A 72089-nucleotide genomic window follows, 5' to 3' on the forward strand; every position below is an offset into this window, starting at 1 on the left:
CATGTATCTCAGTTGATTCGATAAGCAAGAGCATTCTCTGTGTTAAAACAATTTCTAAAACGAGGTAAACAAAAAATTTCAGCAGTCTCGTTTAAAGTCATCATTTTGTAAGTTCTATGGTCGATACAATGACCTTGTCGGCAAATACATTTTATCATTCAGTCAAACTCTGACTGACGTTTTTTTATACTAATTGTTAGTCCATCATTTATACATTGAATTGACGACGGATTTTTCCGTTATTTCCTGATCATGACAAGGAGCACACGGCGGTTGTGACCGGTTGGCAGGGGATGTTTACTCCTCCATGGCACCTGATCACACCTCTGATGTTTTGGAGGTCCGTGTTTGCTTTGCTGCCATTTTGTATTGTCTTACGTATACTTTTGATATTGAATACTTTTCATTATCTACATATGTTTCATTAAAAAAGCTCACTGCATTTTGTCAACATCGATTACTCTAGACCCATTCTTTTCCCAGTCGTATCTATCGAAATCGTTCCAGAATAAACAGAATATCGAATACAGAAATGAGCGTAAGTAGATTCAAATCAGGTTTATTTTCAATTTAATTATCCGTATTCATGTTTTAAATTTAATACTGAAATATAACGAAAGTAAAATCAGATTTGGATGCAAATTCAGTCTTACAGAAATTCACTAAGCACATTTACAAAAAGAAATTTGGAAAATCTGGGACTTCATTTTTTTTTCGTTTTCTGCATACCGTATATACCATACAAATGAGTTTTCTCCAAAAGAAAAAAACAGTATTGACACAGTAGCTCATGTACCCATTACAAATACGTGCGAGGACCTCTACATTACAACTATAGCTACTGACGCGGGAATTGCCAATATTAACAGATTTTTTTTCTTTTCATTACAGGAGGATGGTTGTTGAAATGACGAGAAATGAAATCTGTCAATACAGATAAGGATAACTTAAGTGCAGATAAGCATAAGGGCTATTTCTGGAAGAAATTAGACCCTATTCATCGGTTTGAATTGAATAAAGGTTAAGCTTGTTTAGTCTCAAACCATTACATCTATTAATATTTTGCTGAATTTCGAGATATTTTTACTAGAAAACTCTTTATTTAAGGTCTCACTTTTCGTTTTTCCAAGGTATTCCATTGTACAACTACTGAACCCTTTACTGATCTAAAACATTATTGCCAAACTTGAAAGTGATTCCTTATTCCTAAAATAAATATTAGTTCGTTTATTGATACAATTATAGTGTCATTGCTGAAGCCATTAATTGGTTTATATATATATATATATATACTTAAAGAGCAACCTGGCTAATTTAAAAAAAAAATATAGATGAATAAATTGATTTTAAGATACGAATAATAAAATATGGAGTAATTAACGAACAATAATGAAATCTAAATTTCACTAAAACAATACAAATCGAGTGCAGAATAGACACAGACCTTCAGATGCCACGGAGAAGAAAGCATCCCTTTAAACGAGTAAGATCCACCGTCTGCTCCTTGTCATGATCGGGCTAACAGAAAAAATCTGTAGATAAATCATGATGTAAATAATGACTGAAATATTGAAAAGGTTTGAAAATGTGTCAGTCACGTTTGATTTGCTGATGAATTGAATATGCTGACAATATCATTGTATCATTGTATCGACTTTGGAAGTTTGGAAATGATGACTTTAAAAAGACTGTTGATATTCTTTTTTCCGTCTTCTCTTAGAACAATCTCTTGCGTATTGAAACAACCGGGCGACAAAAACTCAATATACATGATAAGAGTATATTGCTACAAAAGTATAGAAGGTTGATGCTAAAGAATGTTTTAGTCATCCCACTTATCATAATGTTTTGTTGTTAGATTACCATTTACGTCTTTTCCTGGTAAAACATGTATTAGGAAGAGGATTGTTTGTCTCTGTGGTATGCTTTATTTCATGCATGGAGTCGACATATGAATGGTTGTAACTATTGTCAATTGATAATATCTGTTGATATATTCAATATCAATATAACTAAATGAAGAATTAAGAACCCAAAAAAGTCTTTTCTTCTAATATGTAAAATTTTAAATAAATTTTGTTCAAATAAATAAATAGTCGCCGTTGGTACCAATGTGACTTCCAATGAATGTTGGAAGACCTTATCTCCATAAACAATATCGATTACGTAATTCAGAATCTTAAACATACTTTTCACATCACCTTTGGAGTACTTTTGTGTACACTCAAAATGATTTTAAGATTACAATTTTGCAAATGACCAATGGCAAGATAAGTACGTTCGTAAATTTAGTTATGAGTTACAAATACATGTACATGTAGTACAAAAAATATGGAAAACATGATTGTGAATATCATGATTGTTCTATTTTCATTCCATTCTTTATCTTACACTTTTTGGACTTATAAATTTCTTGCAGCAGCTTCATCATTGTTTATAAAGAATGCGTCATCATATATCTGAATATGTTTTTTAAAAAAATATTTCCATTTCTATTTGTTTTCTCTGTGACTGGTATTTAAACAGCTACTCATCTCTTATATAACCTTGCTAACGAATTAGTTCTTCAGAATCTCTTGATATAAAAAGATATACGAAAGAAACCTTGTAATTCTGAGCATATTATTTGTAATAATATCAAGAGAAAATTTATTTCCGTCTTATCCGTTCCACATTCGAATGAAAACACATTTCTCTATCAACTAAACTCGGTACACGTCATAGAGTATGTATATTTATTAAGGTCTTCCGTTTCCAACGGAAGACCTTCTACTGATTCTGAAGATTAAGATTATTCTTATTATTCTTTTTTTTGTTTTCTTCCTAGACGCCAACTTTGAGGCCTCATATCTCACTCATTTCTCAATGGATTTTGCTCAAATTTTCAGACATTATAGACGGTAATAAACTCTTTCGGAATACTGTCTAAAATTTCAAAATTTCACTTCCGGTTTTGAGTTATTTCCCTTTAAACGAAAAATTATAGGCTTTCATTTCCAGACAAAGGCTCAGAGACCACTAGAGCTGGAGCAGAAATTTTACTGGTTTTGGATAACAGAAGGATTGAAGTTGTGCACATCGTTTTTTGTTTTTCGATTTCTGTATTCAAAATGGCGCTATATAGGGGTCAAAAAATAGAACGCCTAAAAGAGCGAAAATATACACATATTTTCCTTTTTATCTTGAAAACTAAAAATATTTTGTTAAGACATGTTGAACAAAAGTTGTGCATAATTGCAAGGGCTTTCATATAATACTATTCAAAAGGGGCTGGCCCCTATGATTAGGGATTTAGGGAGCTTGAAAGTTTTTGCTTTATAACTCAAAAACGGTAAATATTTCGATCTGGATTATACGAACAAAATTGTTCTTTGAGACCTTTTTGATCTGATGAGAATGTTTATTTGTTCGAATATACCGGGGATATTGCGTAACACGAAGTAGAAAGCAGACCAGGTAAACAGGTAGCGTTTTTCAATCAGAAAGAAAATCACACCTCTTCATGTGTATACTTTACACAAACTTCCTATCAAAAATATACCCTATGGTATTTAATGTTAAATTTCAACTAAAATGTCTTTATACATGCTTTACGGTTCATTATTAAATTATTTATATAACAATTAGTTTTTCTTTTTTATGTATTATTAATTAGTTTTATAGTGAACACGTCTTCATTGGAATATATTCAATCTATCTTTCTACGTTAAATATAGTTATAAGTAATTTTAAGCTTTATTAATCGAATAATTCACGATCATTTAGTTGATCTCCACGTTCGCCAGCCCAGAAGTTTGTAACAGTTGCGTAATCAAACGCACCAATCCCACACTGTCGATCGGGGTCACTTGTGTACCAGCCACCTGTTGTCGTAAACAAAGCAAGTGTCTGTGATCGTGTTTGAAATCCATTGTGTAAAAAGACCTATCAATTAATAGAAAATTGTGTTTTTAATTAATCGAATCAATAAGAATACGTCACCGATCTTACATTAAATCGCAATTCCTAACACTGGTGCATAAAATCATTTTGAATTTTGATAACTTTCTTTGGCCTGTTCACGCAAAATTATTTCTTTATTCCGTGTTAATGTATTTTATCAAAATTGTAATTGAAAAGGGGCTTCGGCAAATAATTATAATTAGTGATGGAAGTCTTGAGATAGGTATGTACTATATGTACGTTTTATTTTTACCATCACTCTTTTGTTTCTCCATTATATATTTTAACGTGTGTGGTCACAGAGAGCCGCAGGCATGTCGAATGTTAAAAACATCGTGTACTCCAACAGTGGAAATTGGCTTTGAAATCATGTCGCCTTTTTCATATTACTGTATGACGGGTATTTTTTTTAGGTTTATAAATCCATAAAATTTAAACGCGTAAAATTTAACATAATTTATGAAACGGCTCGTATAATTTTTTAACATGGTATGTGTAAAAGTAATGCTTTTTGCTACTAAGCTCACTCCATGGAGGCTATATAATTAGTATACTGTTAGTATTTTGAACACTTTTAAGCCAATCATCAATTGGGATCATACAGGTAAATCTCAATTAACTTGTATATAAATTATACAAACATTGTCAATTAATTTATAAGTTAGACCTACATGGTTACTCTTTTTTAGTATTTTTTAGAGACGCATAACTTCTGATAATGACTTAATAATTACAGCTCTTCCAATTAAATGTATACCCGTGTTTTCAATCTTGGACACTTTCTTCTGCTTGATATGCTTTGAATAAAACTTCGACCTCTTAATAGACATTTCCAGATTTCGCGATCTCGAGACCGTACTCGCGCACTGACTCGGACAGTTGTTTCAAATTTTTTAGGTGCCGTGTCAAAATGTAATTCATTTACAAAAAAAAACAAATGCACTGTTCCTAGATAAAACAACATAATATGTGGCATTTAAAGTCATATATTGCGCATTTTCATAAGTTCAGACTAACTTTAATTAAATTGATCTGTTTTGTTACTTTATATGATGGGACTTTCCTGTAAGTAGCACAATTTAAATCTATCGTGTTATATAGAAATCCGAGATTTAAAACAATTACCGAATTATTTCCAACTCAGATAAGTATCATATAAAACACAGTTTAAAGTCAATTTAACCTACATGTATAGAAATATGGAGATGACTTTTCGGTTCAAAATCGGTGGTTTCATTTTGAATTGAGATAGCAAATATTATCCTAAGATTTGTTTAATCTCGTGATTTACTTTTTTGTTCAGATACGCCATACTTAAAATAAAGCTTTATAACCCTTTCAAAACACTTTTTATACGGCTCCTTACATATCGAAGTACAGAGTACGAGTCTGAGCTCGTGGCGCTCTTAGCTGGAAATGTTGAATAGCTGTACTTTATTAAATACTTTCACTTCAATTATGTTAGTTTGAGTTGTCTCTTTGTTTTCGGTAAATATACCAGACATGCACGTGTGCCTAGCTATGTTTATAAAAAAAAACATGAATAAATGAAGGGCACATTGCTCATGTATATAAAGGTTATTTTTAAAAAATTATACCATGCGCGGATCTAGAGGGGGGTCGGGGGGGGGGGTCAGGACCCTTCCCCCCTGTAATTTACCAGGTTAAAAATGTACATAGTAAAACAAGGAAAAAATTACCATGGACCCCCCTTGGAAAAGGCAGACCCCCTGGACTATATGTGTATGATTTTTTTTTGACTGAGGTGGACCCCCCCTGGAAAAAATTTCTGGATCTGCGCCTGTATACAATTCATTATGTAATTTGTTTGCATTGTTTATATTGTTATATCAAATTAACATGTGTTTAATAACTCTCTCACTCTCTCTTACTTTCTCTCTCTTACAAGTTACATAGGAATTTTGGACACGTTATTTGCACACGTAAATGCATTCAATGTGATCTGGAATTTTACGTCTGATGTTTTGAATTTTTACGGACATATTCAATTCGTAAAAGATCAACGTATAAAAATTTAAATCACCTTTTTTGACCCAAATTCGTAAAAATATACAGCAATAAAAATTACCCGTTATATGGTATTTTATTTCACTCTATCTCATAGTTTGTTTTAATCAATCGTATTTGCTGGTGCATTTATTAATTTCAAGTTTTATGCCTGATGAAATCAGGTGCTTTGATCCTTTTCATGCCAGCATCTACCCCGACACAAGACCTTGATTTATCCGGTCTCATCCATAGGATCGGTCTCCACGCATCATTTCACAAGTCTCCAAATTTCAAATAAAACATTCTCATTGAAACTTTGATGCTTTCACATGAAAATGGCCGGGCATATATTGTTTGTCATGTACGTCTTCCATTTTCCGTCTGTCCCTCTTCCCCGCTTTGCGTTTACCTCATTTCAAAGCTCAATTTCAAAGAAACTATTCAATTTTTTTATATTAAACGTCCTATGCTGATAAACATTGATGAGAGCTATTTTCCTGCATCAACATATTTTAACTTTGACCTTTCCTTTGAACTTAATCTCACCTCTTATGAATTCTGTCTAAAGAGACCATTCAAGATAAAATCATCAAACTTCATGTGCCGATATGTACTGATATGTGCTGATACATACAGTACTATAGGCTAGCTACACGTTTGTAACTGCATCAACATATTGTTTTACCTTTCCTTTGACCTTAACCTAACTTTTTTCAGGTTAGTGTTTAACTCAGAAACATACCATTCAAGACTATAAGTATTCTTTTACTTCTTATGCTGATACATGCATTTTTTTTACTTTGACCTCTCCTTTCATTTTGATCTTACCTTACCTAATTCATTGAGTATTAAGCTCAGTTTTAAAGAAAGCATTTATATTTTTCTCAACTTCATATGCTGATACACTGAACACACTTATGAGAGCTATCCAAACCTTAGTGTATAACAGATGCTCTAACTACTGTGCCAAACGGGCGACCTTCAGTTTTGAAGAATCCATTCAAGACATTTCATACAACTTTAGTATCCTGTTACAGTTTGATCTTGCACTTTCCTATGACCTTGACCTCACTTTTTTTTAATTTGAAATTTGCATAGTATTAAAGAAACCATTTGAGATATTTTATTGTAAGCTTATGCCTATATGCATTATCTGAACGGAATTTCCATTTTTAAGATTTCAATTTTTAAGAAACTATTCAAGATATTCTCAACAAACGTCATACACTCATATTTCTAAATAAATCATCATGTAAATCATAGTTTTGAACCTAATAAATTCTTTCGATTCGATATATGCTCAATAAAAATTTGACTGAACATATCCAGTCTTTTGGACGAGTCACTGTTACTGGCAGAGAAACTTTAAATTCTCAACCGTATTTGTACCAGTAAAACATTGCTCATATAATGCAGGGCGGGGCATGACCTTGTCTCAAGTTCTAGGTCACTTAAGATAAGATGTTTTGGTTGGATATGAACTAAAAGAATATTTAAAAAAAACATACGTGAACTTTTCCACTCGGTAACACGCAGAGTATGTATTTTTGTAACAGAGTTTGTCTTTGCTTGTTGCAAGGTCATTTAGAAAGTTCAAGGTCATGCACATAACATTCTTTTACAGTCTTTTTCCTGGCGAAACATTGTAAGTTGCTTCCTCAACAAGCCTTTGGGTTGCTTATTTAAATAATTTTATAATGGTTTGACCTAGACTCAAGGTTACGTCTTCCCTTCCGTAGCTCCAACGGAAGACCTATTCGTTGCTTTGCAACGAGCTCGGCTCTAGTTTCATCGATGATTCATGTTGAAAAGTCATTATGATACAATATATTACTATAATGGTGAGAATATCAATGACCCATATACCCATATCAGTATTTTATCAAATGCCAACTTTCAGCGACTGAAGCAAGACAGTAATCTTTTATTCATATGAACTGTATTAGTATGTTGTTCAGCAATCGTTTTAAATTTATCGTTGCTACTGCTCATTGATGATTCATACATGCATATACATGCAGTCCTTTTAAAACAACTTTATTGTGTTTACTCTTGAGCAACTTTTACATATGGAAGAATAAATATCAAATGTTACTTTGAGTTGACAAATCTTTGCAAGTAGGGTTTGTGTAGAATTTTATTACTTTGGATAGGATTTCCTTGATCAATATTTTGTTCTTTCCTTGATCAATATTTTGTTCAGTAATCAAAAAAGCTTAAATTTAGATTCATTATCCCTTGTAGGTATATGCATCCTGGATACATCATTATTGCAACTAAAGTCAGCTTAAATTAAGCTTTATATGGTAACCTGAAAATGAATCTTCAAAGAAAGTATGGTAATAAAAATCCATAGATTATATATTTTATAATTTCTTTTAAATGTCTTGAAATGAGATTCAATGGAAGACACTCTCTTTTTCATCCGAAAGTGATTTTGGACCCGAAATATTCAACAATATTCTCCTTGGAATTAAAATCGGTATGAATTTCATATCTATCTAAAGAGAAGGTAAAAGTTATTTCACCCGGCTATAGCCTTAACATTTGCAATAACCTAGATACCCGGCTAATATACAATGTACTGATATAGTACGATTCTCAGTTAACCTTGGACTTTTAGTAGAGCGTGACGTTCTCGACACTACTAATTTTAAAATGTCTCTTAGATGGCGAGGGGATTCTCATTGGTTAAGAAATTAATAACATCAGCAACTTTATATTGTTGTTGACAACGATGAGATCACTTAAGCAACACTTCTCTGCCGTACGAAATACTGTGATTGGATCATTGACTCAGTCGTTGACATTTGCCGGAATGTATCTTTCAACAGTGATGGAAAGGTTGTGAAAATTTCAGACGCTTATTATGTAACGTCGAGAATACCACGCCTTACTGAAAGTTCAAGGTTAACTAAGAATTGTACTATGTGCCTATCTATATGTTTGTTTCATCTTTAAAACCCTGGCAAATTATTCGAATGTCAAAGAAAAAATATTTTCTGTGGAAGAAAACGTATAGAGACAATTCGAAATGAATTTACAAAGTGCCTATGACACACTGTAAATTCATTTCGAATTGCTTCTATACGTTTTCTTCCATAGAAAACATTTTTTCTTTGACATTCGAAAAATTTGCCAAGGTTGATAGGATGACACAAACATGGATATGTTTCTTTATAGAAGACTCTTTTGAAAGCGTCACGGACCTGAAGGAGTCCATCGATCCTTACGTCGCGGATTCGACTCCCACTGCGGGACATAGAGATCGGCCCTGATCCCGTGTCGCAGTAATTGCTAGCCAGAAAAATATCTCTCGCTGCTCAAAATTTTTCTCCAAAGAGACGTTAAACAAACAAAGTCATTCATGCCACCGTCTTTCAGTACTCACAGTATTTTGATTTATTACTCGCACCATGCACAGAGCCAAAAACAGTTATAAATATATACATAATTTGATTACGATTTAAAAGATTTGTCAAACAAAAAATATAATTATGCTGTCTTGAAATCCCATTTTTATAGCAAATCATAACTGTTAGTTTCAAGGTACATCTAGTATAATAATGATCTAGAATGATGTGCCTTAAGGATAAATGAAAAGGTAATTTCTCTAAAATCTAAGCCATTGATTGCTGCTTCATTAAACACGAAAAAGCTTTGTAGGTTTTTTAATAAAAATTTCTTTAGAATCCATCAACTACCCACGGTTTATAAAACACTATTAACAAAGCAGCTCAGACGTCTCATTATTTTGCACATCCTTTCCCTGCTTTAGCTTCCCCCATTCTCAATTTAATTCTAGGTGCATACGGTCATTAGTGGAACTCTCTTTATCTAGAGATTATCGGTGTACTCATTGACTCATCCGCTGATAAAAGTGAAAATGGAAAATGCTTCTCCTTCGTTAATTAATAAAACTACTTTGTACTTCTAACCGTTCTGAGAAAAACTTAAAGCTAAAAATGTTTAATACAGTATCTATCCAGAATGAAAATATACTTGGAAAACCTCGTAACTATAGTACAAAATTAATCAACAATGTGGCTGCTGACCATTTCAAGTTTAATCATGAAAGAGATATTAATACTGACACATATTTATTAGTGCCGTAAGTGCAAAAAAAAAAAAAAAAAAAAAAGAATGTGATTTTTTTATAGCTGCTTTTCCCGTAGGGTTAATTTTTGTTTTTGCGCTCCATGCATATGGGATTTCATTCAAATTGACTCTGAAGCTATACTGTAGAGTTTGCACATCTGCGGCTCTTAATCAGATGCACGAGTGTTCATTCATTTCATAAAAGAGTCCTCTAATTTATTTTTCCCTTTACATTTATTTATATTTCAAGAACACTATTACTTGATTATAAATGCATTTTGCCTTGCCATTCGTCAAAATATTATGACTAAGTGTGTTTGATAATATGCATCTATTTTAGAAGGCTTTAACAAGAGGATGTTTATTTGTAGATTCATAAAAATGATAAATTTAGAACATGCTACTAAAAAAATATACATTGATAAAATTGAAAGCTATGCCAATTCTTAGTTTAGAGATTATAATGTTTTCGACAATGACGTTGCCACCTGCTTTATAATACACTGATTTAGATTTTTTCAGATTTTTCATTCAAAAGCACAACTGAGCATTTAGTTTTATATTATGAAACTCGATTCATAACATTTAATGGCATTGCAGGCTGCCGATGTTAGTTATCAGATTTCATTATGTGTTAGGAAAATTCAAATCTAAGTGTCAATTTTTATATCATCTCACTGTCGTAGCTGGTAAGCGTATATTCAAATTTCATACTGCAATAATTTTAAATTATTAGTTTATTCTTGTCAACACTTATCGATGGTGATATGCATGTGGTCAAACAAAATGATTCTTTTATACAGTGCATTATAAATGCTCTGATACAAACTTCAAAGACAACTGTACTATTATATGACAATTTCAATTGAATTTAAATATAAAATAGTTTTCAGTAGGCCAAAATTAACAAGGGTTATATCCCGTTGACGGCCATATTGGGGGTCAACACGCTCAAATTCCTTCATTTTCAATCAACTTAAACTTTTTTATGCTGGCAATTCAGGTATAGGAAGCATTAATTTTCTGAAAAATACATTTGTTGGAGCTTCCTTTATTTCATAAATCCCCCCTGATATTTCTGCTACACGATCTTAAATTCGGTAAGACAAAGAGGAAAACTTGCCAGGTTGACCACCAAGATGGCGCCCAAGGGAAATACAGTACTAGTAACCCGAAGAGAAAATACATCATACGAAAACTATATTTTTTACTTTAAAGATTTTGCACTTCTAATGCCAATAATTTTTCCTCTATCAAAATAGGCACAAAATTATGGACGAAATAAATTTTGGTACATGTACTTTCTTACTACTCTGTAAGTTCAAAATGGCGGATGCAAAATAAACAAGACTGTTTTCATGACGACAACTTTTATTCACAATTGACAACCACTCAATACTTATCCACTCACAATTTTCTATAACAACAAGACGTAAACATGTAATAAGGCATTTTTAACATGAAATAACAAGACAAAAACATTGTTAATTAAAACATTTCTATGATGACGCAATTGATAGCATCTAGTAATCTCTTGTTTTCAAATTCATCTTTTCATACCATATAAGGTAGAACTTTATAGGCTAGGAACAATGATAGTTTTCATTTAACTTAATACATTGTACGGAGGGTTATTTATTTCAGAATTGTGCCAGTGGACGGAAGTAAAAAAAAAACTAATTTGAAAAAAAAAAATAGGTTCTTGCATTGCGAGATTTCAGGTTTTAAAAATCTCTAGGAATAAGTTCAACACTCGAAAGGGAGACTTTTACGAACGATGACACCTGGTGACGTAGCATATGATTATGTTATAGAAGTGTTAATTATGCGTTCTCAGCTTTTTATGCAATACTGTTGATGTGCAGTTTGTAGACCTGTAAATGCTTTTTGTGCTAATGAGGAAGCCGATTGAGATGCATGCATGGCTGTTTTTGATTGTGAAAATGAAGACGTTTTAAACTGCGCTTGTATATTAAACCTATTAACCATTGTAAAGCAGAGACATTACCTTTACTATAGAAAATGTTTACTGAAAGGAAGGTTGCCCCCCCACATTTCCTTCCATTGTATTAGGCTAGACTTTGGGCAACTTTTAATGAACTTTTTCAGGTAAGTAGGTTGGCCCCCCCACTTCCAAAAACGATGCTACGCGCCTGCAGAGTTCCATTTCTGACCTTCCATTGTATTAGGCTAGACCATGAATTCATAACTAAAGAAGGGTCTTTTTTTCAAGATTAATTTTTTTCAACTTTAATATTAATAGAGAAAAGAGGAGAAAAAACACTCAACGGACTTGAAAAACGCTAAATACAAAGAAAGAAAATTATGAATATACATGCCTCTAACTTTCCAAACCAAGTCATCCCATCCCTAACCCCAAAAAGTTTAAATGTTCTATCTTTTGTTAAAAAATATATTTCCATTTTTTTTAATTATATCTTTGAAAAAAATAGCTTGCCAAGGGTTATACATATGTAAACTATAAAAGGAAAACTGAACCGAGATACGAGACACAACATCGGATCAGAATGTGTATATACAATTTACTACTTATGTGTGGGGGCTGATTTGCTAAAAATATTTACAATTTCATTCATAAAGTAAAGTTACACACATCAACAATCAACAGATCGGAGATCGAACAAAAAACAACCTGGTACAATAAATCATTCGTGGCAACATTCTTTCAGCTTAAAAAAAAATGAAATAAATCATTGTAAGAGGATTCAGTATTTTCAGGAATTAAATTATGTCAGAGGAGTAAAAACGCATTCTTAATTATTAATAGGAGCATGTCAATTATGTATACATCTGTTATGAAAATCTATTTTTACACAGAATGCACTAGGCGTTAAAATAGTGTTCACATTCTTTTTTCGAGATGGTTTTTGAAAATCGGTTTGAACTAAGATTACGTGCTCATAACTGCCATAAGTTTTGGCATTTCTTAAGTGGGATTTTTTTAATATAGAGAATTTCAGTACAAAAGTTTATAGACAAAAACATTGAAAAAAAAAAAAAGATATTTACAAAAAAAATTAATAATAATAGTTATTAAATAAAGAACTTAACTCACCGGTACCGAGTTTTACGAATAAGTTTACTCATCATGCGAACTATTATTTTAATGTACGTTAAATTAATTTAGTTTGTTCAAATAATACTATTGATAAAATAATCCATATGTGTACTTCCATAGATGTAGCAATTTAGATTCAACGTAAAATGTTCATGCATAACATGCTATAATTTGCAATAAAGTACAATACTTTACGTTAAATTATCATAGTCTAGTTGTTTGGCCGCTATAAAATATGCATTTTTCTTTATGGTTCCACAATAGTGTTAAGTAAAATTAAAATATAATGTAATTACTATATCACGTGAAAAATGGACAGTTTCATCAGAATCAAATGCAATACGCAGACATTGGACTAACTAGGCATTGTCATCAGTCACTTTCTCTGCACCAGTTTTTCGATGTCCTGGGGTATGTTAATCCAGGGATGAGAGGAAATTTAAATATGGAAATGTGAAAATGCTTTTACGAGATACCAGTCGTCACAAAGCAATTTCAATTGATTTTCCTCCGTACGAACTTCGTCTTTGGAATATATGATGTCACACGTGTGTTGTAACAGTAGCAAATCCATTTTTCTCCGCACTTACGACTCCCATTTTTCTCCATCCGGGCTTTTTATCCGGACAACACTTACAAAATATACTAATGAATGTATGGCGAAATTGTCTGCTCATCGTGCAGTATAGGACGAAGTTGATAGAGTTATTCAACAGAGCCGTCATATCCAGAAGGTTCCCTAAATTTTCGTAAATTTCTCGATGGTACTCTTTATTAAAACTGCTCATTAGAGTCAGTACCCCTTGCGGGAACTCGGTGATCAAAAAGAGAACAACAACTGTGAACAACATCATTGTTGTTCTGTTGTGTTCGTTATGCTTGTCCGACTCGTCTTTTTTCCCCTGATTTTTGAGAGCCATCCTTTTCTTGTAGGCTTTGTGCATGGCCACAATGAGTAGGACCGTTAGAATAGTAAGCATCACACAAGGTATGAGCTTCACAAAAATTGCTTGTACCCAGTAATTTAGTTTTTCTAAAATCCCAAACACCCCACCTACACGGTAGTCAATGGTGTGAATGGTTTCGTTTGTGTTTGTCTTGGGATCGCAATATAGCATCTGTCCGTTCACATTGATGATGTAATTTGGGACAAGACATATAATGGTTGACACGATGGTACAGGTTATAGCAAGTCTCGCCTTTGCAAGAGAACAATATGTCGCACCCCTTGTCGGGAACCAAATGTACAAAAATCGGAATATGGCCAATGCTATCGTTAACCAGATAGCTACAGTATGGCAAACGATGCTAAAACTGGCATGAAATAGCAGGAAACATATCCAACCGAAGTACCGTGTCGTAAAATAATATAATTCAGGTTCTTTAAAAATGAAAAAATGAAGAGCAAAGGGGAAATAACTCAGCATGGTGAAAAGATCTGCCACTGCCAGCCACGTGAGTAAAACATTTGTCGATGACAGCATATTTTTTCTTGTTAAAACGACAATGTTAACACTGTTGGCCACGATTCCAAAAAGGCACACCACAACACTAAGATAACCGTGAACTCCAGCGTACATAACATTGAATTTGTACAACCCCGTCAATTCCGTTCCATTATCATTCGCCGTTTCAGGACATGTCAACGGAGTTACGGAATTATTCTCCAATCGAATGTCGTACGTTGTTACATTGGAAAGATCATTGTAAATCATAGTCCCATTGTATGAATCCATGTTTCGGCCTGCAATTAAAAGTCTTGTGCGCCGAGTGCAGGAAGATGGCAAGTTCCTGATAGTCTTATCGCTCTGTGCCCGCTCAGAAATCGCTTGTCATCATCTTAATGGATGTTGAACCTAAAATAATAGCATTCATTTGTTAAAACGCTATATCTATCGAATTACTCGGTGATAGCTTCAACAGCTTTTTAGGCGGGATAAGAAAAGGCACTTTGGATAAAGCTTGAAGGAAAATGAAGTATTTTTAAAAGGAAAAATCAGCTTGGACCCGGAAAAGCTGTTTCATTCTTGAGAACATTATCTTAAAAAAATCTGGAGCCTCCCCCGCAACCCAGGAAAACATAACCCCTAAATTGCTACACAGTAGGAACATGCAAATATTTATTTTATCTCTGTTATTACGATTTCATGCGATGCCCTTTTCAACTCTGATCTGCTAATGTTCCGCGGTATCATCTTGATAAAGCAAGATAGAAAATAAAAGCTTTCAACAAAAAAGAAGTTATTTGTATAATCATCAAGCCAACCTGTGAAGAAAACACAACAGAAGTAATCTGTGGTTTTCAATTACTATTATCTTATAAATTCAGTTAATGTGTTTCCTAGCGAGTTAGAAATTTTAGGTTAATTTATGAATAATTAAAAATAATCTGTGAATTTTAGTTTTCGCCCATTGATAATTTTTTTCAGGAATCAGCTTAGGAACAATATGTCTGAAAAGTTTTATATTTACATGATTAAGAACATAAGCCTTTGTCTTAATATAATTATATTCAATTTTATGAAAGAGTAATAAATAAATTTGGGCATACTTTGCAGTATAAATAAAAGATAATTAATAAATTATAAGAAGGAAAAGAGAAAAAAAATTATACTTAAACCTCTTCGCCATTAAAGTTGTTAAACACAATAGATGAATTATATCTTAAAGCATATTTAGCAATTCTTGTAAAAGTCATCTTGAAGGGGCACATTGTCGATAAACGGAGTTGTCTTTCAGCCATGAAATAAAACCTCACTCAATAAGTATAATTAAGGCTAAAATAAACACGTGTAAGGATCTAACAACTTGTTTTATATGAGCAATGATAAAAAGAGCTTACCGTAGACAATACATTGATCTCTTCCAAGTTTTATTGTCCTAGTATGCGATGCGGATCACTGCTGCTATATCCCGGTGAATGGCCTGAAATGAAGAGAAAACACTTTATATTAACATTTCATTCTTCTGCACCACTGCAGCACAGAATCAACATTGATAAAAACATAAACAAACGTGGCATCAGCTTGTGCAAAATAACACAATTGATTATTGGCTTATTGGCTGTTCTTTTTTATATTATTCAGTATATCAGCACGTGTTGATTTGGTCTCTTTGGCTAGTGCAAGGTTTTAAGGTTCCGTAGAACTTCATTTATATGTTGTCTCGAAAACCAAAGTTAGGTTAATTTCTATGTTTTATGCTTTCCATTAGAAGGTGCTAGGAAAAACGTGTATTCACATTAAAAGACACAGAAGTATACTTTTTATGGTTCATAGCAATCTCATTAATGCCTTCGCAAAATTCACTCATTTGCTCTGTTTTTTGCTACCACCTTTCCTGTTTTTAAGACCATGGCAATTTAGCGTGTTTCATGATAAAGTCCCAAGAATAGAAACGTTGACACCCATAGCAAATAAAAAAATCCATCAAAAACACACTAAAAAGTTGGAGCTGTTAGAGTTTAGGAAGAAGTGGAAATATAAAACCACAGAAGAAAAATATACAGAAGAGAAAGTCAAAACGGTTTAACCCAACCTTTCTGATAAAACTGAGCGATCCCATGCCTTGGATAACAGATATGATACTGCAGCCTTTGATTCTTGCGGAGTGCTATCTCAAAAATATATAAACATTTGGAGGAAGAATTGGCGTCTGTATTTTTGAACCAGTTGCTTTTTGATATGATTTCGCGCATATGATATTAGAAAAACTAATGCATCTATTTTCATCTCAGCGAGAACTGCAATGATGACAATTATAATTTCTGAAAGGGTGTGAAAATAAATCTATGGTGCAAAGCGTGTAAAGTAATCACTTTAGTGTATTGCTTTGAAAAAAAATATCCAAGACTTTAGTTCCTTGAGTTCTACATAAAGTAGCTGATTATCTTTAGCATTACTAATTATATGCTGGAAGTCTCATTTTCTGGTGCTTATATCTTTGAAGAGATCTAAAGAAATCTTTATACAGTATTTTGTTACACGACCCGAAAAAGAACACTTCTAAGGTGATCAGATATATTTTGTTTTTACAACTTAAAATTTACATGTTGAATGTTTTTATTAAAAATAATCAATATCAGATCAGTGGTGCGAGTTTGTTTTCCAGTGATAAAAAATAGACACTCTGCCACACACATGTATCAAAATCTGATTAAGGAACAAAATGCCAAACCGGCAGCGGAAGTTGTCCCCGCAATTTGCATTTTCATCACAGCGGGTTAAGAAATCTTTAAATGATGCCAAGAAGACTCCTGAAAGAGTTTTTCTGAGAGGTCGTTTTTGTAATAGAGCCCTTTTTGCAAAAGACATATTAATCGTTAAACTCGTGGCTTTGTATCAATTCTGTGAAGACATCATGCTTGAGTCTATTTATCGCCTCCAATACATTGTATAAGACGAGTTCAGATTTTTTTATTCATATCGATGAAAATTTGCCCTTGTACGTTTTGCATTGACTATTTTCTCTTTAAAAAAATGTCTAACATTCTCTCTCCCCTCTCTCTCTCTCTTAACTGACTATTAATACTATTAATGCCCTCATATTCATGTATTTACAAACAGTGTACCTTTAAAAGAAATGCCAATTTATGGAAAATAATCTAACAACAAAATAAGTATGTGCACCTTTTTGTACAAATGCCGTTACATTTTGGAGTTGATGTAAGCATTAATAGGGTCGGGTGGTTGTGGGCATTTTCAGACTAAATTAAAGATATACAAAAATGAACAAAGTTTAAGACTAAAATGTATGAATTTTTTCTTTGCCAAATGATAGTTGACGGCTTAAGATTTCATATTTAAATAAAAAAAATAAGCTCTACCTGATGGTTATTTTTTTTTTTACACCCCCCCAGCCTCCCTTAACAGCCACGTTAGTTTTTCACCACAAATTAGCGCACAAATAATAGGAAACAAATTAACACATTGAATCCCATGATTCAATTAAACAAAAAAAAATGAATATAATGAGAAAAAAAAATTAACATCAGTGTCACCAACTGGCGGTGAGATACTAAAATTAGATCATACGTACATATATATATTTTTTATTTTTGTTTTTATCACCGCAACATATTGTGACCTAGAACGTTGAAAACCCGTACTTCATACATTTTCAATTCAAGTTATTACCCTATTTATTTCCTTAAATTTTATCAAACAGTGCTTTTCAAATAGTGTTTTTACTTCAAAATTCATACTAGACAATTTTACTAAAACGTTAATCATAAGAAATCAATGTAACAATTTAAATGGTGTTGTCTTTTGTTTTGAGAAACGTAATGTGGTTTTCTTTTCAAAGAATAATATAAAAATTATGCATGTTTACAGAGGTGTATGTATATTCTAAACCTTTTTTGTCGTAACTCTTCAAAATTTACACTAAAACCAAAAATTTTCTTAATGACTTAATATCAATTGATGCTGTAAAAAAGGGTTTTCTTTTTTATTCATTTACATTTTTCCTTCCAGTTTTCGATACATTCATATATGTAACGATTAATAAACTTGTTTTTCTTTAAGCCCCACCTTTCACATGGCTACAAGTTGACAATACCGTATATAAGGAATTTTTATCAGGACGTAAATTTAGCGAATTGTCTATAAAAATCATGCATTATTTAATTTAGCAAAGAAATAAAAACGATTTTAGCGTGAACAGTTTCCATAACACCAACTTCTAACGCAGATAAAATTTTTTTATCAATATTTAATTTTAGCGATTTTAACACCCTCGCTAAAATTGCCAAAATTGAATCCTCAATCCTCGCCCAAAATTTCTGCGTATACGGTAATTTAACTTGAACACATTCATGTACTGTACATGTATTAATCGAAAGAATATAATCCTATGTGTACATTTGACAAAATTTATATCGTTAAAATTGAAAAACCAAGTGAGTCGAAGTATTTAAGTGTTGAAATAAAACTTGCATGTATGAGCGGAAGCATGCAACAATTGGTAATTCAAATTTTTATTTTATGTATTTGGTCTTTTTTATGATGTAGTTAAATATTAAACATTGTCAATACACACCTAATTTATGATGCTAATGAATATCAGAACACAATGCGTCATCTGAAACAGATGTTGCTGGTTTTTAATTATGGTTGAAATTGATACACGTTGGCCTTTAAAAAGCAAACACGATATTATATAAGTTATTCAACCGATGATGAAAAACAATCACCAAGCAACACACAATTTGTGCAAAACCACGGGCCTTTAGATCGCTTAGAAAAAAATTGAGGTTTGAAAAAAAAAAACGTACACGTGTGATGTTTCGTAATGTAGCAGAAAGAAACACGATAACTGGCATAGTGTCTTTTAGGAACAATATAGAGAGTTAATGTAAACCTGTAATTTTCGAGAGAAAAACTTGAGAAAATGAATTGGATTTTCGTATTTATATGGATTATGGGAAAATTTCACTACAAAGGTTTTTACAATGATTTTTGCAAATCCGTTTGTATCCTTCAAAATCGTTTCGGTGCGATGCAATTTTTTGCTACATTCGAGTATATTTTTACATTGATGATATTTTAGACTAAGCTTAACACATAAATACTTAAAAAGGTTGATGAAATTACACTAATCATATTAAAGAAACTTGAAATCCGAGTAAGCGAAGTCATGCATGGATAAATTGACCGCTTTTTTCTGAATCCACATCAGAGCTTTCTTTCTTCTGATAAAGTGAGAAAAGTATAACCAGACGCTTGATTAAGGACGTGATTGATACATCGCTGAAACAGCGGATAGTGAAGGTATGATACAAAATCTGAACCCGTCAGAAAAGACCGATCCGGAATGATTGATGACTATTCAGATCTATACACTTGCCTTTACGAACACAAATAGTGTAAGCAAGCTGATTTCCCTTTTTATATCTTTTGGCTCTTCGTGAGTGAAAGTAACAAGAGGTTGAATTTTTTTTCAGCGAAGCGCAAAATGACTGATTTGATTAAACGATGTTATATCTGCTGGCCATTATTTATAGCATATTTATATTGCTCCCAAACGAAGGTCAATCAGCAAATGGCACTCCAAGTTGAAGGAGTCTGAATATATAAGCATGCAACCTTAGGAAAAAAATTATTGCAATCATCAAGGCTAACACATACTGATTGTACATGATACGAAATATATCAAGAACAAAATGACGGAAATGTTCTTTAAAATATTTGATCGATTCCTGATTATCCAAAAAAATGTTGAGAAAATGAAAAATCATGGACAGTTTTACACATTGGATGTAACATAACCCTTAAATTAAGAGATGAATTTAGAATCTTATGTAAGATCTAGAGATATAATCATAATTTGACGAAACCAATTGAAAGCACTTACACAAATACATATACATTTTCAACATTTAAAAATAATTGGTTACAAAGACATTATAATAAATACCGAACAGAGATAACGAATGCTTCAAATTTAGATTCAATCTGATCCTATACCTTAATGCATCCATTCTGAATAGAGTACATTATCTTAAGATTAGGGTTCTATAACAAAAAATCGTTCTTTGCAAGAAACACGTGTTGTGGGGGGTATTTATTTGACGCGTTGTTAACAGTAAGATGTGATTGACCAATTTCAATCTTAACACAATGTTCTCCTCTGAACAACTCGAGGTACAAAATATGAAATTAAGAAAAGTCAACAGACATGGAAAGTAGACTACAGCTATAAACACCTGCCTGTAAACATGTATATTCTGGGATGGTCTAAGAAGTTGTATAAAAGCTGAACGTGTTTTAATTCACATCAGTAATGAAGTTTCGAGAAAGAACAAAAATGACATCTGACGAAGCTTATTAACAGTTATGATGACAGGCAAAGGTACAAAGAGGTTTATTAATTAACACACTGTGTGGCATACATTTCCAACTAAACAAAATGGCCTTTAGATTAAAAAAATCTCTGTGCTCGCGTCGGAAGAGATTGATTTTTTCCTAATTAAAATCCTTAAAAACGATAAACAGAATAAACGCTAATTTTGAATTTTTTTCCCCATTAAAATATTTCACTAGTTTGTTAATTAAGAAAATGTTCGCTTAAAAAATTGATAAGATCTGTTTTTTAATTGGTGAATTTACATCAAAGTATATATAGTTTTATGCAACCAAACGATGAAGACTGGCATGGGATTGACAAAAATGAAACAATAAACAGAGAAAACAATGATAAAATTCGGTCATCAAAACTCTCCATAAAACTTCAGACATGGACATTTAATTTGGGGACAAACAACATCCGCCGAACCCGACCTTAAATCGATTTCGTCCCCAAGATAACAGTGCATTAGCATTCACAAACCCACAACAAGATACATATGACAATTGGCTAATAATATACAAATTATTCAGATTTGTTCCTATGGTTTATTAATGGTCGTTTCTAGCGAGATCTTATGTAATTTTTTCCGTGCGGTTAGGAGACATTCAATACGTCTATCTTAGAAGAGTTATAATGATCTCTAAGCTCGCGGTATGGACAAATTACAATCGAAGGCTCTTGGATAATGGGGCAAGATTAAAAGATGGACTCATTTTTTTTTCCTTTTTCAAAGGATTACTAAACGAAATGTCAAATTCTGTGCGCATGATTTGGCCTATTTACGCAATATGTTCATTCAAAATAAAGCTTTTGTTTCGAGGAATATTCTTCTAAATACCAAAACTGTTGAAATGAATGGATGTAATTCGACTGTTTTAGCTATTTATTTATAAAAGTTTCCTTGTCTGTTAAATAGCCTTCATTAGCCATTTATTCGGAATTCGCAATGACATTTTTCTTTCAGGCTTTTTGGTTCAATACATGAATTTTTTGGTACATTTTATGAATTCGAAATATTAACATATTCTAAGCTTAAAACTATACGTGCATGAAAAATGGATAAAATGATTTTTTTTAAATATGAATATATTGAAAGCATTTGCATGATTTTTTTCGTACCAGTTTTTCATGGCTTGTGCGTTACTGTATTTAGATATCTATCTTGTCACGAAAGAATGGGCAGATAAACTACAAAATACAAATTATAAATCTCCTGGTTGATAAACAAAACTGCTAAAAATCAATAACTAAAAATCGTAATCAGAGTGTTATTAATGTATTTGGGCAAGATTTTGCAATGGTTTGCGTTAATTTATGTACCGCTATTGCTTCCTGGAGAATTCTAATTAAAATTCACGCAACATCTTTCCAACTTACCCTAATAGTGGAGTTTGATCACAATTTCATCGATAGAATGTTCACTAAGAACCTATCATAATAGGATCCTAAGGACGTAAAATCAACTAAACGACCATTTTAGCAAATAAGATGGTGACCCAGAAATCAAATTACATGTATTTACATGTAATCCCTAAGGATAGTCCCTATATCTGAGTACTAGTATACAATGAAACATTATTTTTACTTCAATAAAGCGGATTGTAAAAATTACATGCAATTTAAACAAAGCCTTTCTTGTTTCAATACATCCAAGTACACTGTATATATGCATAACTTACACTATCGCCAACATTGCAAGTACTAAAACTGATACAAAGTTGTTACTGTTTTAATACTTAGCCATATGCATGATTTATTTTCTCTTTCTTAAAGTCATTTCATCCTTTTTAATCTTGATACAAAACCACTACAGATATTTGATGGATGTTTTCAACATTTATATAAATAATTATTGAAGAATACAAAAAAATATTTACAGTGCATATATGACGATCGTCTACAAACCAAGGAGAATAATATTTATGACAGAAAATTTTAAATTAATTTACGTTAAACATCCCTAAGTAAAGTCATGCCAGCCTACCTTTCTATTAGTTAACGCACCAGTCGCAGTGCGCCTTCCCTATCCAGTGAAGTAATATGTTCTGCTATAGGGACGCTGAGTTACTGACGATCGAAGTTACGGCTCTTGTAAAGAAAAAGCTACCCACCGATTCCGTATTAAACTGTTATAAATCTTTGATCTTGATTTAAGGGTCCGATTAAAGAGATTTATATTAAAACGGGAGCACACGGACGCGATCCATAGACCATTCCCTATGCTTTGTCAACATTGTTAAAAAATTCATCGTTCCCTGAAACTAATAATTATCTGTAAATTATTAATGGAGTAAATACCATCAAAGTTTTTTCAAAGCCTCGCTGTTGCGATTAAGCCAAAGAAAAATCTTTTACGCTATTTCGTTTTTCGATAATCGTAAAAAAATGTCCACTTCCGATTTCACCAATTGCTACGTTTGTGCATTTTAAATTCTTTATTTGTTTCCATTGATTGCTTCAGTTGGGAACAGCTACCTGTCAATATTTCGGTATTTACACATTTCAGGTATATGATAAGCATCCGTATATCCCACGCCATAGAAGCCAAGTCATGCAAAGAAATGTTTGTTTTCCTTTTTTTAATCTCTTCCAGCAAAACGTTTTTCCATTGTGTTTTGATTTTTTTGTTGAAGGCTTGTGATCGCCCACCAATATTGGCGTGAAAAATTCCACAGAAGAAAATATACCACTTGTTTATTTTAACATACTATAGCAAATGGAAATAATTACCGTGTATATTTCTTTTCAGTATACATGTACAAGAATTAGCATCGTTAATTTATGACTGTGAATGAGCTAAAACAAAAGTAAGGTTAAATATTTTCCTGGTAAGAACTTAAATTTAAACATTGGCAACATTTCTTTACATTTGCTCTTTGCAAATAAAGTTTAAACGATCTTGAGGTTGAAAACTTCTTAGAGAGGCAATTAGTAGTTTTATCGAACCATTCCTATATCTCAGAGTTGACATGATACATGCCCTATTAGGAGGAATGCCTTCTCTTGGAAGATTTTTTTCCCTCCACATAGTAAACTTATTCATGAGACCGGGTATCAAGATTTCATTATAAACTTAGTTACAACAGTACTTATAGCTCACCTAGCGGTACTTTTTAAACACTTAGCTGTATTTATAAACACCTAGATGTACATTTGAACACCTTGAGGTACATATGAACACCTTGCGCTACTCCTAAACACTTAGCAGTCCATTTGAAAACTTCGAGGTACAAATTAACCCTGGCAGTATTTATAAACACCTAGAAGTACATATGGATATATTAAGGTGCACACAGTCAAGAACACTTATAACACTTCGCAGTACATATGAAAATCTCGAGGTACATATTATGAAGACCTAGCGATACTTATAAACACTTAGCAGTGCATATGAAGACCTAGGGAACATTTGAATACCTAGCGGTACATAAAAAACTCAATTACAAATTAATTCAGTAATCCATCAATTATCTTATTTGACTCAAAGATATAGTCAAGTATTAAAGAAATTCAATATCAAAAAAACTTTGAATCTTTTTTCTCTTCGAAATTCGAATTTCTCTCATAGTGTTTGGAATAAAAGAGAGAAAAACATGTCATGCCTGATTTATTCAAAATTGAATGTCGAATAGCATCCAAAATGAAGCATTACACAATCAAAAAGACAATAAAAATGTCTTCACTCAAACATTCTATGGACTTGTGTTAGTCAATCATAAATCAGAAGGAGACATTACTCAGAATGCAAATAAATGAGTGTTAGTAATAAATTATGAAAAATGTTAGTCAGTAATTGTTGGAATTCCAAATTTCTTTCCTCATATTTTTTTCTTCATTATAACAACATATAATGAATATAATTATAACAACATTCTTATTTACAAAGTAATTCAGCCTAGTATTCTACAGTATTTCATGTTTACAAGTTAATCCACACCCTGTTTCTAAAACAATCTACAGAGCCTACTAATCCAAAATTTTGGAAATCCCAATCTTCTTTTTGGCAACAAAATTCCACGAGTACTTGAATTAACCTTGACGATAGATAAAATATGAAGAAGACTTTTTCACATTTGTTTTAAATGTAAAAAAATGGGTAATGAAGTCAAGGCAAAAAAAGTATCGTCTACATGTATCTTAAGCTTTCCGTCTTTCGTCTTTTAATAGTGATTCAAAAGCATACATGTTATGAATTTAAAAATATATATATTATCAGCATGTATGCTTGGTCAGGCTGACAAGACATGTATTTATAACTAAATTGTCTTGAGTTTGTTACTATTTATTTATTACAATTAATTCTACAAGTGGTAATTTACATATAGTTCCCTAGGAGGGAATTCTTTAAATTCATGTCATTTTTAAAATAATTTATGTTTTTTTATTTCCAACAACCAAATTGAATGAAATTTGTCATTTACCTATATGGATTCTAAGACTTCCTAAAGGACAGACGATAACATTCTTCAGTTATATAAAAAAAAATCCAAGATTTTGCTATTTAAGTACTGTTTACTCACAAGACATCGAGTTGCTTTACCAAGCATTTGTGCAAGATACCAGAGGATGAGGTTTCTATATAATTCTTCAGGGAAAAAAACCTTGATTTGCCAATATCACACTTTCAAGTGTTTCGATTTTTAAACGCCAATTAAAAACCTGTTAAGGTCTCAAAAGTTAGTTAACATTTTGCATATTTTTCATACATTACGAAGATTTACAAAATAGTCTAAAGATATCTGAGGAACGTTTCGTCTGACCTTAAAAACCAAATGAAAACAGAGCAGAAGGATCTAGTGTACTGGGGTTAGCATGTTCCCGTTTTACTCCTCGGTGAATTAAAATTAGTAAAAGAAAACCATACGCAGTACTGTTCAACAACTTGTTCTAGAATTAATTTCAGGTGAAAGGGAGAAGCTTAAAAAATAACGTACCGTTAGAAACTTTGAAATCACAAAATCTAACTAAAATCAGTGGCACCAAAATGGAAGACCCTTCGATATAAACCATTCCCCATCAAGATATAAGATCATTTTTTTAACGGATGTAAATGAGCTATAACGAAAAGTTAAGTATTCACAATGTACTATTTATCTGCTTATAAGCTGAATTTGATGACTGGCAACATTTCTTTAAAAGATCGAGAGTTTGAAAACGTCTAAGAGAGTAATTTAGTAGTTTAACGGTAACTAAACAATTAATTTTCTTATATCTCAGAGCTGACATGCTAAATACTCAATTAGAAGAATGCCTTCTCTTACAGGATTTTTTTCATCCACGTAGTAAACAGACATGAGGCTGGTTATCAAGATGTGATTATAAAATTGCAATCTATAGAACGGTACGTATACTTATGAATACCTAGGGGTACATAGCGGTACTTATAAACACCTAGAGGAACACAGAGGTACTTAATACATAGCGATACAAAGCTGTACTAAAACACATAGCTGTACATATGAACTCGCAATAACAACAATTAGATATTACTTGGATTTTTTCAAAGTTATTCTTCAATATGAAAGAGAAAAGATTTCTCTTTTGGTATTTGAATTTCTTCTCATGGTATTTGGCATAAAAGAAAAAAATCGTTCCATGTCTGATTTTTTCAAATCTAAATGCCGAGTGACATCCAAAAAGGAGCATTACAAAATCATAGAGAACAAAATATTTCAACCCAAATAAACACTTTTTGGACTTGTGTCAGTCAATCATAACACATATGGACGAATCACTCTTAATGCAAATAGTTTGTTTTTCATCTCTTGGAAAACAAATTACTTTTTATGGAAGTTGCTTTTTAGTAAATTCCACTGTTGCTTAGATACATAATTATGAAAAAAGTGAGGCAGTAATTGTCGTTGATCCCAATTCCTGTCCCCACTTCCCCCAATGTTTACAACACCCTTTTTTACAAAGTGTTTGAGCCTAGCATCCTACCATTTTCAAGTTTCAATCATACATTTTCCAAAACAATCTAGAACCTAGATATCTACCATAGGAAATAAATCAACCTACGTGTTTATGTTTTCCCCTTCAATCCTCCATAGTTCTGCTAGTGACTTCAATACTGTTCTTGTACAATGTAAATAGAGATTACAGTCGGGACCTTATATCACTTATTTAGATATGTCCAAAATTTTGGAACTCAAGATCTTTCCTATGACAACACAATTTCATGGGTACCCGGATTATCCCAGATGGATAGGTAAAATATGAAGAAGGCATCGACACTTTTCCAGAGTTATTAAAACATGTATAAAATTGCTCCTGAAATCAAGACGGACTTCTACGATCTACATGTATCTTTAGTGACTCCCTAAGGACAACTTTTTCTTTTGTAAGAGTAGAATACGAAATTTTCCAACTCTTCTGATTAGATGTTACATTCAAATATTCAGAATTTATTCAAAAGGTTGCCTAACTACGTTCATCTGCTGTTTCGAATATTCCAACAAACACACAAAGACTACATAAAGACGAAAACATTCTACGTCATATTGGATATCTATCAGAGAAAGAAGGTGATGACAAACTTTACATCTAAATTTTTAAGGAGGTAATACCTCAACTTTTCTATATAAACTTCCCATATTTTTGTATAGCAATACACCTTGATCACCTTAATGTGATCTTTATGTCTCGAAGTTGATTTGCAAGATAATGGTCTAGATGAGAACAGATTTAAACAAAGCAGGTGACTGAAAACTGAGATCTTCTATCTCGTTTAAAGTCACAATTGGCATATTCTGTGGTCGATTCAATGACATTGTTTGAAATTACAACCCAAAGGTTTACTGACATATCAAACATGTTAAATACAAAATGCTTGGTCATTTTCTTTCTATTAAACTTTAAATGGATTACTTCTCAATCAAGAACAATAAAGGCATCACGGCTGGTATGAGTTTGACAGGAGTCATTTTCTCCTTCATTACACCTGATTCCATCTACTTAATTTTGAGGGTTCGTGTTTGCTCTGCTCACAATTTGTATTGTTTCATTGGACGTTGAAACATAATTGTTGTACTCGTAAAGTTATCTTCATTTTTCATATGATGAATCTTTCGAGTTAACATGGCATTCATTGTAATCTGTAAGATATTTTAAATCATTAAGAACCATTTATATACAGTAAATGTTTTTAATTTGATACGGGTATTAAGAAACAAAGATCAAGGTTTAATCAATTCATAAAAAATAAACCAATTTTGAATCGGAGTCATAAAGAATAGAGTATGGCTTCCTATACCTGATTATAAGGACGGCTATATCACACAGTTTCTACAACCAAAGTTAAAGAATAAAAGGATCTTTCATTCAGTTTTGTTATTTTATTCGATGTGCTAAAATTAGCTAATCGTAGAAACATTATCCGAATAAATTCAGAATGTATTATTGTGTTAGAGACGTAAATTGCTTTTTCATGTCAAACGATTAAGCGAAAATGAAAAACGATTGCAGTGGTGATGGATTTTAGTGTTTTGAACCCCTTACACTATGAATTGGTAAAACTGGTATTATATTTTCTCCAATGTATTTATTTTGACTCAAAAAATCCTAACACAATGATTAAAACTTAGAATTTATATAGAATTAAGTCCCCTTGAGTACTTTGTTGAAAGAACTTTAATTTGAGCTGGTATTATATTTTGCATCAATTGCATTTAGCTTTTTATGAAAATGATATGTCACTCAACTCTGTTTGGCAAGAGCTTGCTGTTTTATCATGCTCTTTAAGTAAAACTATACCATTTCATCATATCTTTGAAATGTAGGACACAAGTTTTCGATTAGTTTAATCCTTCCAATTATAAGATCAATATTTTTAGTCATAGTGCAACTTATCAACGCTACTATTGCAATAAAAAAAATTGCATACACCTCTTTGGCCTATAATGCCTTCTTCATGATGTTTAACTTCTTTCCTCGTTCAAGAACATTTATATTCTCTAATCATTGGTTAATCATGATGAATTGACAAATAAAAATTCTTTAATTCTGTACATTTGTTCATGATAAAAAAATTATTTCCCCTAGCTTTTACATTCATGAGTTATTAAACAATGTTTTTACTTTATTACTTTTCTTTTTGACCTTTTTTCTGCAAATGTTTAATATTGTATTTTGAATCTAACTAAATCTAGAAGAATGCGGTGAACAAAATAAATCCTTTTATTGGCTTTTTATTTTGTCATTTGAATTTGATTAACTCTGGGTAATTTCCTTTGTTTCCTTATCAGCTCCATCAATAGTGAAGAGATTAATTTCAGATCAGTTCAAAATTATTTTAATTTTTTTAAATAAAAAATCAATGTACGTCATTATCTTTCTTTAACCCCAGTGAAATAAAATAAATTTTAAAATGAATTGTACATGTAGATAAGTAATAGATATGCGCAACATTTGCCATTAAAAATAGCATTAATTCTTACTGAAAAGTTTTTCATCTCATTCTCAAACTTAAATTTCATTTTTCGCCTGTTACGTACAAAAGGAATTTTTCTAACAGTAAGGAATGACACAAATTTCAATGGTTTGGCGAATGCAGAGACACTTTGAAGAATCCTTTCTTTTGAAGGACACCCTATGGCACATACATGTATTGAAATATATCGAAATAACGAAGAGTATTCAAGCTCAAAAGTCCATTGAACATACAAAACAGGAGCGGAGTAAACACGTGCCTCCAAATCATCAGAGGTGGGATCAGGTGCCATGGAGGAGTGGGTATCCCCTTCCGACCGTTCACACCCGCCGTGTTCTCCTTGTCATGATCGGTAACGAACGGAATTTCTGTCGTCAATTCAGTGTGTAAATAATGGTCAAACAATTAGTATGAAAAAAGTCAGTCAGCATTTGTGGTTATACATAAGGACGGTTGACGATGGAAAATTGTAATCATCTCTTTTGTCATATGATATAGATGTAAGGTGGCCCCTTTACACTGTAGTCCATAGTCGGTAAAACATAAAACTATGAAAGAGATGGAGTAGACTATGTGCACGTGGTGTCTTTTTGTCTCAAGTTCTCTTATATTTATCTAATTGAAAAATAAACGACGGTAACTATAACTGTTAATTGAAAATACATTGAAATACATCTACAGGAAGTGTTTTCTTATTCTTATGTAGAAGTTTTTGAAAAAATTCTGCTTCCTAGGCGTATAACACAGATCAGCTAATAAACGAATATGTCAAATAGTGTCCATCGGAGATTTGCAATTCGTTTGAAGCCCTAGTCTCCGCATACTACATAAATTAATGTATGTACGTGAGTACGTGACGAAGGTAAAAAGAACCGTCTTGAGAGCATTTCCTTAAATATCAATTAACGTTTTGCCTATATCCAATGGCAGTAATAATGACGTACTTTATTGTTTTATCTAAAGCGACTACTCTGTTCAATGTGTTACTTCCTGTTACATTTTTGTGAGAAAAAATATTAAAAAAAAAATAAAATTGCTTGAAACAGATGTTCGTTTTTTTTTTCTTATTTTCTTCATTTGGAAGCTACCTACTTGACAAGTCTTTGTGTTGGAAAAATATTGCCCTTACAAAGTTTCGATTTTTTTCAGTTCTAATGAGTCAAAAAGTACTTAAATAATTTCTCTTAAGATTGAAACAGTGCAGAAATGACTGAAACAGAAAGAAAAGGGTAACAATTTGTAACAATTTTTGCAGAAAAACAGCCATAAATACATAGATCTATAAAAATTTACAGAAGTAATTAAGATAATAAACGATGTCATTAACAAAGGTCTACAATATTTTACAATTATACGCATTTATAAATACTTCAAAACATTATGAATGATAATTAAAGAACATAAAAATTGACAGAACTAGCCATTCACACAGTTATCAAATATCATTGCTGATATATAAGCCTTGTGATTAAGACGAATTTGTTACAGAAATGGACATTATAGAATTATCGAAAAGCAGTCAGGAGAGATGAAAAGATGTTTGATTTCATAAATGAAAATAGATTGTTCGTGGGAGTACATCCTTGAAAAGGCAGTACACCAATTAAGACTACAGTTCAAAGAAAAAAAATACAATGAAAACGTTGTTTTACAATCAGAATGTTGCATTAATCGAGTAAAGTAATATGAAATACGGCTTTCTTTTCTAGGTTAATGCTGATTTGTAATGCAAAGGAGAAAAAGGCAGCAGAAACCTCGAGCAAAGTTGTACACAGAATTGAATATCAAGAAAATATAGATAAGAAATAAGTTACAATTTTTAAGATTTTTAGTGCTGTGAACATTACAATAAATTCATGTGGCTAGTCAGTAGGGTATATGAAGCCTTTTAATTCTCAACAATATTTGTAAGTAGATAGAGCAACCAAAATTCAATAAAAATAATTCCTTTTTATGTTAAATCGTTATCTCATTTATGCCACCGCCAGCTAGAAACCATTATTATATTGATATGATTTTATGACATTTAGTGCGAATAAAAGACAAATCTCTAGAAATGAAAACAACGAGCAACATCGTACTAGATCCATGCAATTTCCAGGATAGAATTATTCAACATTATGTGTTAAGGTTAGATGAATACATTTTTCACGCATTGCATTTTTAACTTTGAGATGAATAAAGGTTTTTATTTCACTCACATTATTCACCTACTTTTTATATATTTTTTCTAATACTGTAAACCAGTACTTATTTTAAAAATCTTTTTTTCGCGATTCTTTATTTGGTAATCAGCGACAACTTACATGTATTATCGCGAATGTAAGGCTGGGCTTTTTTTTCATTTAGACAAAAATTGGCAAATAATGCTATTCTTTGCTGATTTAAAAAGAGTATAAGACAAGTATTAATATATTATTTTGAGCTTAATAAATATGCAAATATTACAGTCAATATCAATAAATCGTTTCTTTTTAAATCATGCTTTAAATAAAGCTTGAGATAATACAGTCATGCACATGTTTATACATGTATTTCTTGAAGAAAAGTAGTGTTAATTTTTAGATTACATTTATACAAACGCAAGCGGTTAAAAAATCATTGGTTTTTCATCTGATACTTATCAACATACAATGGATTTTCATCGACTTTTACACACTTTCAATTTTTTTAATATTTCAGATTTTTGACAAGTATTCACATTTATCCTGTACATAAATATATTCATTTCACCACTCTTCAGAGGTAACACTAGATCTTGATTCCATGTTGTCGAGGTATTGGCATTCAGTTATCTAAAGTTATCTAAACTTATTCAAGAGCTATTATAAGAAACATTCTATTATGATGTAAATCAAAAGGTACATTGTACTTGTAAATATTGCATTGAAAAGAGCAACTGATATTCAAACCTTTGCCGAGTATTCCTTTTCCACTCAATCAATATTTATTATTGACAAAATGGAGACGCCTTTTGTAACATTTTCTCATATTATACAAGTTGTGAAGTTTACTTTCCCTTCAGGTAGATCATGCATTAACTCAACAAAGCAAGTATATTTGTCTGATGTAAAAGCTACAGAGTCATTTAACACCGGTAAAGGATGTATATAGTGCACTAGAGTGTTTATAAATCTTGTAATTTTTGTTTAGTATTAAAGCAACTTATCGAAGGACTATTATTATACCCAATTCTAACTATCGATAAATCACAATAGAAACACTGTCCGTTTTATGATCAAAGCTTAAATGAACGGTTTTATGTTCTGGATGTAAAATAACATTTATTCGCCCTTAAGATACGATTATTTATTGAAAATATCTGATAATAAATGTTCTGAACTACATCAAGTACAGTTTACCGTATGAACTCTTGGTGTATTTTCTGTAAAATGCTAAAGGAGCAGAAAACATCTTTGAAATCGTTTATTAAATTTCAATGAATTATGAGAATATATTTGGTCGGCAATAAATTTTAATAATACTGCACTTCACCCAGGTGTGAATTTCAGTTTTGTTTTGCGTTCTCTACATTATGAAATTTACTGTCTATGTGATACACATTATAACCGAATGTATTTTTTCAATTAATCTGATGTTTTTACAGTCAGTTATTATTTCCGGTGTGATGTTATTTAAAATACAGCCTATAAAACATTTTTGCAAATTGAAAGCAACTTAAATGTTGAAAAAGATATGTTCATCTGAATGAAGTTGATATGTGAATTTTCATTTATGATTCCATTTTCTATTGAACTTTATTTTGTAAAAATAAAATATTTCAGAAAAGAGCCGTGAACATACTTTAAAAAATGTTTACTTACAGATGATTATAAAGATTTGAATTTATTAGGATACATTTTGTGTTAATAACCTTAACAATTTTTATGAATAAATTAAATGTTACAGTATTAATTTTCAAAATTTTCAGAAATTGTAGTATGATTTTACTCAAACTCTTCCAGATTTTGGCTCTTTGAACTATTTTCAGCTTACATACTATAAGATAAAAGTAAAATTCATTTCAATAAGAACACCGATGCGTCATTAATTTTTTTTAATGATTTTGCAGTGTAACTGCCGAAAATGTGTTGCTTACTCTGTCGCAGCATTGTTACATTTAAGGAACAATTATAAAAACATTGAATATAAATGGCAATTGTTTCGCCTACATTGAAGGTACTTTAAAAGCCCTATTCTTGTTTGATTAAATTAATGCATGCTGAAAATAATTTTCCTTTTGCATATATTTTTTGAAAGTTTTCCGCTTTTACTGATTATTAACAATTTTCAAAATATCAAAATAGCTACTTAAAAGAGTTGAATTTGTGCATATTTTTTTTTCAGATAAGTCACAGTATCCAATAGGGAAAATGAATATTTTATTCTTTAAAATAAACTGCTGTTTAATTGTGCATTTAATGACAATATTGGTTCTCTTTCTCATTTTGATGTATTTAAATGGATTTTTGGCGCAAAAATCTTGAGAGCTCATGAATACAAAAGAAAAATATTTTATTTTAAAGTTTGACGAAAATATATTGGTTCATGAGGATTTAAATTCCAAGTCGAAGGCTTAATTCAGTAGTTAGATATACGTGAAAAATTGCATTTTGTGGTAGACATTAATTTGAGGGTCTCTTTATACCTTGAAAACAACGAAAATTAAACACCCACGAAAATTAGTTATTTCACATTATTTGTAAAGATAATTGAAAAAGAAAAGACAAGATACAAGTAAATGTGGATATTACTTTTAGAATTCTTTCAATTTACAAACAATTTCTTGAAATATGAAAATCAATCTGCAGACTTTCTTTTCTCTTTTTTCACTTTTCAGTTAGGGTGTAATCCTTCAAAGGCCTGAATTTGTCTGATGTTTCAATATTTCAATAGAAATGTTTCTTTAGAAAAGTTTCTTTTTCTCTTGATCTGATCATCATATGAGCTAATCAATTTCCATTGAATATTTCGTCAAATGCAGATTCGAATTTTCCATCTTTTGACAAGATCGTGGTTTTTGTTTCAGTTGGGATTTGAAATCCAGTTCCTTATTAAACATCTTTTGATTTTTCTAAGTAACTCTGACAGAAATAGTTATATTGAAACTCGTTCATGAAAAAGACGCGAAAATGGGCTTCGTGTCTTTTATTCATAGCTTCAATCATCGTTCCTTAGGAACAATGAATAAGCAGTCCCAATAATCCTGCTTTCAGAATAACCAATCCCATTCAATCAATGGCCTGCTTAACGCTATTCCGTTACTGACCTTAAGGAAACCCTTAATTCGTAATTATCTAACATACTCATAATTTTCATACGGTGACGGACATTGGGTTGTTTGGCTTAAAATTTAATTCTAGTTTACAATGTGTCTTTATAATCATCAAGGTTATCTTTGCCATCAATCAAATATTTTGTCTAATTAATTCATTTCCGCATCCTAATTATCTGAAACATGTTGGTGGGGAAAATGGCAAAAATAGTCTTAATACTTCCTAAAACCCCTTTGATTTATTTCAAAAGGAAATATATCATCAATATCCCTATTACACACATTACTGGAATATTTCCCTCCACAAATGTTCCCTATAATGTAACAAGGTCGGAAATTGAATTTCATTCAGAGAGAATAAAAATCGCATATGAATGCCTCTTTAAGTCCACCTATATCACGATCTCTGCAAAATCATTTTTTGGTGATTAAGGGGACTTAATCCTGCTTCAAGAGGATGTTGACGATTTGCACAATGATAACTTCGTTGCTAAAAACTTTCTGATCAACCGGAAATGTAACGCACACGGGCTTGCATCAGAGTTTCCGGTATAAGAAAAAAATTGAGAGACTTTTTCAGACATGACATCAATTTACGACTAAGGAATGGCAATTGCTATTTAACTTTGTGATATCTTTAAATGTTAATTCTAGTTTTTAACCATTTGCAGTTTTTATTATTATTGTCCTTTTGTTCGGTATGTTCTAATTTCTTATAAGATAAAATTTAGCCATTAATGATAAGCAGTTTAGAAGAGTGTTACATATAATCTATCATTGTCACAATGATGTGAAAATTAATATTGATAGCAGGCAGCAATGTAGCACATTTATTTTCATGTATGTTTAGAATTTTTTATGTTTAATAGGGGGTCAACTGAAGATATATAATATGTATACTATACATGACAATGTTTTTTCAGGTTTTGATTTCTTAATTAGTCTGCTGGTTGATCCCCCTTTTTTCTATTGTATATCATTTACAATGACATTATGGTGCTGGGGGTCAGATTGTGCAATATTGTGATAAAGATATGTAATATTTTATATTTAAGTCCCCTTTCCTGACCCCCTTTCTTGTATTGTAAATATGTTTTACTACTTTTACGTCATTTACTTCAATAAATGACATTTTTCACTTCTATGATGTTGTTTGTTTTTGCCTGCTTTAGCCAAAAAACAAGCTCAGTTGTCTGGCAGGAGAACTAAGGAACATAAATATCATATATGAGTGACTTGGTCATTGTTCCTTCTTCAAACATGTTCATGAATAAAGAAAAGCAAGATAGATTATGAAAATTTGAAAAGAGATTGTGTGGAGTTATTTTTCTAATACAAGGAAAGAATAGAAAGAAAGGAAATTATATTTGAAATCGGATTAATGTTAAGGTCTGTTTAGAGTGCTGTAAAATTTCTATAACATAAATGTAGCAATGCTTATTGAAGGCTTTAGCTACGTACCCAAGACAAAGGTACCATTTTGTGGACACTGGAGCTATTCGTGACAGATCGGCCATATGTAATACATATGAATTTACGTATTACAGTGTTAGATGAGTATTAAGAACGACTGAGTTAGACTAAGAGTGTTAAATGCCAATGTCATCATGATATGGAAATAAATAAATTCCATAAAATGAGTAACTTGGTTACGTTTACCCTTTACACATGAAAAGCTAAGTATATCATGAAACTTTTTTAAAAAAAAAAGCGAAGAGCTATGGCAATGTAAGTATAAATATAAAGGAAAAAACTGAACCATGATTTTGGATATATCTTTGTTTGGAATTTTATTTCTAGTACAAGGAGAGAATAGAAAAGAAAATATATTATGATATTGGATTTATGATAAAGGGTCTTCATGTACCTTTGCTCATTATAACTTTAAGAAAGAGCGTGTGACATTTTCAAGTGTATTTTTTATCTAGCGATGACACAGATCTTGAAAAATTAACTAAATGCACTTTATTACCTGCTGCAATTTCATTTTACATCCTTAAAATCAAAGTAGATTGAAGTTGAAATCAGGCATATGCATTTCATTTGCTTTTGAAAGAACTAATGAAGGTAATTTAGTATTTTGCACAATTTTTGATGTAAAATTGTAAGCTAATGGTTCAGAAACAGCTGCCTGAGGAACAAGAGATAAAGTCTCAAGGACAACTATTATGCAATAAATAATGATATACACAATCTAGGTTATAGTATATAATTTGACGACGACTTTAGGAATCCCTTGACTTTATTATTTTTAATCTTTTTGTAGGTTCTTGGGATTAAACGAAGAATCTTATTTACTGTTATAAGTTTGTTTTTTTCTTTTAATGAGGCTTATTCAATTAACAGACTTTCTAGAAATTTCCAGGTGACGGAAGTGCATCAATTCTCTGTAGGCTGCGTAACAAAGAAATTCATACGCTGCTATAACTTTACTTATAGAAATTGAGCGGATCTTCATTGTGTAACGATGCCATTAAGATGTTCTAACGATAATGCAAGGGAATCATTGCCTTATATTTTCTTCATCTTGAATTTTCATCTGAGTTCATTTTTTTCCTTTATAGTTTATCAAAGATAACATTTCCTATCAAACTCTTTGAACCAAAGTTTAATTTCAATAAAATATTCTTTGTATACCCCCATCTTTCTAATTCTTGTTTTTTCTTATGAAATATCGTAACATGAACTCCATATTTACACAAAATTGTATCCAGAATTCTCAATTTGCGATTTGATTTAACTTTTCCTTCTTATAATTTCAAAGAAATTACACAAAGCAGTTTGTAAATATCTGTCTGTAAGATTTACGTGTACAAAAACCTAAGATCTACAATCAACTTGCCCGAAAATGTTTAATAATGCTATTTATATAATATCAATAAATGCCTAAATTAGGCAGGGTTTGACACATGGTATACCCCTCATCTATTTCTAATTCAACACTATTGTTATTATTTGCTGACTGTTGTTATTTTTATGCGGCAATCCATGGATTTTTTCCTGAAAATAATGGTGGTAACACAGCGCGCTGCAAAAAATTCAAATCTTCATGTTTAGTTGCACTTAGTTAAAATTGTCAGAATCAAAGATATCATCTTTATTTTCACTGATTTGTTTACAGAAGTGGATTCTATGATCCTTCAATCAAGCGCCATATAAAAAAACGTTTTAATCCTTGATATCAATTTCTAACGATCTGTATGTAATTAGTTTGAAATTACACAAAGATTCCTTAGAATAAATATAACTGTTTTCAAATAATATATCTTGTGTCAATTGTATAAATTAAGTTTATATATTTAATAAAATTATCTCAATCAGTGATCGTCTCTGTGCATAATACAAAAACGGTATGTGCTTTGAAGAATCAGAAACTACTATTTCGGCATAGTATCTATGTAAACTTGCCCTATGCGAGAAATGTGGGCTATATACTGCATAATAATATTTGATATTCCGACAACCAAATGGGCTTAGCGATCTGATATGCAATGTTGCATAGGATGCTCATCGCTTCTGATCATATATGAATCAATGGGTAATTACATGTCCTGCTAAAAGAAAAGTATCATGCAAAGGATTAGTAGCTTTTTCAGCGCAACACGGAAAAGAACCGTTGATGCAATCAAAACCACTTACATGAGCAAAACCTATAATCTCGACAATCTTAAAAGAGGTTTTTATGATAAATGGATGGATACTTATATCGGCCTAGTATTCATAACAGTCCGGTTTGAGATAGTGTTTCTATGTTGCTTCACCAAGCTTCTTTTTCGTTTAATCCTTGATGTCCCACCTGCTACAAACTATCAACACCAATGTGTGCGAAACACACAAGATAAGCAAACTCACTGTTTAACGTGAACAAAGGAATTCCACGTCAAGGAAGTTCTGATATTAACCTTACGCCCCAAAACTAAATAAAGAGGGAATATATTAGGCACTTTTTTCATTTATTTGCCAAATCGATTTCATTTCTTGATGAAATTCTAAAATTAATTTTTGACAATATTTATATCTTCTGTATAATTGAACACGAAACAAAACTTATTTTTGTTAATAAACCCTAAATGAACTCATCCAAAAATAAAATGAATATAAATATATAAGTTCAGTATAAACATATTTTGGGCCAAAAAGCAATGAACATTAGTGTTTTTTCATATTTCCTGCACCTAAGATGTTGGTTTTCAAACTTTGGTCCCTTAACCACACATATGAAAATGTATAATTATGTTTAGTCAAAAAACAATTAATTCATTAATATTTTAATTTTAAAATTTTTTTCCTGCATTATTTTTTTAATCATTCTATCGCATTTTAATAATTAGATAAACTTGACATAACTTTGACTTACCGAGAAATCGGTCCAACATGATCTAGTTTCTTCGATTCTTTTTCCTCCCTATTATTCCCCGAAAATGACGCCACACTTAGTGATATTTGAGTCAATTTCAATGCTTCATAAAGTACCCCCTGTCAATCAGCATCCCCCTTTCACGCGATAACAAGATAAATGATTATTGCAGAGTCTTATAAACTATAACAAATTGAGTAATAGCAACCTACAAGCATTGAAAATTGTTAAAAGCAAGTAGAAACAGATAGAGGGAATCGAAAATATTGAAGTGGTAAGCATTGACGGCAATGTTTAATTAAACCCCCTTTTGTAACGCGGTAAGCCCTTAAATATGTTTACAAGCAGTAACAAGTGATGGGGGTATTGATTTAAAGACGACCTGCTGGAATCAGCAGCGGAATGAAACCGCAATAGAATCTTGTCTAGATCAGCCCTTTTATTGCTCACGTGTTTTTGCTGTTGAATGGCATTGTTTAACTTTGATTAGATACAGTAAGATGCAGACCTTTTGTTCGATAAATATACACACCGCTAATCAATTAGATCCTCCGGCAATTAATTGACGGGGGATCAAAATTCACAGGTACTGTTTCCTTATCGACGTTCTCTGGAGCTAAAGCTGGGAGATGAAAAGCTGGCCTATTATATTTTATCGCAGGATCAATTACTGAAAAATGTTGTCATAAAAAGAGGGGAAAACGACGATTAAAATCGAAGAAGTTCTCTTTAATCAATTTTTATGACATAGTTTTTACTTTCAAAATCTTTAATTCAAAGAGTTTTCAGTGAATTATCAAACGGTAATGAATTGTTCTTAAAATGTTTATTTTCATGGGGATCATTTTAATGATTAATTAAAGGAGATAAGGATTTGTGATTCTCTGAAACTTAAGCTCCGTGTAATCAGGGGTTCATTGTAAAAACGCGTCGATATATTCTTTGAAATCTCCATTTCCTCTCTTTGATTTTGTAAAATTCAGGACATATTCGGCTATAAAATGCGGGAAATAATGTCACCCTTTTTAACGTTTTCAGTTCTTTTGAATTTAATTGATAATAACTGTTGTACTTAGATGCTGACATTAGTATATGTTTTTATCGTATCACAAAAGCTTTTTACAAGAACCATTTTGATTTCAACTGTCGTTAGGTTGAAAGTTGACTGACTTTTTCCGTGCAAATTGTATAGTCAATACTTTCACACTTTTACTGAGTCACGACAAAGAACCCTAGGCATCTGTAACAGGAGGGCAGAGGAAGTTTACTCCTCTATAGCACATGATCCAACTTTTGTTTTTATAAATCCATGCAAGTTCTGTCCATAACCTGAATTGTTAAAAAAGAATTTTGAGATAGATTAATGTTGGTTATCATTTCTTTTTACAATATCCTGATTAATATGTACAGGAAAAATAAGTATAAATTAATTTAAAGAGAGAGAGAAAAAATTTAAAGAACAGAGAAAGAAAAGAAAAACGTAAGAAAAAGGTGGGTTGGAAGAATACACAAATTCTCAGTTGTATCTTGTTTAATGGCACATAAATCTGTAGAATATACGGACGTTTATTGTTTGGTTTCTACAATTTTTTTCCTCTCATACAACAGAAACAAATTTGCTTTCTTCATGTACACATTAAAAAAAACCGTCTCCAATTAATGATTAATACATGAATAGTAAAGACAGAAATAAATACCAAAGAACACGATAGTGCTCATTCATTATTAATATCACTTACAAAAGGAGTATGCTGGTACTCTACAACTATTTCCAAACATATAAGTAGAAATGGTCACCTAACAAAAAAAGTTCATGATTAACGATATGATTTCAACTTTTTATCATCAAATTCTCTTATTCATATAGCAATATACCATATAATCACTGCAGATAAAGTTTATTTGGTTTGATATTCAAGATGATTTGCTAAACAATTTCAAAAATGAAGCAAGCATTTGAAAAACTACTTGTTAAAAGTAGCAACGGCTTTGTTATAAGTCAACATTTGACAAGTCAGGACAAATGTCGATACAATAACCTTGTCAGCAAATTCAATCTAAAGTCGAACGCTGATTGACGATTTTTACTCAAATTGTATGGCCATCTTTAAACACTGAATTTTCAGCGGATTTTCCCGTTTGTTCGATTATGCCAAGGAGCTAACAGTGTGAACAATCAGCAAGGGATGCTTACTCTTTGATGGCACCTGCTCCCAACGTTAACTCTAATATTTTGTTTGTTCTGTTCAATTTTTTCTTTCTTTTCAGTGGAGCTTTCAACTCCATGACTGTTTATAATTTCCATAGTTAGAAAATCGTCTTAGATGAGATTCATTTGAATCGTCTGTTTTCAATTTCCTAACATCGACTGAAAGAAATTATTATACCTTTCTAAATCTTTTTTTTTCTGCATTTTTATTTCTTTTAGGTGTAACTTGTAAGAAATGCTTTCTTTTAGGGGCACAAAATTTCACTAGAGAGAATCTACGAGTTTTGTGGATAAAAATAATTTAAGTCATAAGAAATAAGAGAAGATAATACGACTACATTATTCCAAAGAAAAAAATATGTCTACAGTTTTCAATTTGTGAAACACATAGATTACAAAGTGCAATATGCATGTACAAGTATATTCGTTCTCTGTTTCGATTCGATTTTTTCCCTAAATCTTTCGACTTTCGTCATTATTGAATACACGTATAATATTTCTCCCATATGACATCAAACTTAGAGATCTGCTCAGTTATTCACCTTGAAGTATTACTGACATTAAACATATTTATCTGAGAAATGTTTTAGTTATCATTGCTTTAATCTATTTATCATATCCGCGGAATGTCATAATGGTCCTGAAAATGTCTTGTTGAATTATCATATTTCCTTTTATCTCATAAGATAAGGATTATAAGTTTATAATGCATTTTTTTTTCTTTCATGCTTAAGAAATAAAGCTGAAAACTTAAAACAATTCAACCTCCCAATCTCTCAATTGTTAGTTTCCCAATAGTCAGGAAAATACAGCATTATGTTAATATATGTTTATATGCATGTTTCTTTTAAGATTATTTTGTGTCTTATAGTCTTGATCCGGTAAAACAATCAAAGTACTGAGACAGTACTGAAAGACGGGGTCAAAATAATTTTCATGCTAGATTTTACAAATTTGATTTTTTTTTCACGATTTTCGATAATTTTTTTTAATGAACACACTAAAATCACTAAAAACAAAACTGTGAATAATATAAATTCGCGTTTTTCATTCAATTTGATGTAGAAATTTAAATAATTGCTAAGTCAAGAAACCTTTTTGAACTGTCCGAATTTCACCAGGCCCGAATTAATATTTTTCCGAAAGTAAACAATGGATGATGCGTACGCAGTCGTAATACTACGCAGGAGAGTACTTTGTTAACTAGTGTGTTTTACATTTGATAATTTGAATTAACATTTTACAAAATACATCATTAATTTGATTTAGAAAAGGTTCATATCACTTTCTTCAGTTTGATGCAGAATGCTAATATTTTTATCAAAACAATTTCTGCACTCTTTCATGTAGCGTTGATTTAATTCATGTGTTATCACCACGGCTTCCGTTTTGACGGCTCTGACAGTAAACTAATAGACGGGGTCACGTGACCCCGTCTAAAAACGATCAGTAAGTATATGTAAATGGAATCGTATACTTTAAAAAGATAGGCACTAGATCGATATTCTAGTATCTAATCCTGGTATTTTACAAAGGACTAAAAAAATAAATCTTTTGAGTCTGAAGAAATACATGTACAAATGCATTCATGTACGTTTTAGGACCAGAAACAAAGATCCATTGAGAAAGTCTTGCCACTGAATACTCTTGAATTAAATACTTTTCACCAGTTATCTCTCTACAAAGATACTGTTTAAACCAGGCTCAGCAATCAGAGATTTGGACAAGTTGTTTTAAAATTTCAATATATAGTGATGTTAAAATTGGACTTTTAATTTTATTTTCTTGTGAACTGAAATGAATTCCTTTATGACTCGCACCAACGGAATAATGCATGTCAATAGAATGTTAGTGTTACTCATACAAGATTTCTCTCTACTAGTCCCGATTTGCGTGACAGAGGACCATAACTGTAATGCAATAAAGAGAGCATCAAAGTGATCCTAATGGAATTCAAAATTCACAAACGAACAGCTGGCAACGAAAAAGATTCGTTCAATTAACAAAAAAAGTTACAAATACACAGCCAAACTAATACTAGCTTTGCTATGACTCTTTAGCAAGTTCGGCATAAAGAAGATTCTTAACATTTTTATTTCCAATAAACCAAGCAGGTGCTTCATATCATGGGCTGCTTGACATTTGCTAAGTGGAAGAGAAATAATATAATTTTTTCAGTTTGATTTTTATGATTCGACTTATTATTGGCTGCCACTTCTAACTTAAGGTAAAAACAGAATTTGAATGAAAGGGAATACAGTTTCAAGACGTAATTTTCAAAAAATATTTCCTACATAAGTAATAAATATGAAATCACTAATTTTGGTGAGGGTTTAATTTTCGTTGTTTTCAATATATGAGGCAACCCATGAATTTGTATCCACTACAAAGTGAAATTTTTCAGGTATATATATCTACTGAATAATTCTTCGACCACGACATTAAATCCCCAAGAACCAATATATTTTCCTTGAACCGAAGAAAATTTTATTCCTCGAAAATATGTAGTTTTTTTTAAATAGTACTTTGAATTATATGGGATCTTATTGACATGTTATAGTTTATTCTGGATTTTAGGTTTATTTTAATATTGAAAAAATGCAAATATACATTCAAAGGAAAAAATAAGATGATCCTCCATTAATTGATTACGAATATGAATGCGTATTGTTGTAAGTTCTGGCATCTTCCATTTATATCTCGAGAGACTTTACACACTATATATTCTTTAACAGAAAAAAGAATAAGCTTACAATTTTAACATGTCAAGCAGATCTAATTAAGTACTGATAATAACGTAAAAAGTGCACAGTATAAATTAGTTGTGTTTATCCTACCTTTTGATAGCATCCACAGTTACTGTTTGAATTTCGTATGAGTCTTTTGTACTACATGTTTTAACAGTAAACGTGATAGATTTGTATAATGCACCATATATACATGTAAAAAAAAAATATTAACTAAATATAACATGTAAACATATATTATCTAAAACTAAATAATAAAGGCCCTACTTAAGTCAAAGTAAAAAAAAAAAAGTAAACGTAACATTTCGCAAACAATAAAGAAGGAAAATGTACTCTTAAGGTGAATCTTTGATGATGAATAATCTTGGCTGTGTTGATATTTTTAACGCTATCTCATCATCTCGATGTTGAAAAAAAACCTCTTTCGTCAGGGAATGCCTTTGGATTTTGAGACATAATCCCGAAAGCCCACGAGACTGATTATTTATTGAGTTTTGCCCAGATAATTGTAGCATCTAAGTTGGGGCCCATCGACATCGAGGAAGGATTAGGCGCATTAACCAGTCAAAGAGATAAACGATTCATTTTATTGTTTTTCTACTCGATAAAGATCAAACTGGTGTAATTAAAACATACAAATTCAATTTCGGGTGTATCAAACGCTGTAGCTTTTTTTCTGAAGATAAAGTTATGGATGTTAAAAATATATGGGACATTGTTATATTTCCCTTGAGGGGAATATTTGTCGTATTTTCCCTGATTTACAGTCATGATGTAATTTTCAAGATAAACTGCACTCTTAACATTCATTGAATCTTGTTAGATCTACTTCAGTTTTGCTACTGAAAATGATCCATAGTGAGCTAAAAGAAACCGAAGGCGACTTTGAGTTTCCTTCTCGCCTGTCTTGCTTTTTGAATACTTGTACATGTTTATGTCCGTCTCCATTCGTCTGTCTGTCAGTCTGTCCCATCCGGTTTTCTGTATTTATTCTTAAAGCTTAGGTTTTGAGATGATATTCGGAATGTCACTTGGGACTAGTATTACATTATAATTGCAATTTACTAAGCAATCATATTAGAATTTAGTTATCATTTCAGCCATTGGATTATGCAAAAGATTAATGATTGGTTGAATTACACCATCTGTACATGCAGCAGATGGTACATGAAAATGCCATAAATCCGTATCTATCTATTTAAAATGGACATTCGACTCCAGTATAAAATTTCACCATAAATGCATATTTTATGTAAACGCCGAAGAGTGTTTGTACATGTATGTAAGAATAAGATTTTTTTTAAATTTATTTAAAATGTAATATAGAAAATACGAATAGTATTCAAGTTCCAAGTCCATTGACATACAATGAAGCGCATTGAAGTGGTAAAATTCTCCGTTTGGATGAAAAGTTCTGAGACATGTTTTGAAGGTCAATTATAACATAATGACACGCCCATATTTTTAGAAACGAGAAAGTAATATTCGTCGTAGTTTTAGGACATATCGCGACAAGCATCATGAGTTACACTGAAATGGAGCTTTAAAAAAAAATAGAAGAGGGAGTTAGTCCCCGCTTCTGTTAAACACAGATTGCAACGAATATGTACATATTTTTGAACTTATCATGTCTATTGAAGTTACCACAACACATGTTTTGGTCGAACACGTGTTTACTCGGTGTTTATTTAGATCCTCAATTTGATTGGCTATTATATTTATGGAAAACCTGTTCTACAGGTATTTGAAGAAACAACTTGACCGTTTTATCAATTTCTAAAGAAATGGGCGTGTCAAAAGATGACAATAAACACTCTAAATATAGCTCGAAACGTTCCATTCGAACGGAAAATTTTACCACTTCAATGCGCTTCATTGTAATACAAATCAGTAACAGAGCAAACAAAACGTTAGAAAGATTGATTATATATTGTTTAACGTCCCTCTCGAGAATGTTTCACTCATATGGAGACGCCACCACTTGCCGGTGGAGAGCTACAAATTTTGTCCTAGACTAGGGGCCATTGAGCAGGGAGGGATCTTTTTCGCGTCAGCATCTACTGCGACAAGGGACCTCGGTTTATACGGTCTCATCCGAAGAACCGGTCTCTACGTCCCACAGTGGGATTCGAACCCGCGACGTAAGGATCAACCCCTTACTTTGCGACTCTAGAGCAGACTTTCTAACCATTCATCCAAATAATTAGAAGGGGGACCAGGGTCTACGGAGCAGTAAGAATCCCCTGCCGACCGATCACATCCGCCATTGTTCTAAGTCATGATCGGTAATGCAAAAACCCGTCGAGATATCGGTGTGTATAATTAACGGCCTAACAATTGGTATGAAACAAGAAAGTGAAGAGTCAGTCTAATGATATATTGTTTTTGCCATGTATAGAATTTGTGAATTATCAATATCCTTGTTTCATCTACTTGTTGGTTTATAGTTTTTCTCATTCAAAAAAATGATTGGATGTAAAGTGTGCTCTTGCAAATCGAATCAACTTGGAAATTTAAAACCAATATACAGTAATAAGGGTATATTGCTACATAAGTAAGGAAAGTTGACTACATGTATTGAACTTATTCATTAATTTCATAGAACTTTGTTAGGTTACTCTGGTAAAACGTCCATATATGAAACAGATGTGGCAGACTCTGCAGTGTCTTTTGTTTTTCATGTTTACTGTGGTTATCGAATCGACATATGAATGAAAGTTAAGGCCAAAAAAAATAATAGTCTTGTTTCCTGCTACCAGCCTAAAAAAAATAGGGTAGGTAGGTAGGAAAATTATTTTATTTTATTTTTTTATTTTATTTTTATCCGACGGCATTTTTAGGATATGAACTGAATACATAATCAAATTAAATATATCACAAGTCACTCAATATAATCTTTTACAATTAAATTTCATATCTTGATGCACAACAACTCAAGTGGTATTTTATAATATACAGTACACTGTGTAGAAAGCTCTTTTAGTTTTCTCAAAAATTTTTTTTTCAGTTATGGAACATGAAGGTATTTGTCAAGTAGATAATCAAACAATCATTCCTTTAAAAACTCAGTGAAGGACCATATGTGTTACAGAAACCATGAACTTTGTTAGATTACACTGTATTTGATTTCTGAGCAGGTTAATTTTATCGTTGTTTACTATTTGAAATCTAAAACAAAAAAAAAAAAAAAACAAAACAAACAAAGATGATGAATCTGAATACATGTACATTTGTAATTTAAGTGAAATATTTTAGGGAACAGGAACTAAACTGAGAACAAATGTTAATTGAAATTTCTTTTTTAAACAGTGTAAAATAGTATTTTGTTTACATTAAACAATATAGGACTATTGAAACAGAATGTGAATTAATTTTTTTAATAAAGTCAGAAGTCCATGCATATTAGTCCCACCTTTCATTTAATATATGTATGTAAAATTAGTTTAAGTTAGTTAAAATTGAAAGTTGTAAAAGTAATTATCCAGAAGTTAGACATGTATTTATGGTGATAATAACGTTTAAAGATTGACTAGACTAATTATGTTTTCCTTTACTTGCAATATTACCGTTTCCTGGTATTAGTTTAACCCCATATTTAATCATGGCGGTAAAAGTATCTACAAGACACGGTATCCTTCCATGTTTTCAACATTCATCACTACTTTTATGCTCTTTGCACTTGGATTTGGTAATAAAATTAAAGTATGACAATTTTATTTTTTGTTAGCGATGTCGGCGACATTTATTTTATAATCGATGAGTAGCATCGAAGAGCTTCTTACAACTGACAATCGATCACTAGCAAAGATATCATTTACAGTGGTAGTACTCGAAAAGGTTGTTATTACGCTTGTTTTTGTGTCCTTGTAGCGACACCGTTCCAAAATAACAGAGAGCACATGAGGCTGGCCTCTTCCAATGGCCGCCGCCATTTTGTTTTGTATTGATAACAGGGGAACTGAAAACGGTGACAGAACGACAAATTCCGGAAATATTTCGATTTTTTTTCCGAATCGAAAAAAAAACTTTAGGGTCGGCCCCCAAAAATAGGGTCGGTCGGGTAGCAGGAAACAAGACTATTTTTTTTTTGGCCTAATATTGATAATGCTGCGTCTATATGTTTGAATATCGAGTTGAAGGCCACAGCAAATTTTTATTTCTCATGTAGAAGTTTTTAAATTGAAGGAAAAAAAGATAAAGTATGGTGACATATTTATGCCATTCACATAACTTTTTGCTAACATAGCATATCACGCCAAGTCAAGATAACTTTCTCGTCAGGTCATGATAACTTCCTGGTTTGCTGACAAACATCGACTTTATATCTTGTGCACTCAAGATAAGATATCACATTTGTTGCGATAGCTATCTTGACATGACAAGATAACGTATCTTGCATCATGAATAAAATAGCTATCGCAAAAATATGATTGCTAAATCTTGACTGGACAAGATATAAAGTCGGTGTTTGTCGACAAACAAGAAAGTTATCACGGCTTGACGAGATAGTTATCTTGATTTGACATGATATGCTATGTTAACGAAATATTATGTGGATAGCATAATTATGCCAGCATAATAAAGGTCTGCTTAAAACGAGACACAATTGGCACCCATGGGAATTGAAATGGAACGTTGGAAAATCTCCAAAACAACATAGATATACCCGGGTAATAAAATATCATACATGTTGTATATATTTAAACTTGTAATATAGACCCTTGAAGATCTAATAAAAAAAAATTTAACCACGTTTACTGAAATCGGTTCGAAACTATTAGAAGACTAACATTTTATATATATAAAAAATGCTTACAAACATCTGGACAGACATATAAAGAAAATCAAAAGCATATGATTCTTATTACAAATAGAATCTTTTCTTCTAAATAAAACAAGCGTTTGTTTTATTTTTTATTTTATTTCACGTGAAGCATACTTTATTTCTTAAAAACCCTTGTAATTCAAAGTACAAACAATATGAACATTGAATTATTTCAAGCCTTTTAGAATCCTTTTTTTCAATAGCAGAGGCTTTTGTGTGGTCATGCCTACTCTGTAGCAAATTATGACATCTTAAAATAATGAAAAGGGGAAGATAATTTTTGAAAATGATTAAAATCTACAAAAATTTGTTTTTGAAAATGGAATTAAATCATAGGCGGGAAAAGTTACAGGGAAAATTGCAACATAAATCGGAAAAATCTTTCTTTTTTTCTTTTACTATTTTGTATTTCATTCGATTCAGTGCTTTGATATTTCTCCATGAAATGTCAAAAAGTTCTTGAAAGAATGAAATTAATTTTCTCTACACTTGTGTTTATTAAAATACTGAAGTACATTCACACCCAATAAATAATTTATACTCAGATATAATCCCATCCCCTGGCAAAGGTTTGATATTAAATGCGCTTGATTTGGTCCTGAACTCAATGACTATTGCAAGGAAGGTTTTATGTCGATTGAAATAAAAGATTGTATTTGTTATTTTACTCATACTGTATTTTCAATATTTGAAAAAAAAATAATACAAAGGCGTGACTTCAAAAAGGATGGTTTTTCTTGAGTTAATTAAATGTTTCCCTAAAATGAAATAGAATACAGTATCTGACGAGTGAAATATATAGATATATTACGAACAGTATTCCAGCTCAAAAGTCCATAAAACAATACCAAATAGGAGCATAGGAAAAACGGACCTCCAAAACAACAGAGGTGGGTTCATTTGTCATTGAGGTGTGAGTATCCCCTGCCGACCGGTAACACCCGCCGTGTGCTCTTTGTCATGATCGGGAAATACGGGAAAATCTGTAATTGTCATTCATTTATTATGTTTAATTCTTTCATTTCTTTTCACTTTTTTTCTTTTAGACGCTGACACTCTTGCAATGGTTTTGATATAATATTCTTGAATGTTGAACTACCTATGTTTAATATACATGAAATGAATATCAAATAATCAATTCCATAGTACAACTACTTTATTCTAAACAATGGATCAAAAGACCACACAAGTATATACGTAAGAAACACCTTACCGTTGTTTAATTTAAGACTGAGATTCCCGTTCATAAAACAAACCCATTTCGAAAGAGAATATAAATATGAAATGCCAAAATCTTCACCAATGGATATACTAAATCCTGATTTATGAACCTTTAAAAAATTAAACATGACCCCATAAATCTGTAAGAAATATAAACTGAATGATAAAACAAAGTATACATACACCCCAGAAATAAACACTCAGCACAAAAAATACTTCCAGTAAAGAGATACTTTTTTATCTTTAGATACAACAAAAGCTGTGTTTACTTAAAGTGGAAAAGTGGAAGATTTATCAAATCGGTCAAAACCTCACCCCTTTTTATCATCATATTATTTTTAAAACATCTAATGATGTTCCATTTCAAATAAAGCATATTGTAATTTTTATGAAGTAAATTGTTCACTCTGAACTTTAAAAGAAATGTTTGTTTCTGATCACCCTATATCTTTTGCACCGATATTTGTTAAAATGTATATAAACTTCATGAAAGGGAAGAAAACTGCGTTGAGAATGCTTTCCATTAAGCACAAGATGCTAGAAGGCCTACTTTTCCGAAGAATGTACATTTCAATCCCGTCATGTACTCATAAAATAAGAAACATACTTAAATGCTGAACATAAATCAAAGACCTTCACAAAAATCAAAATGAGATAACCTATAAACGGACGTGTTCGACTAAGCAGCGATAACCCAGTGTCAGTTTAACTATCAAATCCATAACATCAGAAAAACAAAATGTTGAAGTAACGAATAATCTTTATAAGTTGTCATTCCTGAAAGATATTAATTGCTACGGAGCAGATAGTATACCGTAAAAATCATGCATATGGTCTCTATTTTGATATAATCTTTGCTGATGTATTTGAAACATGAGCACGAGTTGTGATTAGCATTTCACGTTGTTCAGCAAAATCGAATTTTAGTGTTATCTTTCCAACCAAATTAAATATTTAAAATGGAGCTAAATTTAAATAAATTTCAAGAAAATTTACGGTTTTGTCACTTATTACACATTTCAGCGTCTGCTGGTAATCGAATAATATTAGAGCAATGATAATTGTTAAATCAAATTTACGTATTTACGTCAAATTGCACGAACATAAATTGGTACATCAACTCTGATTTATAAATTTTCTACATTGTATGAATTGTTGACTATGCATAATCTAATGCAATTCAAATTTAAATTTAAATCAAAAGTATTTCAAAACCATAATATCCTGAAATTTTAATTTACATGTACGTGAAATAGTTAGAGATGAAAAGGTGAAAATAACGAACAGTGATCGGTGTAATATACTTCAACAAAACAAATTTATCAAAAGGGCATACTTTAGTGAATACGGACCCCAGAAAATTTCAGAGGTGGAATCAGGTGTCTGATACGAGTAAGTATCCCCTGTTGATCAGTCTGAAAAAAAAATGGTGTCTCTAAAGTTCTCTATTAAATGCTTCTTTTCACCAGAGATTTGGAAAAGGTGACTGAAATCATAAAAATGTAAATAAAACATAAAATTTATGAAGATAATTGTCAGTATTCAAGCTCAAACGTCCATTAAACAATACAAAATTGGAGCAGAGCAAACACGGACCTCTAAAATATCAGAGGTTAGATCAGGGGCCATGGAGAAGTAAGCATCTCCTGCTAACCGGTCAAACCCGCCGTGTGCTCCTTGTCATGATCGGGAAATAGCGAACAATTACGTCGACAATTCAGTGTGTATACTAGTATATTTGCCTAACAATTAGAATGAAAAACGTCACTCAAGATTGACTTGATGATAAAATTTTGTTGCTGACAAAGTAATCGTATCCATCAGAGAACTTTCGAAAGAAATGACTTTAAACGAGGCTGCTGATATTCTTGTTTCAGCGAAAAATAAAAAAAAAAAAGTCTTCCATAATCATAGTTATTTAGCTTTTAATATAAACTGCAGTCATTTTTTATAATAAAGTTGTCTATTGCAAAACATATGAAATATTTAAAAATCTTTTTAATTTGCATAAATTGAAAGAACAGATGATTACCGACCGAAATTGGAAAAAAAAAAATTGTTCATTAGGTCCAGTGTTGGAAATTCATGGCAAACGCGTATGGTTTAGATTCCAGGATGGAGCTTAATTTCAATGGAATCTAAACCATACGCGTTTGCCATGAAATAGCGAACCATTACTCTCAGAAATGTCAACGGATTTTTTGCATTTTTTCCCGATCATTACAAGGAGCACACGGCGGGTGTGACCGGTCGGTAGAGGATGAGCACTCCTCCATGGCAGCTGATCCAACCTCTGATGTTGTAGACGTCCGTGTTTGCTCTTACCCAAAATTTGTATTGTTTAATGGACTCGAGCTTAAATTCTGTTCCTTACCTCTATTTTTTCATTGTTCCCGTATGCCCTTGTGGGGCTAGGTCATCAATATTATAATTTTGTGTACACCTTCATATATATTTTTATGCTCCTTAAATACTGCGAATGCATCAATCAGATGCCCAATTAAAATGCTTACAGAAACACGTGCACAATTTTCACATTAGACTTTAGTTTCAATTTTATGTGGGGTCTGAGTGATTAAATGCTGTGAAACGCATTGACCGTCAAGGCCCATTGATTCCTGGTTTTTGTAAGTAGTTTTATTCACATTCTTAACGTGAGAACACTATATTTAAACACATTACCCATTGCGCATTTGTAAAAGAACGAGGATAGATATGTTGAATAGACCTTGCATACAAGCAAATGAAGTTGAATGAAAGCAGTTCAGAATTAAAGTAGTCCCTTCCTAATATATCTCACTTTTATAATTCAAAGTATCATTATGATATGAACATTGGTCTATTACTTATAATGCCATGGTAAAAACTATTACATAAATTCATAGTTGCACCTTTGTTGAAAGGAAACATTGCCATCTTTTGCTTAATATTTTTGCTTGACAGTTTATTTGCCCTTGAATTCCTCTAATTAAGTTTCTTTGATGACGGCGAAATATTATTCTTTATTATCTAAAAATAAAAAGAATATCCTGTTTTAGTTAAGGTATCAGAAATCTTTGTTTTAAGAATCTAGAAACTATGAATTAATTCTTAAGAAAAACGTCTAATTAGAAGCATATATCTTTTATTCAAGTGCAGACGAGATAAAGACAGAGAGCATTCTAATGTACCACGCAATAATAATTCATACTAGTGTAACAGGAAAGGAGAAAATGTATTTATGTGAACATTTTATATCCACGGGTCATTGGTATTCGAAGACACCAATGCAAATGTCAACGGCACCAAATCTGTAACAGGAAAGGAGAAAAATGTGCATCCAGGCCGATATACGAACCATTACACTAGATTTATGTGAACATTTTATTGGTCATTTATTGCCAATGAATGTCAATTAATGTGCATTTACACGCAATGATATTATCTAAATTATCTGGTTGTGTTCAAATATTCATATTGAGTACACTCAGGCCCTCCGAAGCAGTATACACATTAGATGATTCACTTCCAACCAAAATTAAAACACTTAGTACCCTCGTGTCAGTAAGTGTCAATGACTAAGAGGTACATATAGTTTTTCGTGTTGTTTGCAGTTTTGTCAATTTTACAAATGTCAACACTAATGACTTAGAAGAACGTTGACTACAGTTGGCCTATGCTAGAGGTAAAAAACTGTGATCGCAAAATCCTCGAAAACAATGTTGACAGCATGCATACAGCAATTGTCTATCCCTGTAGAGATAGAACTATTAAAAATTAAAAGAAAAGTGTGAAAAGCATTCAGTCCAAATACATGGAAGATTCATCAATGCTCATAATTTCAGGGTGTGAATGCCATATATCACATACAATGTTTGTTAGCAATATTAAAAGGGATTGTAAATGTTTAAGACCTCAGTAGACAAGAAAGTATATCCTACGTCTGCATTTAGTCTGCTCTAGGGGGGCCTGTAATTCTTTTTTTCTGTTGGAAAACATTTTTGTGTGCTTGTGAGGACCAATGATAATCAAGTGGTTCAATGATCTGTTGGCCACTTACCTCTTGGTTGACAACGTTAGTGCATTTTAAACAATTGACAAAAATGTTTAAGAGGAAATTATGATTCTTTGAGATTTTTTTTTACATGATAAAAATGATAACATTTGATAATCTGAAGTAATCAATAAAATGGTACCAAAAAAATTCAGGTTTAAATTCAATGTATTATGTCATTGATACGAAAAATACTAAAAAAAAAAACATCCTTAATATCCAATATTCTTAAACTTGCGCTGAATAGGTATACGATTAATATGAAGAGGTTATATAAATTGTTTATCATATGAATTAGTCGGATATTAACTATCACAACATAAGTTTTTTTTTAACTTTTAATTGGCATTAGGATTTGCTTTTTTTTCTTTATTTTAGATTATTTGAAAAGAAATGTATGTAAAAACAAATATCCCTTGACAAAGTCATAAGTGCCATTATTTTCAACAATTTTATGTACATTCATATTGAAAATGCCTGCCCGTTCAATACTTTAAAGAACTATATGCGGTATATTGCATATATTTGCCCCCACAAAAGTCAGATTTTGAAAACTTCCTGAAATGTGCTGAATTCAATAAATTGTATGAGAAATATAAATTAACAGAACATATCATTGTTTCAAAGTAGTTTATTCACAATTTTTGTTTTTATGACGTCACAAAAATTTTATAATCCTTTTTCAAGAAAGTGGACAAAATAAAATTTCAACTTAAGTTATCAGGAACAATATGCATATTTCATTGATATTATCATTCTACACATTATATCAAATTAACTGAACACACATGCGCTCGGTGACTTTTGTTTAAAATGAAATATGTACAGTAGAATTCATAAAAAACTGAAATTTACGATTAATATGTCATTAAGAGATCAGCATAATATATATCAAATGTATATACCGAATAAAGTTCTTTGTTTATTATTAAATTTTAATCGGTTTGCCGTTCATAGCAATAAATTTTGTCAAAAACTCACTATTAAGGCATGAACATTTTTTTCATACTACAAACAGTCATGAAATATCATGTCATGATCTTTTGATTTTGACTTTTAAAAAATGTGCATTAGAGTGTTTTTTTTTATTTTAAAGTGAAGAATAATTGAAAATGCAACATGGTTATAAAAAAGATCCTCTTCTCTTAAAATGCTTTGAGTGCCCTACACTTCTAAGGACAAGTAAGGGTATGTAACGGTTGAATTTTGCTGCTTTTTGGTATATCAAGGAATTGGTAAGAATTGTGATTGTTTGCTAATAAGTAATTTGAAATCACACTAATCTTGATTTATAACCAGCATTAAACTTGATTCAAAGTGTAGGTGGATGCATTGCAAAAAGGTGTTTATAATATTTAACTAACTCAGCTAGTATTCCTATTAAACTTCATTAGAGTCCTTACAAAAAATAAATTGCTGGGTCTAGGAAATGCTCCACAGGCAACTATCGCTTCCCTTTATTGAATATTAAGTTCTGTTAAAGAGAAAGTTAAGACGAACTCAGCAACAGCATACTCTAGAAATGGTGTAAATCAGATGTGGGTCTTCAAAAACTCAAACTTTTAGAAATTCTAAAATATCAAAATCTTCAAAAGTCTATTACATCAAAACTTTTCTAATTTTCTACAAATCAATTTCTCAATAAATGAATATTGATGGCAAATGTTGTACTCAAAAACTTATACATTTTATGATTGATCAGCAAAATTACATGTACTTTTAAAAAGTTCATACAATTACATCTCTTTTCTTCATTGACATCATTCATATAGTCTTTGGAAACCAAGTTTTCCAAAAGCTTTTGCAATGCGTTGGGCACTAATCGTGTTTTTTTAAACGCTGTCCTATACTTATATTCCTTCTTAAAGCAGAATTTATTCAAAAACCTCTATATGAGAAGAAGAACTTGTTGTGGCCTTCCATTCGACATTAAGATATATGGACGATGTTTTATCAATTAACAATTATTTTATAATAAATTTTCATTAATATGTCGTCTTTATATATGCATAAGAACTTGACATAAGAGATACTACAAAGTGTGCTACAGCAGTGTCAAATTAAGATGTTGTACTTACTTAAGATGATAAAGGCCAACCTACAACAAAACTGTTAACGAGACGACGAGATTTCTTATTCATGTACATGCAGGATTATTTCATTGTCCCCTGCTTATGGTATTCATAATTTCAAACTTATTCCCTACTCAAGGGCTTTCTCTGGGCACTATCAGTTATTAAATACAAGTTACATGTACTCACTTATGGGTTGATATTAAAGGAAATTCAACAATCTCTTTTATACATGTAGTCGACATTTCATAAATCCTATGGTCGAAATAATGTCATTGTTAACAAATATAACTTTTTACTGGGGTCGTTCTATGGATGACTTATTTCATACAATTTGATAGGCATTTGATTTTGAACTGAATTTGACTACTAGACGGAAGGACCTGTCTACCTGATCCATACATAGGCATTACGACAGGTGTGATAAGACAATAAGGGGTGGTTACTCACTCCTAGACACCTGATTCCATCTCTGAAATTCCCAGGGATCCATGTTTTATTCCTTCTTCCCATATCTGTGTTGTTTATAGATTTTAAGAGATCGATCAATGTACGTCATATTTTCAATATTAATATCATATCTAGATATCTTCTACCTCTGGTAATATAGAGCAACAATTTTGTCTATCAGGAATTTTCATACACAAAAAGAATAAAACTGGTGCATTAAATATATATATACATTTGATAGATAGACAAGCTTTCGCTCCGTGTATATTGCTTTATTATTGACGGGAATTTTAATAGAAATAAGAAAATTCGGAAACTGACCTAGTTTTAACCTTCCTATAACCTCTGTGTATGCTATTAATTAGAATCAATATCCAATTTGTCACAAGAATGACAACATTTTTTTTTTATTATGAAGTATTCCACCGTTCTAAGAGACACCTTAGATTAGAGGCAGGAAGGGGTTTAACTTGCGGCTCACCGCCGACAAATAGCTTTACATGTATATTGACGTCTCAGTATAGGCCTAAGTGAAAAATCCTAGAAGATACAAAAACAGTCGTTTAAGGAGGCTAGGGGGTCAACAAATAATTTTTTTGATTAACCACCAGATATAACTTATTTTTTTAGATATGATATCTTAAGCTGTTAACTATCATTTGGAAAAGAAAAAAAATCATAAGTTTTAGTTTTAAAATTTGATCATTTAATTATATCTTTATATGGAGCTGTTCTTCGAAAGGAAATCAAAATAGTCTTAAAATAGTCACAACCACCCAGCCTCTTTAACATGCTACATTTTCAAAAATATTTACACTTCCAATGTCTTTGTACATCCGACATAAAATTACAAATAGTTGATGTACTTTATTTCTATATAAATAAAAAAAACACGTGAGGGCCGGGACAAATAGAGACAGAAGCAGGGCTCGAAGCACGTGGTTCTGTGAAATCAAAAGCATGTAAATATAAGGAATTACTGTCAGATTTTTTGATTTACCGAAATATTTTCCTCAAGTATTATTTATCTGATCCATGGGTTCCAAAAACATTTTTAAAAACTTTTAAAATTTACTCCTTTTTAGCTCAAATAAGCCTGAAATTCTTTTCTAAAGAAAAGCCAGGATTCTGGGCGTAATTGAAAAGTGAAAATTTTATTGACATGTCACATGAAATTTTCACATTTTTTAAATTTATCGGGTTCCTGTGCAAAAGGAAAGGAAAATATTTTCCCGAAATTAAGCTTTGATTTGCTAAAAAATAACTTAAAATTGGCCAGATCAGACATTTGGTACAAAATGGTACATTATTAAACACGTTTTTCTAAATATTTTGTATCTCTGGGTCCTCTCTCCATGATTTTTAAACGTTATTTGTGTGTATTTTAATTCAAAGAAACAAATACACATTTTTAAAAAATGGAGAGAAAACCCAGAGACCACGAAAAATGACTTTTTCCCAAAAAAAATCCAAATGTGTGAATGTGGTGCTTCTTTGTCCTTTTAAAATAACCTGTATATGTGTAGCAGTGATAGAAAAATTGGGATATAAAAGTGCACTGAGCAATAAAAGTTTTTGGTTCGAGCCTTGCATGGGGCGTTAATTTTTTTTTCTTGCAAACAAACATTTATTTTGTCAGTTTCGTTTTGATTACTGGTGTATTAAAATTTTTAATTAGATATATTATTGTTCAGTTTGGTTCTCGAGCGGAATCAATTCCAATCTTTTATTCTATAATGTACACGTATCATACATCTATACATTAAATACTTTGGGTGTTTATTTTTTGTGAAATATTACTATGTTATAGTACCCCCTAGGAAAAACAGACATTAATGTCACAATCTCACAAAGTCTTTCAAAATAAATGAAAAAACAAACTATGGACGTGTTTGTAAAATCAGCTATGTTTAGCCAACCAAATCATGGACATTTAAACCATAAATGTTTCGTACAAATGATTCCTGCAGATCACACGCCAAATGCGCCCATCTTCTTTGCTAAGTGGAAAGATTTTGTTTTGAGTGGGTTTCAAATAGAGACAAAGTAAGAAGATATATGAAACATGCATTTGATAACATTTTATTAGAGACCTAATAAGTTAACGAATAAGCAATAGTAGTCACCTAACAGTTCCCCTTTAAAGGTCATAATATACTCAAAAATCATCTTTTACTTAGTAAATTGATACTTTGATTTTGTAAACCAGTAATTTGCTATTGAAAAGTCATTTTTTAGCAATAATACGTAATATTCTTACCCAGCTAATTCAGTTATTTTGCATAACATTAGTATTTTTGTTATTTTATTTAAAACGCCGTAGGTAAGATTTAAATCAAACTTTGAAATATTCTTATATATCAAGAAAAACATGCATAAAGAGATAATAGATATTTGTATGTATTTGCTACAGACTGATAAAATGTTTTGATAAAACTCTGTCTGAGGTTAGGGCTAGGTCCATATTCTTATTGGCTCAGACTGAATTTCTTTCTTGAGGAAGAATAAGGAATCTTTTCTGTATTAAAACAACGAGGCCATTAGCACTACTCCATGAATAAATATGATGATCCGTCGATTGGAAGTAGTATGCTCATCGTTTATGCAACATTAATGCAGATATAAAATATACTTTTGAAGTTTCTATAAGTTAACAGATCAATATACGTATGCTAAGTAATTTAGGTCGTGATTAATCAAGAATGACCAAAAATCTGTTTTCTGATCTCGACATTAGTCGCCAGATTTGAAGTTCAGAAACAGAAGCAGCTGAAATTATGTAAATGAGGACCCCGAAGGACGCCAGAGATGTCCTTTGCTTTGACAATATACACGTTCTGCCTAGTTACAGACCGCTGAATGTTTTCATTCGGATAAAATTCTTTTCATGTTTTTTTTCTAACGGAATATTTCAAGCATTATCAATTGTTTACGACAAAATATTTAATGGTAACAGTACAAATTGCTTGCATTCGGTTGCACTTTTAAGATTATCTGGTAAAGTGCAATGTTTATGTTTTGAGGAAAGACACTGAGAATTTTATTTTCTTTGATGGAAAGAAACCTTTTTGTAAAATAGGAGTCTTATTGTTTTTAAACAATTAGATGCCTTTTCACCTTCTTTATTTTTTATATTTTACACTCTATAATTAATTATTAATTTATTAAACAATAAGAATTCAAAAAATGGCTTCAAAGATAAAAAATTGAAATCTTGAAAATTTTATTTGAATCTGACCTTTCATCTTAACCAAATTTTGAAGTTCAAAGGTCATGGGTCACATTGCTGTCGGGCCAATGTTTCTACTACTCCTAGTTTTAAAGTAATAAGGTTTGCAAAGTGCAAGACTTTAAAGGACGATAACTCATATACAATGTAAGGGGTCATTAGATCATTTTGCAATGAACAGATTGAAGTTGTCTGTCTAAATACCCCAAAGCATTAGTGAAGGTTCTATAGCTTTACGGTTTTGAAAATTAAAAAAAATTAACATGAAATTGACCTTTGACCTTGAAAAAATATTTTAGGCCAAAGGTCAAGTGGCACATATTGCGATTGGTCACATGCCTATGTGACTTATTGTTTATAAGTTATAAGTGCAAAGACTGTGAAGGGCAATAACTCATTTAAGGGTCAATCAAGTCCCTTTGCACTAAAAAGTTAAAGTTGTGTTCAAAGACCCTGAAGACATTAGTGTAGGTTTTATGTCTCTACAGGTTACGGTTTCGGAGGAGTAGCAATGACAAGGGTTTTTGCACAAGGGGCAATAACTTTCAAAAGAGTTAAAGCTCAGGGGACAAGAATGAAAATGTTGAAAAAGTGTAAGAGTACTTATTAATAATGCAAAGATAGATAGTGCATGTTGAAAGACAAAAGAGAAAAAAATGTGAAATGAGTTAATTTTTCATATTTGGAATGACCTTGAAATTTGATCTTCACCTAATTTCAAGATCAAAGGCCAAAGAATCTTATGCGTTTAGTTTTATGTCTCTACTACTTATCGTTGAAAAAAATCTTTATTAATTATCAACTCTATCAACTAACAGGGACAATAACTGATAGAAGAGTATGACGAATACTTTTGCAACGAATCGAGTGAAGGGTCTTCTTAATCAGTCGAATCATTGGTAAAGGTTTTGTGTCTCTAGGATTTATGGTACATGTCTCGAAGGAGTTGTTTTTATACAAAGGGCAATAACTAAAGGGTCAGAGGTTAAATACCTGGCCACATACTTTTCGGAATAATTTAAGTAGTCGAGTATCATGAACTTTAAAGTTTTTTTCGATTAGTCTTTCTAATCAAAAAACAACAGCGGAATAATAATAAGAATAAACAGAAGCATTTCAAGGAATTTTCCCACAGAAGGGTGGAAAGGCCCAATTATCACAAGCAGTACGCTGTTTGATGAAGGATTGCTTTTGTTTTAAGAGATTTGCTCCTCAGATTTTGAGCAAAATTTTGTTTTTACCTCTAAAAAACTCTACATAATGTTTTAGTTCTTACAATACATGTATATTAGGATCATTCTATAATGCAAATAAAACGACATTTCATTAAAATCCCATGTTCAAATTCAATACCGAAAACATTTAGTGCGGAGTTATATTTTGTGACGGAAGGTCTTTTAGAAGAAAAAGATCATTTTTTTTCTTTTGGATTAACAGTCTATCAATTCTATCATCATATTTATTATTTTTCTGTATTGTTTCAACTATCTGATTGGCTCAAACTGGATCACATGATCAAGTATAAAAAGTGTTACAGACTGGATGTTTCTAATTTAAAAATTTATAAACTTCTGTGACGCAACAATAGTGCTGACGTCACAATAGTTTTTATAAACTGGATGTTTCTAAAAACAGATACGGCAGCTGGTTTTTATAGCTATGACGTCATAATGCAAATGATATAACACTGCCTTGTATGAGAAGGTGCTGTGTATTAGAAAGAAGGATTTTAATACTTTTCTTATTAACTGATAAAAAAAAATACTATACAATTATAGCCTTCTAATGAGGTCAATCCCTCGATATATCGACCTTAGAGAAAGCATATCGACCGAGCACGAAGTGCGAGGTCGATATGCTTTCTTTAAGGTCTATATATCGAGGGATTGTACCGAATCAAAAGGCTACAATTTATCAAATATATCGTGAATGTCCTGGGAAAATAGTCATTTCTTTCAAATGATTTATTGTTTTTTTTTTATTTTAAATGCCCCGAAAATATTTTTTTGGGGTGCAGAAAGGTCAAATCATTGACTATGCGAAGTAATTTGAAACTTTTTTTGTTGTCACATATTTTTATGTGATTATCCAAGATGGAAATATTCCAAATAGTTCATTTGATAAAAAAATATAAAAGAAAAAAAATTTGAAAAAATAATTTTTGTGTTAAAAGGTCCTATTAATAGCTCCGTAGTGCTAAAAGAAACGCACTCACTCCCATTTTTTTGTTTTGGTTTTTTTATTTAGCTATTTGCATAGATTCTGAAGATATACTTGACAAAAAAAATTATTAATACTTTTGATAATAGAATCCAACTTCCTTAATATAAAAATTTTATATTTTTTTTATCAGCACGTTACCTTAGCATAATTTTCATCAGATCTTATCTAAAATTTTGAAAGTCTTCTATATTGGGCGTTTTTTTCTTCAAATTGTACATATTCATTTTTTCACCTTGAAAAGCATTAGGATAAAACCTCGGGTATAGTTTAGATTCATGTTTGCTCAAATCATGACATAAGGGGGTAGGGAGTGGGAATTTCATTTTTGAAAATTTTCTTTTCATGCACAGCAAAGCCAATGTTTAGTCATCTGCATCATCCTAAAACAGTTTAGATACAAAGTATATGTTCTTATCATGATATCTACTGTAGGGCGGTGTCTCAACAAAGAATAAAAGATTTACCGAGGAATATGTAAGAGTTAAATTTGCCTATGAAAAACAGCAGGGTCATATATAATGACTCAGATGAGCGTTGTGGCCCATTGGTCTTGTTTTTTCCTTCAATAAGATCTAAAATCATAAATTATCATATCAGTACATGTACTGTTGTTTATTTTTTGTTTTAAAAATTAAACATTTTTTCACCGAACATTAAACAACGGCTTAATTTCTCAATCATAACGTGCAATGAACACTTATTTTTTCTTACTAATACTAAAGATCAAAATATTTTATAGAATTCGAACGATTGTAATATATATTCACGAAAATGCAATGCCTGCAAATGAATAACTAAAATATGAATTTTTTATCAAGAAAAAAAAGGTGGGTTTTTTTTTCGTAATGGAACTTTGCTACAGGAAAAATTTATTTTCTTTCTGATTTTAATTCTTTGCTGCAGTCTATGTTCGATAAAGGATAAAAGCATAGTCTAAAGTTTAACGATCAATTAAGTTCAGTGATACAATAATATTATTCAAAGGCAAATGATGTTTTTTAGGTAAGTAGTTACCGTGTAATCTTAAATTACAAAGTAATGAATTGCCATCATATAAAGAAACATAAAAGGGGGAAAAAATGCCTCCGGTTACATTTTGGATGAAACTCAATGCTACCTTTTAAGATCGCTTCGAAATTTTAGAATTTCCTAAAATCAAAAGACAGTCTCTTAGAATGATTGTTTTTTAGCCTTTTTAGCATTTTTTGGTATTGGTAGAGTTTCCGACTTGCCTTTAACAAAAAGGCAAAAGAGTTAAAAGAGTAAACAAAATTTGTCTCAGCAAAAAATACAAGTACTACAATCCCGTAAAACACGATTTCTTTTATACTTTTCCTTTACTGTCAGATATCAAAGGACAATTCATATTCTTCGAATATAGGTAACAGGTATCCATGCAGGAATAATTTATATCTGTAGTGATTACCTTTTCCTTTTATCACATTATAATTAAACGTTAACCGTCAGATGTTCCAACATCAATCGGATCTTAAAAGTTAAAAAAAAAAAAAGAAACACATCATCTTTGTTCATTGGTATTTGAAAGCAAAACGGGATATGTTATTGCTAGAAAAATTTCGTAATGTTCATCTAGAAGTATCTTTAATTAAATTCTAAAAATCAAAAAAATTAAGTCATAACTTTTCTCCTTGAATACACTGCAGTGATTGATTTGTTTAGTCCACTGTATAATAAAGAAATAGTATCTCTCCTGGTTATGTATTAGAGAAACATGTCATGCCTGTTTCCTGTTAATATTATTGACTTTTTGTCACGAAAAAGATAATTAAAACACCGAACCTAACAAAACATGGTCAATAATCTTAATCAAGAAACATAACAAATATTATACAGGGTTTTCTGTCACTTCAAAATGTCAATGTTTCTAATATCAGTCAAATATGTGTCGTCAAAGCCTTGGACGATTTTCAATATTTTTACGGAGCAATGTTCATAAACTGATATTATTGCACCAAATTCAAAATTTAAGCTTGACAATGCTCTTGCAATATCAAGATTTATTAATGAACTCAATCTTATTTGAATTTCGAGGCCGCAATTTCAAGTACTGTCAACTAAATATCAGTGTTTGATGGCAACCAATATTCTCGGATTTTGTGGGCCATGTACTTCCTCAAGAACTAATATGCACGTGACCCTAATCTTACATATACTTTCGGTTCTAAATAAATCTACATAAGCATACTTTCTAGAACCTAGAAAGCATAATAAACATTTTCTTTACTTCCCCTACTTTTTACTGATATATCAGAAAAGATACCAAATACCTTACAAATAAAACACATCTGTAAAGATAGCATCAAAACGAACTCTGAAAATAGCAGAGGTTGGATCAGGCGTCTAAAAGGTATGAACATTTTCTGCTGACCAATCACAACCGCTGTGAGGACAATGTGTTAATTTGGTCCGATTCAATCATAAATCACGCATTTTGACGTTAGGGTAGCCAAATAAAACACATGCACAAAAGACAAAGAGTATTTCTATGAAAATTAAAGGCAAATGACGTTTTTTTTTTCATTTGTCGACCTTCATATATAAATTGACGGCGTATTATCAATTCATTGACAATAGTTTTTTACTCATAATTCGATTCGATATATCTCAGTGAGCTTGATACCACAGAGTCTCACACGTATATTTTGATTACAATTATGTCATCGGTGTTCAATGTATTAAAATGTGAAAAGTTGATTTTATTGAAAAAACATTATACACTTAACACACTTTGGTTGTGTTACACAATTTTTATAACCAAAATAACACTACAAAATGCATTTGGGGTTTCCGCAAACTCGCAGTTGAACTTCAAAAATGACTGTGAGGCAATTTTTTGACGCATTGAAAGTATTAAAACACGATTTATAATTACGCTACAGATTTTAAATTGCCTTTGAAACCTCAATGTAACACCAGAAAAACAATTGATTAATTGCTTGTTTAATGTGAAATGCCGATTCCGTGATGTTTAAGCCTTATTTCGGCAAAGCCACAAATTCCAAAAAAGATTGTGTTTATAAAGTTTTAGTGAATTATGAAAAGATTAGATGGACTCTGAGTGGTACTGGCGTAGTCATAGTTGTTCCATTTGATATGTTTTATCTAAAAATGAGATTTTTGAAAACAAAAATATATTCCTCTCCGCATTAAATTTTATATAAGCATTAAATCGTTTCTTCAGACAAACTTTTACAAAAAATGTCAATTTGGTTGTTTAATCAGCTAATACGATATGTCAAAGACTGAATGGTTTGCATATCAAAATACGACAACTTTTATAATAATAAGGAATTAGTACAGGAAATCTAAATATATATAAGGGATATTATTCCATTATTTTAATTGGATATGATTTTTATCCAAGAGGTTGCGTGTTTCTTATCACCGAGCCTATTCGAGAGGACAAAATCAAAAATTGGATAAAAATCATTTCCAGACACTGTTCATGGGATTTTCTTTTTATCCCATTTTATATTTATGCATCACTATCACTGTTTTGGACTGTTTTATATATAAGAATCCATTTTACTTCATCACTCTCATGCAAAACCTACTGTGACGTCACAACTATGGGAAAAAATATCCAATGAGTGATACCTAAGGGATAATCGATTTACGTCCCATTCGAGAATTTTTCACTCATGTAGAGTAGTCACCATATACTGGGGAAGGGCTTTATGTTTTGACCTTTACTCGGCACTCAGGCCCATATTGAGCAGTGAGGAATCTTTATCATTCCAATGCATGCAATGACAGGTGGCCTCGGATTTTAATATCTCATTCGAAGGACCAGCAACTCCCTAATCAAACTGCCGAAAGCATGGCGAAGAAACAGTTGCTACCCATATTTATCGACTTAGGTTAGTGGCGGCCGAGATTCGAACTCACGACCTCCCCATCACAAAGCGAGCGCACTACGGACTGAGCTTCCGTGAGCGGTCCAAGGGACATAGGGGCAAACATAGGATAAAAAAATGTTTATTGTTGTAATCTACATTAATCACATTTAAAGTCAACATAGTCTTTCGTTACCACATTGTTCGTTAGTACAACCTGTGAAGTTCATACTAATTTTCTACGGATTACACCAATTAAACAGTTATCGGTCGGCAGGGGAGGATAACTCATTTATTGCACGTCATTTCATCACCTCTGATATTTTTTGTTAAGGTCATGGGTTCACTTTGCTCACTTTGTATAATTCAATTTCTCAATTGAGCATGTAAATTGTCTGTTCTTTGTTGTAATTGTTAGGTTTCATTATTCGATTATAACTTTGAAATTAAAGAAATGAAAACAAAGAAAATGGAGAAACACTTGTATTTCCAGAAGTTAGACGAGTTTATTATACGTGGAGGATTCAGATAAACTAAAAACTAGGGTGAAATATTTTATATTTCATATTAGACAAAGGGTCAACTTAGTATCTTTTTTCTCTAATTTATATATAAAAATAATTATACTTTATCAAATTTAAGTAATGGATATTTGATTGACATGCTGATATAAGGAAATCAAGAGGTTATGTTTCCTTTTTACAGTCATTATGAAGTGTAGACCAGACACAATATAAAAAATCTCGTCTTGTAATAAAACTTTTTCATCAGTAGAATAACAAAACGGGTTCATTTTCAATGCATTAATGTAAACAATTTGAATTTTACTTTCAAATTGGAGAGTATATTTGAATTGAATATCTACTTACCATAAATACTCATTTCTGTTGAGCTGTTATTACCGGAATGTCTAAGTTGGTTATTTCCATGTAAAAACCGGACTTAGGTTCATAATTTACAATACAACTTCCTGTTCATTGGAAAACTAAACAACTTCATAAACACAAGAAAATCCGGATTTAACAGAGACGAATGTCTTTGTTCCTCCTAGATTTTGTCCTTCAGCCAGGAATTTCCTCGTTTCCAAACATCAGTAATTTAAAAATGTATTGATATTATTCGGTTCTCGAGGCTATCAGAAATGTAGGGAATCTAATTTATATTCAAAGGAGTATGCAGAAATGTCTGATTAATCTTCTTCATAACCTCTTAGTATGCCGTTTTCGGAATCAAACGAGAAGGAAAAAACCATGAATATTTTTGGAGCCCTGAAAACGTAAAGCTTTATAGTCTCACCATACAGTAAGAGCCAAACCAAAATTAATATATTGTTGTTACACGTTTCTCTAACTTGTGGGGATTTCTAGACATTTCAGTGATTTTTTATCGTTAGCTTTGTATGTTTTTCCACCATTTCGATTTCCCTTGGGTCCCTAAGCTCACACATACCCATACGCTTCGCCAATGTAATTCATTATTTCAATGGTTGCGGAACAGCTTCATTCATTGCCTTCGGTGTCAAGTCCTCGTGGATTTCAGTAATTTGATTTTTATGTCCCATAAACAACAGATACTTGTAAAATATAAATTAAAAAATCATGATATAATCATCCATACAGTTATGATTAATTCACTGTTATTCATTTCATTATCTGAGGAGTGCAGTATGTAGCGTAAGAAGAGAGTCAACTTTTCATATTAAACTTAATATAGTGGAAACTATAGAGAAAACCTTTACTTTGACAACAGACTAAGTTTTCTTTTTGAACAGTATTTATTTCTCACAAAAATTAATCAAAACATTCTTTATCAGTAGAAAGCAATATCAAAACAAACTCAATATCAATATACCTACCTAAGTACGTATGCTCACATTTTGCATTATATTGACTATATAGTAAATGGATTTACCTACGATAAAACGGGTCAAATAAGGAAAAAAACATGTCACAAAAACTTTTAAAAATATATATCGTAATTTACAAAAGGACAAAATATTAGTAAAAATGAAAGGTTTGCTGCTGTATATATCCATAAATAAAAGTGATTCAAAAAATCACAAAATGGACATTCATTTGGAATTCAGTAATGATATGTACTGTACAATAACATTTTCGAAAAGTAGTCGTAGACCGATTAGATGAATACTAACAAGAGGCCCAGGGGCCACATCGCTCACCTGAGCAAATCGGAATCAGATCAGAACTGAAAAGTTTACTGAAGGGGGGGGGGGGGGGGGGGGGGGGGCTTGAATTTTAATACTACTTGAGAACGCCTTCATATTGATACAGAATATGGCTTCACAGTTCTTGGTAAAAAGATTTTTTAAAAACATTTTCTTCCTATATATAAATTCGTAATAATTTAAATTTGTTTCCCTATTGTTTCCCTCCCTACCCCAATGGGCCATGATTTGGAACAAATTAAAATCCACAATACATGAGGATGCTTACATGTCAATATGACTAAACATAGCTTTTCTGTTCTTGGGATTTTTCCCTATATTTTTCTATGTAAATCTTTGATCCACCATTGTGGCCCCACCTTACCCTTGGGGTTATGATTTGAACAAATTTATATAATTCTACACTACCTGAAAATGCTTCCATATAAATACTAGATTGACTACTCATGACTTTGCTATTCTTGAGAAGAAGATTTTTTAAAATATATTTTATGTAAAACTTGAATCCCCCATTGTGGCCCCACCCTATCCCTGGGTACTGACTGACGTTTTGCATACTTAATGTAAGTCCATAATTTAAACACCGAATTTACGACGGGTTTTTTCGTTATTTCTCGACCATGACAAGGAACTCACGGCGGATGTGACCGGTCGGCAGGGGATGCACACTCCTCCATGGCGCCTGATTCCATCTCTGATGTTCTGGAGGTTCGTGTTTGCTCTGCTCCTATTTTGTATTGTTTTGTGGACTTTTGATTTAGAATGCTGTTCGTTATCTCCATATGTTTTATCAGAACGTATTTGACTAAATGATTAATTGTGTTTGCTGACAAGATCATTGTATTGGGCATAGAACTTAAGAAGCGATGACTTTTAACAAGACTGCTAATATTCTTGTTTCAATTGTTTGTCAATAATTTACCTCGTTTTAGCAATTGTTCATAAGTAGGGCATGTTCTTGCGTATCGAATCAGCTGAGATATATAAACTCCGTTTGCAGGTAATGAAGGCATATTGCTGCATACGAATGGGAGTTGACAAGTGTAAAAGTTAAAGTCATCACGTTTATCATAGAGCTTGGTTGTAAGATTACCATAAACATTTTTTTTTCAAGTAAAATATCCAAATATGAAACAGATGTGTCAGATTCTGTGATATCTTTTATCTCAAGCTCATTGGGATACATCGTATCTATATATAGAATGGAGATAACCATTGTTAATTGACAATGCGTCGGCGATACATCTAAATGTCAAGTTGGCCTTAGCAAGTGTTTTCTTCTTTTCACGCATAAGACTTTGCAAAATTCTGCTTCATATGAATACAAAATAGGTATGCTATAAACGGGGCACTATTGGTACCCTTGGGAACTCCAACAGATTGTTGGAAGACCTGGTCTCCAAAAACGAGATAGATATTGTCAATCAGTAAATTAAAAAAACATTTTGTCAGCTTCAGAGTACTTGTGTATATAATAATGTTTTCCACAAAATAATTTTGCAAATGACCAATGACAATTCAAGTAAATTTACAAGTTCCATTTGGACAACTTTAATCTATCGAGAATGAAATAAAGCATAGCATAAGTTTGTAATTATATTTTTTTAATGTTAATGATGTTATAGTGACTGATTTATTGGATGTTTCTGAAGTTTACGGGATGGGCCTTGCAGAGTGTTTCCATTAGAATTTAAAGGGTATTTTTAAAAAAAATTATATGTTCCATGCATGTTCGATTTCAGAATACAGGAAACTCATGGGACGTAAAAGCTCTGCAATATAAATAACTCGGCTGCATAAAAAATTGTGAAAATAATTGATAGCTGAAATCAAACTGTAGAGCATTGATTTAGCATCAAGAATTAATGCTATTTGTTTTTTTTTCTAAGTGTCACACTTTGAATGAACTCAGGTTTTTCTTCATATTTAAATATTGCATTATCAAAAACACGTAGGCTGTCTTTTTTTAATTTGATACTTTTAAAATGATTACTTAATGAATTATGTATGTCAATGTATATTTTTTTTCCTACACTGATAAAAAAAATCAATTTAACATAAATTTAAGCCATTTTCTATTTTATATGAATTTTAAAATTTGCAATAACTAACTTGTTTTTTACTTCCTTGTAAACGCTTTTTGAAAACAAATCAAAAGGTACATATTATCTGTTTGAATTTTGCTATTTTAAATGTTATTGCGAGTCCCAAAAAAATTAACTTTAGAAAAACATTTAAAACATCAGTTTTGATAAATTCAACGGGAAAACGTCCTGATGAGACAAAATGTCTAGCTAGAGTGTTAGGTTTAGAAACTTTCGAGGCTTTGCAGTGAAAGTTTTTTTTCCGTCTCAGCTAAAATTGTTCAAACTATGAAAATTCCCAAATCAAAAACTGAGGTTTATACGAGGAGATCTAGGTTAATTAAAATGCAAGTTGACTTCTTAAGTCCTAGACAAATATGGATGCAATGACGCCTGACGAAACCATAAACAAAAATTCATAATTGGTCATAGTGCATGTATATTCGTCAAAATTAGTTACCAGGTATAAATGTTAGAATACAGTATTAAAGTATTTGACAGTTCACAAAGACCCTAAATTTTTTTTCTATATATTAAAAAGAGAAAACTCTTGCCTTCATCATGACATTTAGATATATTGATGACGCATCGTTAATTTACAACGGTTATTTTTAACATGGTGTGCTTCACATATCATATTTGGATAATTTACATGAAAAAGACGTTAGTGGTAATGTAATGACAAGCTTTGTGATAAAGGTGATGACTATTCAGCTTCCCTTACTTAGACAGCAATATACTTTCATCTCCTCCATACATAGTTTATATCTCTCGATACGCAATAAAGAGCATGCTCTGTGAATGAACAATTTTTAAAACGATGTTATTGACAAACAAGTTGTTGAAAAAAGAATATCAAGCATCCTAATTTGAAGTCACCATTTTGGTACATATGTAAGTTCTATGGTCGACACAATGACCTTTCTAGCAAATATAATGCATTTATACAAAAAGTCTTGACTGTTGTCTTTCATACTAATTGTTAGACCATTATTTGAATAGTTGATATGGATTTTTTCATTATTTCCTGATTATGACAAGGAGCACACGGCAGGGGACCCTCACCCCTCTATGGTACCTCATCTCAACTCCGAAATTTTAAAGGTCCGTGATTGCTCTGCTACTAAATTTATAATGGACTTTTGAGCTGAAATACAACCTTTTTAACATTTTATAGGCTACTTTTTATCTCAATAAACAGATAATCCATTGAATGAACAATTAGTTATACAATTTTTAAAAAGAGATTTGAGAGACTAGGTCTCAGATAGGAACAAGAAATGAACATTTTCATTATTAAAGTTCGCTTTGTTTATTTTCGGTGCTTAATGTATTTAAGGTATTCAATCCCTAAGTGGAACAAATTCAGTGAAATTGAATACATAACTGATATGTAGGCATTGAATACTCAGTTTATTTAGACATATTTCCCATTTATTACTATTAGTATGCATAGTAGGATCTGTCCTAATTTATGACCTCGAGTTTTGGTAAGAGTTATCTCCCCTTTTTTTGATTAATAAAAAAAATTAATTAAAAAAAATTTAGCCGTTAAAAAAAATGTTTTCAATTGTCATTCTATTTTTAATGTTTCAATGCATCTTTCCACCGCAGGATTTATTGATATTCAAATTATTTGAATTTTTATTTTGAAAAAACGCTTTTCCCCATAGACTTCAATGCAATCTTTGTTAATTAAGTACTGCTTAATTAATGAAATTTTAAAAACTTTCTCGCGGGCAATCCTTTTCCACTATAAAATGCTTTAATAAAACATCAGTGTTTTATGAACTTGACGTACATTTAAGGGTAGAGAATTAGGTCCCATTAGGGATGGAAATCCTTAAGGTAGGATTCGTCTCTGGTTTCTGACTAGATGAAATAGTCAATATATATATTTGCTTATATGTTTGATAT

General features: G+C 31.6%; 1 protein-coding gene across 7 annotated transcripts; it reads right to left on the bottom strand.

The window, feature by feature from the left end:
- Positions 1-12211: 12211 nt before the first annotated feature.
- Positions 12212-39195, bottom strand: LOC134280057 (G-protein coupled receptor dmsr-1-like). 7 transcript variants are annotated; one of them, XM_062762496.1, is made up of 3 exons: positions 39038-39195; positions 15972-16054; positions 12212-14985 (listed from the first exon to the last, which is right to left on the bottom strand). In XM_062762496.1, the coding sequence occupies exon 3, from the start codon at positions 14863-14865 to the stop codon at positions 13672-13674; it is 1194 nt and encodes a 397-aa protein (XP_062618480.1). In that variant the 5' UTR covers positions 14866-14985; positions 15972-16054; positions 39038-39195; the 3' UTR covers positions 12212-13671. The 7 variants fall into 7 exon arrangements, with proteins under 7 accessions (XP_062618480.1, XP_062618482.1, XP_062618476.1 ...); XM_062762498.1 differs by lacking the exon at positions 39038-39195 and adding an exon at positions 22962-22983; XM_062762492.1 differs by lacking the exon at positions 39038-39195 and adding an exon at positions 22355-22504.
- Between the last annotated feature and the right edge of the window lie 32894 nt (positions 39196-72089).

The sequence above is a fragment of the Saccostrea cucullata genome, unplaced genomic scaffold (genome assembly GCF_032062105.1).
Source record: "Saccostrea cucullata isolate Sc308-1 unplaced genomic scaffold, CSIRO_AGI_Scuc_v1 ctg119, whole genome shotgun sequence".
Taxonomy (NCBI): Eukaryota; Metazoa; Mollusca; class Bivalvia; order Ostreida; family Ostreidae; genus Saccostrea; species Saccostrea cuccullata.

Coding starts and splice junctions, on each gene's coding strand:
- LOC134280057 (XM_062762496.1), bottom strand. CDS start 14,865: ATGGATTCATACAATGGGACTATGATTTACAATGATCTTTCCAATGTA.